We start from the raw sequence: 62124 nt of genomic DNA, 5'->3' as shown, positions 1-62124 counted from the left end.
TAACTGAATAACCTTCTCTGCACCCCATCCAATAACTGAATATCCTTCTCTGCACCCCGTCCAATAACTGAATATCCTTCTCTGCACCCCTGCCAATAACTAAATATCCTTCTCTGCACCCCGTCCAATAACTGAATATCCTTCTCTGCACCCCCTCCAATAACTGAATAACCTTCCCTGCACCCCCTCCAATAACTGAATATCCTTCTCTGCACCCCGTCCAATAACTGAATATCCTTCTCTGCACCCCGTCCAATAACTAAATATCCTTCTCTGCACCCCGTCCAATAACTGAATATCCTTCTCTGCACCCCCTCCAATAACTGAATAACCTTCCCTGCACCCCCTCCAATAACTGAATATCCTTCTCTGCACCCCCTCCAATAACTGAATAACCTTCCCTGCACCCCCTCCAATAACTGAATATCCTTCTCTGCCCCCCCCTTTAAAAACCGAATAATGTTCTCTGCAACCCCTCCAATAACTGAATATCCTTCTCTGCCGTCCCTCCAATAACTGAATATCCTTCTCTGCCGTCCCTCCAATAACTGAATAACCTTCTCTGCACCCCATCCAATAACTGAATATCCTTCTCTGCAACCCCTCCAACAACTAAATATCCTTCTCTGCAACCCCTCTAATAACTGAATATCCTTCTCTGCACCCCCTCCAATAACTGAATATCCTTCTCTGCACCCCCTCCAATAACTGAAGATCCTTCTCTGCACCCCTTCCAATAACTAAATAACATTCTCTGCACCCCCTCCAGTAACTGAATAACCTTCTCTGCAACCCCTCCAATAACTGAATATCCTTCTCTGCAACCCCTCTAATAACTGAATATCCTTCTCTGCAACCCCTCCAATAACTAAATATTCTTCTCTGCACCCCCTCCAATAACTGAATATCCTTCTCTGCACCCCCTCCAATAACTGAATATCCTTCTCTGCACCCCCTCCAATAACTGAATAACCTTCCCTGCACCCCCTCCAATAACTGAATATCCTTCTCTGCACCCCCTCCAATAACTGAAGATCCTTCTCTGCACCCCTTCCAATAACTAAATATCCTTCTCTGCACCCCCTCCAATAACTGAATATTCTACTCTGCACCCCCTCCAATAACTGAAGATCCTTCTCTGCACCCCTTCCAATAACTAAATATCCTTCTCTGCACCCCCTCCAATAACTAAATATTCTTCTCTGCACCCCCTCCAATAACTAAATATCCTTCTCTGCACCCCATCCAATAACTGAATAACCTTCTCTGCACCCCATCCAATAACTGAATATCCTTCTCTGCACCCCATCCAATAACTGAATATCCTTCACTGCACCCCCTCCAATAACTGAATAACCTTCTCTGCACCCCATCCAATAACTGAATATCCTTCTCTGCACCCCCTCCAATAACTAAATATCCTTCTCTGCACCCCCTCCAGTAACTGAATAACCTTCCCTGCAACCCCTCCAATAACTGAATATCCTTCTCTGCACCCCATCCAATAACTGAATATCCTTCACTGCACCCCCTCCAATAACTAAATATCCTTCACTGCACCCCCTCCAATAACTAAATATCCTTCTCTGCACCCCATCCAATAACTGAATATCCTTCACTGCACCCCCTCCAATAACTGAATAACCTTCTCTGCACCCCATCCAATAACTGAATATCCTTCTCTGCACCCCATCCAATAACTGAATATCCTTCACTGCACCCCATCCAATAACTGAATATCCTTCTCTGCACCCCATCCAATAACTGAATATCCTTCACTGCACCCCCTCCAATAACTAAATATCCTTCACTGCACCCCCTCCAATAACTAAATATCCTTCTCTGCACCCCATCCAATAACTGAATATCCTTCTCTGCACCCCTTCCAATAACTAAATATCCTTCTCTGCACCCCCTCCAATAACTGAATATCCTTCACTGCACGCCCTCCAATAACTAAATATCCTTCTCTGCACCCCATCCAATAACTGAATATCCTTCTCTGCACCCCATCCAATAACTGAATATCCTTCACTGCACCCCATCCAATAACTGAATATCCTTCTCTGCACCCCATCCAATAACTGAATATCCTTCACTGCACCCCCTCCAATAACTAAATATCCTTCACTGCACCCCCTCCAATAACTAAATATCCTTCTCTGCACCCCATCCAATAACTGAATATCCTTCTCTGCACCCCTTCCAATAACTAAATATCCTTCTCTGCACCCCCTCCAATAACTGAATATCCTTCACTGCACCCCCTCCAATAACTAAATATCCTTCTCTGCACCCCATCCAATAACTGAATATCCTTCTCTGCACCCCTTCCAATAACTAAATATCCTTCTCTGCCGTCCCTCCAAAAACTGAATATCCTTCTCTGCTTCCCCACCAATAGCTATATATCCTTCTCTGCAACCCCTCCAATAACTAAATATCCTTCTCTGCACCCCCTCCAATAACTGAATAACCTTCCCTGCACCCCCTCCAATAACTGAATAACCTTCCCTGCAACCCCTCCAATAACTGAATATCCTTCTCTGCCGTCCCTCCAAAAACTGAATATCCTTCTCTGCACCCCTCCAATAACTGAATATCCTTCTCTGCACCCCCTCCAACAACTAAATATCCTTCTCTGCAACCCCTCTAATAACTGAATATCCTTCTCTGCACCCCCTCCAATAACTGAATATCCTTCTCTGCCCCCCCCCCCTTTAATAACCGAATAACGTTCTCTGCAACCCCTCCAATAACTGAATATCCTTCTCTGCCGTCCCTCCAAAAACTGAATATCCTTCTCTGCACCCCTCCAATAACTGAATATCCTTCTCTGCAACCCCTCCAATAACTGAATATCCTTCTCTGCATCCCCACCAATAGCTATATATCCTTCTCTGCACGCCCTTCAATTACTAAATATCCTTCTCTGCACCCCGTCCAATAACTGAATATCCTTCTCTGCACCCCTGCCAATAACTAAATATCCTTCTCTGCACCCCGTCCAATAACTGAATATCCTTCTCTGCACCCCCTCCAATAACTGAATAACCTTCCCTGCACCCCCTCCAATAACTGAATATCCTTCTCTGCACCCCGTCCAATAACTGAATATCCTTCTCTGCACCCCGTCCAATAACTAAATATCCTTCTCTGCACCCCGTCCAATAACTGAATATCCTTCTCTGCACCCCCTCCAATAACTGAATAACCTTCCCTGCACCCCCTCCAATAACTGAATATCCTTCTCTGCACCCCCTCCAATAACTGAATAACCTTCCCTGCACCCCCTCCAATAACTGAATATCCTTCTCTGCCCCCCCCCCCTTTAATAACCGAATAATGTTCTCTGCAACCCCTCCAATAACTGAATATCCTTCTCTGCCGTCCCTCCAATAACTGAATATCCTTCTCTGCCGTCCCTCCAATAACTGAATAACCTTCTCTGCACCCCATCCAATAACTGAATATCCTTCTCTGCAACCCCTCCAACAACTAAATATCCTTCTCTGCAACCCCTCTAATAACTGAATATCCTTCTCTGCACCCCCTCCAATAACTGAATATCCTTCTCTGCACCCCCTCCAATAACTGAAGATCCTTCTCTGCACCCCTTCCAATAACTAAATAACATTCTCTGCACCCCCTCCAGTAACTGAATAACCTTCTCTGCAACCCCTCCAATAACTGAATATCCTTCTCTGCAACCCCTCCAATAACTGAATATCCTTCTCTGCAACCCCTCCAATAACTAAATATTCTTCTCTGCACCCCGTCCAATAACTGAATATCCTTCTCTGCACCCCCTCCAATAACTGAATATCCTTCTCTGCATCCCCTCCAATAACTGAATAACCTTCCCTGCACCCCCTCCAATAACTGAATATCCTTCTCTGCACCCCCTCCAATAACTGAAGATCCTTCTCTGCACCCCTTCCAAAAACTAAATATCCTTCTCTGCACCCCCTCCAATAACTGAATATTCTACTCTGCACCCCCTCCAATAACTGAAGATCCTTCTCTGCACCCCTTCCAATAACTAAATATCCTTCTCTGCACCCCCTCCAATAACTAAATATTCTTCTCTGCACCCCCTCCAATAACTAAATATCCTTCTCTGCACCCCATCCAATAACTGAATAACCTTCTCTGCACCCCATCCAATAACTGAATATCCTTCTCTGCACCCCATCCAATAACTGAATATCCTTCACTGCACCCCCTCCAATAACTGAATAACCTTCTCTGCACCCCATCCAATAACTGAATATCCTTCTCTGCACCCCATCCAATAACTGAATATCCTTCACTGCACCCCATCCAATAACTGAATATCCTTCTCTGCACCCCATCCAATAACTGAATATCCTTCTCTGCACCCCATCCAATAACTGAATATCCTTCACTGCACCCCCTCCAATAACTAAATATCCTTCACTGCACCCCCTCCAATAACTAAATATCCTTCTCTGCACCCCATCCAATAACTGAATATCCTTCACTGCACCCCATCCAATAACTGAATATCCTTCTCTGCACCCCTTCCAATAACTAAATATCCTTCTCTGCACCCCCTCCAATAACTGAATATCCTTCACTGCACCCCCTCCAATAACTGAATAACCTTCCCTGCAACCCCTCCAATAACTGAATAACCTTCCCTGCAACCCCTCCAATAACTGAATATCCTTCTCTGCACCCCCTCCAATAACTGAATATCCTTCACTGCACCCCCTCCAATAACTGAATAACCTTCCCTGCAACCCCTCCAATAACTGAATAACCTTCCCTGCAACCCCTCCAATAACTGAATATCCTTCTCTGCCGTCCCTCCAATAACTGAATATCCTTCTCTGCATCCCCACCAATAGCTATATATCCTTCTCTGCACCCCCTCCAATAACTAAATATCCTTCTCTGCACCCCCTCCAGTAACTGAATAACCTTCCCTGCAACCCCTCCAATAACTGAATATCCTTCTCTGCCGTCCCTCCAAAAACTGAATATCCTTCTCTGCACCCCCTCCAACAACTAAATATCCTTCTCTGCAACCCCTCTAATAACTGAATATCCTTCTCTGCACCCCCTCCAATAACTGAATATCCTTCTCTGCCCCCCCCTTTAATAACCGAATAACGTTCTCTGCAACCCCTCCAGTAACTGAATATCCTTCTCTGCCGTCCCACCAAAAACTGAATATCCTTCTCTGCACCCCTCCAATAACTGAATATCCTTCTCTGCAACCCCTCCAATAACTGAATATCCTTCTCTGCATCCCCTCCAATAACTAAATATCCTTCTCTGCACCCTGTCCAATAACTGAATAACCTTCTCTGCACCCCATCCAATAACTGAATATCCTTCTCTGCACCCCGTCCAATAACTGAATATCCTTCTCTGCACCCCGTCCAATAACTAAATATCCTTCTCTGCACCCCGTCCAATAACTGAATATCCTTCTCTGCACCCCTTCCAATAACTGAATAACCTTCTCTGCACCCCATCCAATAACTGAATATCCTTCTCTGCACCCCGTCCAATAACTGAATATCCTTCTCTGCACCCCTGCCAATAACTAAATATCCTTCTCTGCACCCCGTCCAATAACTGAATATCCTTCTCTGCACCCCCTCCAATAACTGAATAACCTTCCCTGCACCCCCTCCAATAACTGAATATCCTTCTCTGCACCCCGTCCAATAACTGAATATCCTTCTCTGCACCCCGTCCAATAACTAAATATCCTTCTCTGCACCCCGTCCAATAACTGAATATCCTTCTCTGCACCCCCTCCAATAACTGAATAACCTTCCCTGCACCCCCTCCAATAACTGAATATCCTTCTCTGCACCCCCTCCAATAACTGAATAACCTTCCCTGCACCCCCTCCAATAACTGAATATCCTTCTCTGCCCCCCCCTTTAAAAACCGAATAATGTTCTCTGCAACCCCTCCAATAACTGAATATCCTTCTCTGCCGTCCCTCCAATAACTGAATATCCTTCTCTGCCGTCCCTCCAATAACTGAATAACCTTCTCTGCACCCCATCCAATAACTGAATATCCTTCTCTGCAACCCCTCCAACAACTAAATATCCTTCTCTGCAACCCCTCTAATAACTGAATATCCTTCTCTGCACCCCCTCCAATAACTGAATATCCTTCTCTGCACCCCCTCCAATAACTGAAGATCCTTCTCTGCACCCCTTCCAATAACTAAATAACATTCTCTGCACCCCCTCCAGTAACTGAATAACCTTCTCTGCAACCCCTCCAATAACTGAATATCCTTCTCTGCAACCCCTCTAATAACTGAATATCCTTCTCTGCAACCCCTCCAATAACTAAATATTCTTCTCTGCACCCCCTCCAATAACTGAATATCCTTCTCTGCACCCCCTCCAATAACTGAATATCCTTCTCTGCACCCCCTCCAATAACTGAATAACCTTCCCTGCACCCCCTCCAATAACTGAATATCCTTCTCTGCACCCCCTCCAATAACTGAAGATCCTTCTCTGCACCCCTTCCAATAACTAAATATCCTTCTCTGCACCCCCTCCAATAACTGAATATTCTACTCTGCACCCCCTCCAATAACTGAAGATCCTTCTCTGCACCCCTTCCAATAACTAAATATCCTTCTCTGCACCCCCTCCAATAACTAAATATTCTTCTCTGCACCCCCTCCAATAACTAAATATCCTTCTCTGCACCCCATCCAATAACTGAATAACCTTCTCTGCACCCCATCCAATAACTGAATATCCTTCTCTGCACCCCATCCAATAACTGAATATCCTTCACTGCACCCCCTCCAATAACTGAATAACCTTCTCTGCACCCCATCCAATAACTGAATATCCTTCTCTGCACCCCCTCCAATAACTAAATATCCTTCTCTGCACCCCCTCCAGTAACTGAATAACCTTCCCTGCAACCCCTCCAATAACTGAATATCCTTCTCTGCACCCCATCCAATAACTGAATATCCTTCACTGCACCCCCTCCAATAACTAAATATCCTTCACTGCACCCCCTCCAATAACTAAATATCCTTCTCTGCACCCCATCCAATAACTGAATATCCTTCACTGCACCCCCTCCAATAACTGAATAACCTTCTCTGCACCCCATCCAATAACTGAATATCCTTCTCTGCACCCCATCCAATAACTGAATATCCTTCACTGCACCCCATCCAATAACTGAATATCCTTCTCTGCACCCCATCCAATAACTGAATATCCTTCACTGCACCCCCTCCAATAACTAAATATCCTTCACTGCACCCCCTCCAATAACTAAATATCCTTCTCTGCACCCCATCCAATAACTGAATATCCTTCTCTGCACCCCTTCCAATAACTAAATATCCTTCTCTGCACCCCCTCCAATAACTGAATATCCTTCACTGCACGCCCTCCAATAACTAAATATCCTTCTCTGCACCCCATCCAATAACTGAATATCCTTCTCTGCACCCCATCCAATAACTGAATATCCTTCACTGCACCCCATCCAATAACTGAATATCCTTCTCTGCACCCCATCCAATAACTGAATATCCTTCACTGCACCCCCTCCAATAACTAAATATCCTTCACTGCACCCCCTCCAATAACTAAATATCCTTCTCTGCACCCCATCCAATAACTGAATATCCTTCTCTGCACCCCTTCCAATAACTAAATATCCTTCTCTGCACCCCCTCCAATAACTGAATATCCTTCACTGCACCCCCTCCAATAACTAAATATCCTTCTCTGCACCCCATCCAATAACTGAATATCCTTCTCTGCACCCCTTCCAATAACTAAATATCCTTCTCTGCCGTCCCTCCAAAAACTGAATATCCTTCTCTGCTTCCCCACCAATAGCTATATATCCTTCTCTGCAACCCCTCCAATAACTAAATATCCTTCTCTGCACCCCCTCCAATAACTGAATAACCTTCCCTGCACCCCCTCCAATAACTGAATAACCTTCCCTGCAACCCCTCCAATAACTGAATATCCTTCTCTGCCGTCCCTCCAAAAACTGAATATCCTTCTCTGCACCCCTCCAATAACTGAATATCCTTCTCTGCACCCCCTCCAACAACTAAATATCCTTCTCTGCAACCCCTCTAATAACTGAATATCCTTCTCTGCACCCCCTCCAATAACTGAATATCCTTCTCTGCCGTCCCTCCAAAAACTGAATATCCTTCTCTGCACCCCTCCAATAACTGAATATCCTTCTCTGCAACCCCTCCAATAACTGAATATCCTTCTCTGCATCCCCACCAATAGCTATATATCCTTCTCTGCACGCCCTTCAATTACTAAATATCCTTCTCTGCACCCCATCCAATAACTGAATATCCTTCTCTGCACCCCCTGCAATAACTGAACATCCTTCTCTGCACCCCCTCCCATAACTGAACATCCTTCTCTGCACCCCCTCCAATAATTGTGCATCCTTCTCTGCACCCCCTCCAATAACTGAATATCCTTCTCTGCACCCCCTCCAATAACTGAACATCCTTCTCTGCACCCCCTCCAATAACTGTGCATCCTTCTCTGCTCCCCCTCCAATAACTGAATATCCTTCTCTGCCGCCCCTCCAATAACTAAATATCCTTCCCTGCACCCCCTGCAAAAACTGAATATCCTTCTCTGCACCCCTCCAATAACTGACCATCCCTTCTCTGCACCCCCTCCAATCACTGAATATCCTTTTCTGTACCCTTTTCTATCACTGTATATCGTTTTCTGTACCCCCTCCAATAATTTAATATTTCTTTTGAAATAGGGAGACCTAAGCTACACCCAGTGCTCCAGGTGTGGTCTGTCCAGGGTCAACAACGGTTTGCAAATGAACTCCCTGGATTTATATGTTATACCCCTTAGTATTCATCCCAACATTCTTCTTCCTTCATTAGCAACCTGAGAACATTGTGCTGATGGTTTTACTGACAGGTCAACAAAACCTCAATATCTCTCTCCTGCTCCAACACCTCATGTGCATTCCCATAATTCACATCACTTTTCCCTCGCCAAGTCTCATTGCCTTACATGTTTTGGGCATTGCTCAGCTTACTGTCCAAATCATTTCCAATTCACCATTTGCCACTGCTGCTAGATTGGTATTATCTGCAAATCCGGATATCTCCTGTCCAGGAGCACTCACTCCATTGGACCTAGGACTGCCAGGTCTTTATCTGTGCCTGTGCCTTCCAGTTTATTTGGTTACTGCTTGCCTGACCTGTGATTGGACAGATAGGGAGGCCTCGATCTCTCCTCTGTCGCCAGGGTGGTATTTTATGTGTATTTAAAACAGGTTGGAATAAAATGAGTTATTCTTCAACTGAATACTTGTACAAGGTGTTCATCAGCAGTTTTGCTCATTTCCTCAAAAAATATAGAGGTTATGTTAGTGGTAAATGATTTTGTCAGCACTTCAGTTGCTATCCGGTAATACAGCTAATATCTCCCCAGCAGCCATCTACTTGGCCGGATCCTTCTCATATTTACAATTTTATTAACGCTTGTAAATCTCAGTCCAACAGAGAGCTTTGTTTACTGGACAGTCTGTTTCACGTCTCCTCTCTCCTAAAACTGCTGACTCTGCCTGGAGAATGCTCTGGGAGGTCACGTCACTGAACTGATAGCCTGGCTCAGTCTTCTTGCATCAGCCTGCACAAAAGCTGGGCTGGATATTCGACTATGAAAGTAATGCCTGCCATGTCTGATCCTGTACTTAGCTGACATCCACACATATGAGCTTTCCAGCTGGGGGGTTCATCATCATTGTTAGGGTTGGGGGAAGGGGGGTTGTTGGAGTGTTGGACGACCCAGAGGCACTGAATCCAATTGTACAGCCTCCTTTGCTGCAGAGTCTGAGATCACCTAATTCTACCACTCAGTCTCTCTTTTATGAAAGAGGTTTTGGCAAACATCCTAGACACCTGCAGCCTCTTTGGAAGCCCAACTGTAGCAGTGCAACTTAATGGAGTATTAGCTTCCAAACTGGATATATATATGATCAAGGATTTGTATGCTTTGCATAAAGTAATTAGCACTTGCTATTCAGTTGTATCCTTTTTTCAAATTGGAACACCTCCTATTGCGATACTCGTTGTGGGTTACTCTTCAAACACATCACCTCCCCTCATCCCACCCACAATAATCTGTCGGGGGCATTCAACGAGGCAGTCTCTCTGATTCTTTTTGTTTGCTCTAGAAACACTCTAATAACTGCATTCCACAGCTTGATATCCCCACTGTATATTATCAATGACTGTAACAAACCTATCTAGTTGGTCATCAAATGGGAAAGCAGCATTTCTGGAGGCACATTTTGATTGACTCCATGTCTACATCTAGGTTAATCCTTCAGTGCATTACTGAGGGAATGCTGCACTGCCAGAGGGCGCATCTTTCGGCATAAGATGTTAATCTGAGGTCTTGTCAACCTCTCAAAGGTTGATACCAGAAATATCAGGGTTCCTCAACATTGTATCGGACCAAGAGACTTACAGTAGGAAGGTACCACAAACCACTACACCACTCTCTCTCCAGTGTCACTGCCTAGAAGGGGAATCTCTTCATTGTCGAAGTTCATCTGCAGCTTTAACCATCACTCCCTGATCCATACGACAGGAGAAAATAAAAAAACATGGACATGTTGGAAACCAACTAAATCAGTGGGTCTCCCAGAAAAAGCAAAAAGGCAGATTGGGGATGATATTGGACCTGGGGGGACACAAAACATATCTAATTGCATTTGTCACCTGCTATAGGACACGCCTGTTGTATATTTCAATTGAAGTCATTAGTACCAAAGGTGGGGAGTATAACAGGCAATTGATGCAATACCAGATGTTCATAAACTTCAGCTCATCCCAAATTCTGCCTCCCGCATCCTAACTCCTAACTAAAGTAAAGGCAGTCAACCATGGCTAACAAAGGAAGTTAAGGATTGTATAAGATTCAAAGAAAAGGCCTATAATGTTGCCAGAAATAGTAGTAAACCTGAGGATTGGGAGGATTTTGGAATACAGCAAAGGAGGACAAAGAAGCTGATAAAGAAAGGGAGAATAGAATATGAATGTAAACTAGCAAAACACATAAAAATAGACTGTAAAAGCTTCTATAGGTACGTAAAAAGGAAACGCTTGGCTAAAATGTGGGTCCATTAGAGGCAGAGTCAGGAGAATATATAATGAGGAATAGAGAAATGGCAGAGAAGCTAAATGATTACTTTGTGTCTGTCTTCACTGAGGAAGAAATACAAGAAATGTCCCAGAATTAGAGATCCAAGGGTCTAGGGAGAATGAGGAATTGAAGGAAATTAGTATTAGAAAGAAGGTTACATTGGAGAAATTAATGGGGCTGAAGGTTGATAAGTCCCCAGGACCTGATATTCTACATCTCAGAGATGTAGAGGTAGCTATGGAGATAGTGGATGCATTGGATATCATCTTCCAAAATTCTGTAGATTCTGGAACAGTTCCTGCAGATTGGAAGGTAGCAAATGTCACCCCACTATTTAAGAAGGGAGGGAGAGAGAAAACAGGGAACGACAGACCTGTTAGCCTTACATCAGCAGTAGGGAAAATGTTAGAAGCTATTCTAAAGGATGCGATAAATGGACACTTGGATAATAATGATCTGATTGGGCATAGTCAACATGGATTTATGAATGGGAAATCATGTTTGACGAACTTGTTGGAGTTTTTTGAGGATGTTACTAACAGAATTGAAAAAGGGGAGTCTGTGGACGTGGTATACTTAGATTTTCAGAAGGCTTTTGATAAAGTCCCCCACAGGAGATTGGTTAGCAAAATTAAAGCGCATGGGATAGGAGATAATATACTGGTATGTGTTAAGGATTGGTTAACAGGCAGAAAACATAGAGTAGGAATAAACGGGTCATTCTCGCTTTGGTAGGCTGTGTCTAGTGGGATACTGCAAGGATCAGTACTTTGGTCCTAACTGTTCACAATATATATCAATGATTTGGATGTGGGGACCAAATGTAATATTTCCAGGTTCGCTGATGACACAAAACTAGGTGGGAATGTGTGTTGTGAGGAAGATGCAAAGTGGCTTCAAGGGGATTTAGACAGACTTAATGAGTGGGCAAGAACATGGCAGGTGGAATATAATGTGGCCAAATGTGAGATCCATTTCGGTCGGAGGAGTAGATGTACAGAGTATTTCTTAAAGGGTAAGGGATTAGAAAGTGTAGATGTACAACAATGAAAGCTAACATGCAGGTGCAGCAAGCAATTAGGAAGGCTAGTGGTATTGTCAGGCAAGTCCCCCACCTGCCAAGAATGAGGAAAATTAATTTTGCCACATGAACATTGATTTTAAACTGTTGAAGAAAGAACTTGCTTTAAAAAACAATTGGAGACTTTGGCTGGAAGGATACATTAGCATATCAACAGGCAGTACTTCAAAGGAGCTATTTCCTGTTCCAATTTAATCCACAATGGGCTTTTGATTACCAGACGTTGAAGCATTCCAGGTTAACTACTAAGATGGCTGAATATACAAACAGACGTGGTCAGAACAGTTTAGTCACATGACTAACTGACTGTTGGAGTTTTTTGAATTTGAACTGGCCACAGGGTAAAAAGAGAAAAATGCTGTTTTGCTCTCATCTCACTCTCACCAGCTTTGGAAACTATTGAAGACATATGAACCCCAAGAGAGAAAAGTCTCCTACAGTGAACAAGATTTAAGAAGACTACTGGGCCCCAATGAAAAGCAAAACTACCTACAACCTACAGCAAGCTCGAAGCACAGTAAAAGAAAACCCTCTTCAGAGATTGCCTCAAAATCTCCATTTTTATTTTTCTTCTCTTTTCTGTCTCTATTTGCATGTGCGTATCGCGTATGCATGCTAGCATGGGGCGTGGCGTGTATCAATAGGCATTAACCAAACTAGAGTTTAAGTAAGTTTAATAAATTTCACTTTTATACTTTAAACCTAAGAAAACCTGGATGTGTTCATTTCCTTGCCTTATAATTGGAAAGTGGTGAACAAAGATTCACCAAAGGGGGAGCTCAAAAAACAGTGTGTTTAAAATTAAACCCTGTTACAATAAGACCAGGTGAAGACAGTAAAAGACCCCTAGACATCTTTTTCACTGGTTGTAACAGTATGTTAGCCTTTATTGCAAGAGGATTTGAGTACAGGATTAGTGAAGCCTTGCTTCAATTGTATACAACCTTGGTTAGACTGCACCTGGTGCACTCTGTGCAGTTTTGGTCCCCTTACCTCAGGAAGTATATTATTGCCATAGAGGGAATGCAACAAAGATTCGCCAGACTTGTTCCCGGGATGGCAGGACTGTCCTATGAAAAGAGATTTGGGAAACTGGGCCTGTATTCTCTAGAGTTTTGAAGAATGAGAGGTGATCTTGAAGGGAGAGACAGGTTAGATGTAGGTAAGATGTTTCCCCTGGTTGGGGAGTCTCGAACCAGAGGACACAATTTCAAAATAAGGGGGAAGCCACTTAGGACAGAGATGAGGAGAAATTTCTTTACTCAGAGGGTTGTGAATTTTTGGAATTCTCTACCCCAGAGGGTTGTGAAAGCTCAGTCATTGAGTATGTTTAAAGTAGAGATTGACAGATTTCTAAATACCAAAGATATAAAGGGATAGGGGGTTAGATTGGGAAAAAGACATTGAAGTGGATGATCAGCCATGATCATATGGAATGGTGGAGCAGGCTCGATGGGCTGAATGGCCTACTCCTGCTCCTATGTTCTTATGTTCTTAACACACATTTACCCACCTCCCCTGTGCTCACTGACCTACATCGGCTCCTGGTCTAGCAATACCTCCATTTTGAAATTCTCATCCTTGGTTTCAAATCTCTCCATGGCCTCTGTGTGTTCCTCCAACTCTAAACTCTTGCACATCTTCGATTTTAATTGTTCCATCATTGGCAGCTGTTCTTTTTAGTTGCCTACACCTAATTTTGTTCAATAACACTCATGTGAAGTGCTTTGGACATTTAATTACATTAAAAGTGCTACATAAATGCAAATTTCTTTTGTTGTTGTTTTTCCTTAGCTCCCAGTTTCTGGCCCTGGCCAATCCATTTGACTTGTTTGTCCATCCATTCTTGTTCGAGGAACTGTCATATCCTTTTGTGCATTTCTGGCCCTTTCGCTCACTTTATTCTCTAATCTTGGATTGCTGTGCATGTTGCATTTTGGGAGCTCCGAGATTTTCCCATTGGTTTTCCCCATGTACCTTCTCTGAGTCTTTCTGTGCTCGGAGCTGCAAAGGTAGCCTTCAGGATGAGTTCATAGTGTATTTGGGACAGCTTCTTAGAACAATGTGTTGTGCAAGCAACCAGGGAACAGGTTATTTTAGATTTAATAATGAGACCAGGATTAATTAATGATCTCATAGTAAAGGATCCTCTAGGGAATAGCGATCATAACCTGTAGAATTTCATATTCAGTTTGAGGGTGAGAAACATGGGTCTGAAGCTAGTGTCAAACTTAAATAAAGGCAAAGGTAGATTAGGAAAATATATTAAAAGGTTAGATGTTAGATAAGCAGTGGCAGATATTGAGGAGATATTTCATAATTCTCAACAAAGATATATTCCATTGAGAAAGAAAGACCCTATGAGTAGGATGAACCATCTATGGCTAACTAAGGTAGTTAGGGATGGTATCAAATTGAAAGAAAAGGCATACAATTAGTGATAGGTCAGAAGATTGGGAACATTTTGGAGAGCGGCAAAGGATAAGCAAAAAAAAGAGGGAGAAAATAGATTATGAGAGCAAACTAGAAAGAAATATAAAAACAGATAGTAAGAGCTTCTACAAGCATATAAAAAGGAAAAGAGTAGCTACAGTAAATGTTGGTCCCTTCAAGAATGAGATTGGGAAATCAATAATGAGGAACAAGGAAATGGCAGAGACTTTGAACAAATATTTTGTATTTGTCTTCATTACAGAAGACACTAAAAGCATCCCAAGAATACTGGAAAATCAGGGGCAAAGGTAAAGAAGGAATTTAAAACAATCACTATCACTAGAGAAAAAGTACGAGGCAAACTAATGGGACTAAAGGCTGACAAATCCCCTGGGCCCAATAGTCTGCGTCCGAGGGTCTTAAAAGAAGTGCTGCAGTACTCGTGGATGCATTGGCTATAATCTTCCAAAATTCCCTAGATTCTGGATAGATCCCGGCAGATTTGACAACTGCAAATCCTATTCAAGAAAGGAGGGAGACAGAAAGCAGATAACCATAGGCCAGTTAGCCTATCATGGGGAAAATGCTGGAATCAATTATTAAGGAAATATTAGCAGGACATTTAGAAAATCATAGACAGACAGAGGAGGAATTTTTTCTCTCAGTGGGTCGTGAATCTTTTGAATTCTCTACTCCAGAAAGCTGTGGAGGCTAATAATTGAATATATTCAAGGTTGAGATAAGCAGATTCTTGAACTATAGAGGGGTTATGGGGAAGCCAAGATCATATCAGTCATGATCTTATTGAATGGCGGAGCAGGCTCAAGGGGCCGTATGGCCTACCCCCGCTCCTATTTCTTATGTTGTTAAACAAGGGTCATTTTCTGCTGCGGCAACTGCCTCCACTGTCACCATCACATCACCCCCAAATCCCCCTACTATCTACAAAGCACAAGTCAGGAGTGTGATGAAATACTCCCCACTTGTTTGGATGAGTGCAGCTCCAACACTCAAGAAGCTTGATACCATCTAGGACAAAGCAGCCCAGTTGATCTGCACCCCATTCACCACCTTCAACATTCACTCCCTCTACCACCGGTGCACCATGGCTGACAGCACCTTCCAAACCCATGACCTCTACCACCTGGAAGGACAAGGTCAGCAGCCACTTGGGAACACTACCACCTGCAAGTTCCCCACCAAGCCACACATCATCCTAACTTGCAACTATATTGCCATTTCTTCACTTTCGCTTGGTCAAAATCCTGGAACTCTCCCCCTAACAGCATTATAGAAATATAGAAAATAGCAGCAGGAGTAGGCCATTCGGCCCTTCGGGCCTGCTCCGCCATTCAAAAAAGATCGTCTAATTCAGTACCGTGTTTCCGCTTTCTCCCCAAATCCCTTGATCCCTTTGGCATTAGGAAATATATCTATCTCCTTCTTGAATATATTTAATGACTTGGCCTCCACTGCCTTCTGTGGTAGAGAATTCCACAGGTTCACCACCCTCTGAGTCAAGAAATTTCTCCTCATCTCAGTTCTAAATGGCCTACCCCGTATCCTGAGACTGTGACCCCTGGTTCTGGACTCCCCAGCCATCGGGAACATCCTCCCTGCGTCTAGCCTGTCAAATCCTGTTAGAATTTTATAGGTTTCTATGATATCCCCTCTCATTCTTCTAAACTCGAGTGAATATAGGCCTAGTCGACCGAATCTCTCCTCATACGTCAATCCTGCCATCCCAGGCCGCTCCTACGGTTATATTGGGAGCAGGGAGGAAAATAGAATTGACGCCAAAGATCAGCCATGATCGTACTGAATGGTGGAGCAGGACCAATGGGCCATATGCTCTACTCCTGCTCCTATTTCTTATGTTCTTGCATGGAGTGCAGTGATTCAAGAAGGTGGCTCACCATGACCTTCTCAATGGCAGTTAAGGCAACAAATGCTGTCCTTGCCAGTGACGCTCACATCCCATGAACAAAAAAAACCCTAACAAATCATCCCAATAGAACAATCTGTCTAATCAGTGCCATCAATATAATAAATTTCACCAGAAGATAGATTGAGACACATTACCTTTAAATAAATAATAGTACGTAAAAACATGTAAATGATGTTCCGATAATCCCTTTCGATACTCCTATTAAACTGATGAATCCTACACCCAGTGAGTACGCATTCTGGTGACTATCTAAATGGAAAGATGCCAGGAAAACAACTCATTCTTGTTGCTGAGGCTCTTTATTGCATCTTACATGTATTGCCTAAGGAAGTGTCACTGACAATGAAGGATAATTTCCACTCTCCTTAATCCAGGTATGGTGTGCCTCCTGTTGGTTTCCCTGAAAGAGAATGCACAGAGATAATGTGTTATTGTTTGGAATATGTCAGTCATATGCAACCCCGTACAGTAAATCTCTCAGGTTCCATTCCTAACTCAGAAGTAGCACTCTAACCTCTCAAGTCCAAAAGGTTGTGGGTTCAAGCCCTTCTCCAGGGACAGAGGTCTATTATCCAGGATGATACTTCAGGAGAGTGCTACTTTGCCAGAGGTTACACCTTTTGGATGAGATGTTAAGGCAAGACTGCCACCCTCTCAGGCCTTCTGATGCAGTCTGATGAAAGGTCATCGACCGGAAACATTAACACTATTTTTCTCTCCACAGATGTTACCAGACCGACTAAGTATTTCCAGCATTTTCTGTTTTTGTCCCTGTGGCAAAGTTCTGCATTGTCAGCATTCTCTGGGAAAAGAATTTTCTCCTGAATTCCTCACTGGATTTATTAGCGACTATCTTATATTTTGGCCACTAGTTTTGGACTCATTCACAAATGGAAACATCTTTGCTACATCTACCCTGTCAAACCCAGAGAGGTACGCCACTGTGAGCAGCAATCCATGGAACGATCGGGAGGCTCTCTGCCCCAGTCCTGGAAGAGAGCATAATCAGGGTAGCTGGCAAGTTAGCAAACCATAAGGATAAGGATAAGAGTAGTCCTCGGGTGAAGGTGCTAAATTGGGGGAAGGCTAATTATAACAATATTAGGCAGGAACTGAAGAATTTAGATTGGGGGCGGCTGTTTGAGGGTAAATCAACATCTGACATGTGGGAGTCTGTCAAATGTCAGCTGATTAGAATCCAGGACCAGCTGTGAGGAAGAAAGACAAGTTTGGCAAGTTTCGGGAAGCTTGGATAACACGGGATATTGTGAGCCTAGTCAAAAAGAAAAAGGAAGCATTTGTAAGGGCTGGAAGGCTAGGAACAGACGAAGCACTTGAGGAATATCAAGACAGTAGGAGGGAACTTAAGCAGGGAGTTAGGAGGGCTAAAAGGGGTCATGAAAAGTCATTGGCAAACAGGATTAAGGAAAATCCCAAGGCTTTTTATACATATATAAGGAGCAAGAGGGTAGCCAGGGAAAGGGTTGGCCCACTCAGGGACAGAGATGGGAATCTGTGTGTGGAGCCAGAGGAAATGGGCGAGGTGCTGGATGAGTACTTTGCATCAGTATTCACCAAAGAGAAGGACTTGGTGGATGATGAGCCTAGGGAAGGGAGTGCAGATAGTCTCAGTCATCTCATTATCAAAAAGGAGGAGGTGTTGGGTGTCTTGCAAAGCATTAAGGTGGATAAGTCCCCAGGGCCTGATGGGATCTATCCTAGAATGCTGGGGGAGGCAAGGGAGGAAATTGCTGGGGCATTGACAGGAATCTTTGCATCCTCATTGGCTACGGGTGAGGTCCCCGAGGACTGGAGAATAGCCAGTGTTGTGCCTTTGTTTAGGAGGGGTGGCGGGGATGATCCAGGAAATTATAGGCTGGTGAGCCTTGTGCCGGTGGTAGGGAAACTGTTGGAGAGGATTATTCGGGACAGGATTTACTCCCATTTGGAAACAAACGAACTTATTGGCGAGAGACAGCATGGTTTTGTGAAGGGGAGGTCGTGTCTTACTAATTTGATTGAGTTTTTTGAGGAAGTGACGAAGATGATTGATGAAGATGATTGAGCCCTGCACCGGAGCACGTTGGTGTTCTGCATCTTCCCCCTCCACCTCCTTTTCTTCCTCTTCCACATTCTGCTCCTCCTCAACCTCTGATGAGCTTCATCCTTCCATGGCCTCACCATCCTCAAGCTCCACACCTCTCTGGAGGGCCATGTTATATATGGCACAGCAAACCATCACAATGAGCAAGACCCTTGCAGGAGGGTATTGCAGGGAGCCACCCAACCAGTCAAGGCACCGGAAACACATCTTGAGTAGCCCGATTGCCTACTTAATGGTGGTTCTGGTGAGCAGATGGCTTTGGTTGTTTCGCCTATGTGTCTCTGTCTGGGGCTTTGGTAGAGGAGTGAGTAGCCATCTCTTCAAGCCATCTCTTGTCCCCTTGGATTCATCTTGGAGGTTTCTTACACAAATTCTAACACAAAAACAGTACCTGAACATGAAATCTAACACAAACACAGTCTCTAACACAAACTCTAACACAAGTCTCTCCCACAAAACTTTATCACAAGCACAGTCTCTAACACAAACATCAACACATACACAGTCTCTAACATAGCCAGTAATCCAAACAAAATCTCTAGCACAGATTCTCACAAAAATTCTAACACAACCCCAATAAAAATATATCTTCTGACACAAACAAAATTCTATTTCCTGGTCAATACAGGAAATGTTTCTGCCCTAAGTAATTGTTGCTGCCAGTAGCTATATTGAGAATAACTGTACTTACCATAATATCACAGTCTCCTTTTCCTACTCTTTGATGTAACAGTGTTGAATAGGGATATCCCAGGAGTGACATCATAAATGTGGTTAGCTGGCTGTAAAGAAAACAGACAATTACTGGACATGTAGAAAATGGTATAATAGGGGGACATGAACTCTGTCCTGCCAGTGGATGCTTGGGTTAACAGGCCAGACAGACACTGTCGTGCCAGTGGATGAGTGGGTCAGATACTGTCCTACCAGTGGATCAGACACTGTCCTGCCAGTGGATGCATGGGTCAGACATTTTCCTGCCAGTGGCTTAGTGGGTCAGTGAGTCAGACACTCTCCAGCCAGTGGATGGGTAGGTCAGTGGGTTAAACACTATCCTGCCAGTGCATGGGTGGATCAGTGGGTCAGAACTGTCCTTCCAGTGGATGGGTGGGTCAGTAGATCAGACATTGTCCTGCCAGTAGATGAGTGGATCAGTAGATCAGACAATGTCCTGCCAGTGGATGGGTGGGTCAGTAGATCAGACACTGTCCTGAGTGGATGGGTGGGTCAGTGGGCCAGTGCCTGCCCTGTAAATTGATTTATTAAACATGATTTCCCTTTCATAAAACTGCTGACTCTGCCTAATCATATTGTGATTTTCCAAGTTACTACATCCTTAATAATAGTTCCCACCATTTTCTCTACTACTGACATCAGGTTAACTGGCCTATAGTCTGTCTTTCTATAGTTTCTCTCTCTTACCCCTTTCTTGAACAGCGGAATTGCATTGACTACCTCCCAATCGACCTTTCTAGAATCTAGGGAACAGTGGAAAATCAAAACCGAGCATCCACTATCTCTGCAGCTACCTGTTTTAAAACCCTAGTGTGTAGGCCTTTAGGTTCAGAGGATTAGTTGGCTTTTAGTCCCATTAATTTCTCCAGTACTCTTTCTATACTAATACTAATTACTTCATGTTCCTCACTCTCATTAGACCTTTGGTTCCCCACAATTTCTGGTATATTTTTTGTGTTTTCTATTGTGAAGATAGACACAAAATATTGGTTTAACGTCTCTACCATTTCCTTATTCTCCATTATCGGGACCTATGTTTACTTTCATTGGCCTCTTCTTTTTTACATACTTGTAAAAGCTCTGAGAATCTGTTTTTTATATTCCTTGCTAGTTAACTCTTGTATTCTGTTTTCTCCCTCTTTATCAATTTCTTGGTCATCCTTTGCTAAATCTTTAAAACCCTCCCAATTCAAAGGATGAATACTCTTTTTGGGAACATTGCAAGTTTCTTCCTTTAATCTAATACGAACTTAAATTCTTTAGCTGGCCATGATTGTACCACTTTTCCAGTGATATTTTATTCCTCAAGGAAATGTATATTCATTGAGAATTATGAATTATTTCCTTAAATATTTTTCCATTGTTTATCTACTGCAATATCTTTTAATCTAATTTCCCAATCTACCTTAAACAGTTTACCTCTCATACCTCTATATTGGCTTTGTTTAAGTTTAAGACTTTAGTTTTGGACTTAATCACTTCACTCACAAACTTAATATGAAATTCTATCATATTATGATCACTCTACTGCAGAGGACCCTTTAGTGTAAGATTATCAATTAACCCTGTCTCATTGCATAATATGAGATCTAACATAGCCTCTTCTCTGGTTGGTTCTTCGACATATTGTTAGAGAATATGTATTCCATGGTTAGAAGGCACAGTTACAATTTCCACTGAAACTGACTCTGATGGAAAGTCACTTACCCTTCAGGGCACCTCTGGTATCCTCTGTGATTCATCTCACTCTCTTTATGATGTCAGAGTATCTTCCACATGATATCATAATACAATTCAACTACATGTTTCAAAACTGCATTCAGTAATGGCCCAACAAGGCCCAACACTCAGGGCTGGTCTCTCATTGGTCCTTTAGCAGCATGGTCGGAGCTTTGCTGGATTTTTATCTTCCATATGTATCATGCTCAACATTTCATGTCCACCTTACTGCTGGGAGTGACTGGAATAGTAAGTAGACATTTTGCTGGAGGAAGGGAGATTTATCTACTAACACTTCTTTATAAAAGAACTTGAGCATGTCTTTCTGTCATTGAATGTAGTCAATATTCTGGTGGGACAATGCATGAAAGGGGTTTTAAACTCAGTTGTGTGAGGGAGCTAGACAGAGTAGAGGACAAATCCATGCTGAATATCTCCCTTTGATTTGGGCTGACACCAATTCAGGGGCAAGAACCCCTCAATGATTACGCCCAGTATATAATTAAGTCAAGCTATTTATACAAGGTACTAAACCACCAATCTAAATAAACAAATAAACAAGTGAGTCAGAGTTTTCCATAACTGCCTGATTTTTAAAAGAGGTCCTTTTTCCTCCAAGTTGTATGTGTGGTTACCTGATGATGGTGTATCAGTTCTCTGGTAGCTCAGCAGTTGTTTCCAAGTTCTCTGGTGGTTCAGCAAATGTTTCCAAGTTCTCTGGTGGTTCAGCAGATGTTTCCAAGTTTTCTTGTGGTTCAGTGGGCGATGCTTCCAAATTCTCTGGTGGCTCAGTGGGAGATGTTTCCAAATTCTCTGGTGGTTCAGTGGGAGATGTTTCCAAATTCTCTGGTGGTTCAGTGGGAGATGTTTCCAAATTCTCTGGTGGTTCAGTGGGAGATGTTTCCAAATTCTCTGGTGGTTCAGTGGGAGATGTTTCCAAATTCTCTGGTGGTTCAGTGGGAGACGTTCCTACGTTCTCTGCTGGTTCAGTGGGAGATGTTTCCAAGTCCTCTGGTGGTTCAGTGGCAGATGTTCCCAAGACCTCTGGTGGTTCAGTGGCAGATGTTCCCAAGACCTCTGCTGGTTCAGTGGTAGATGTTCCCAAGTCCTCTGCTGGTTCAGTGGTAGATGTTCCCAAGACCTCTGCTGGTTCAGTGGTAGATGTTCCCAGGTCCTCTGCTGGTTCAGTGGTAGATGTTTCCAAGTCCTCTGGTGGTTCAGTGGCAGATGTTCCCAAGTACTCTGGTGGTTCAGTGGGAAATATTCCCAAGTTCTCCAGTGGTTCAGTAGGAGATGTTCCCAAGTCCTCTGGTGGTTCAGTAGGAGATGTTCCCAAGTCCTCTGGTGGTTCAGTGGGAGATGTTTCCACATTTTCTGGAGGTTGGGTGGGTGATGTGGACAATGAATCTGTTCCCTGCTGTTCTTGGGGACCCGGCAATGAAGTTCCAGCAAATTCACGTTCCATCAGTGCTTTACATGGGCAATAAGCTTGAGTTCTCATCTCACATGGGCATTTTGGCTGAAACCCTTGTGCTGGGGACATTGTAGTATCTGGACAGATTGATGATCCAAACACCATCCTTCCCTGAAAAGATCCTCCAGTTCTTTGGATCTCCGCACAACATCTCATTTGATCTGTCGCAGAAATGTCAGGGTCCTGAGGCGCTGATGTCCTCTGGCTGTCAGAGGCCTGAAGCGCCAATGTTCCTTGTCCTCCCTGGCTCTCCGGCTGAGCTCCCTGGGACAGATCAGCTGGATTACCTTGGGCAGCTAATGAAGGTCTTGATCCCATTCCTTGTTGGGCTTGCAGGGCTTGGTTCAGGGCTTGCTGCTCTGCTGGGGTTGGGATGTGTGTTCCCACACATTCCAGTCCCTGTTGCAACATACTCCTTACTTGGTATTGTGCGAGAAGTGTTTGAAAGGCTTGGCTGCCATGAGGGAAATATTTCTCTTTACCAAAGTGGTGCCGATAGGCAGGCTTGCGGGATATTGAATTGCCCGCATTATGTGTTACACATAACAAATGGCCGTTGTTATCTACAGTTACTTTTGGCCAGTGTGACCGGAATGGGATCGATGAGCCCATCATTTTTGCTGCAAGGTCGGTGTCCTTTTACCCAAAGACCACCTCAGCATCAAGCAGCAGGTTGAGGACTGCTGACTAGCAGTGGTGCCAATGCTGTTGTCATGGGTACTGTAAGATGGTTGCTAAGTAACTGCTTAACACTGACAGTAAGAAAGCCCTGAGGCTCCTAAACATCCAACAATTAGCACCAGACCTGCATCAAGAGGATGCATACTCAGAAACAGTCTCTCTTCACCCCAGAACCACATTATATACCTGGGTAAGTCACACTCTCAGACTGTGAATAGAAGCACCTTAACAGGACATAAAACAAGTGAATTACTGCATCAAGACTACCTGACCTGTCGAGTATTTCCAGCATTTTCTGTTCAGATTTCAGATTTCTAGCATCAACAGTATTTTGCTTTTGGTTTTACTGCATGAAAGACCTGTTAAGAACCACCACTGATCAGTCTTTAGTCCATATTCCACCCCACATCCTCTCCATCACCTCAGTAGCATTGCCCATCTCTGCCCCTGCCTCAGACTGTCATTTGCTGTAACCTTCATCCATGCCTTTGTCATCTGCAAACTCAACTATTTCAATGCTCTGCTGTTGTCCCATCTTGCACCCTCCACAAACTTCAGCTCATCCAAACCTTAAACCCAATCCTATCTCACCCATCATTCTTGTGCTAATTGATCTACATTGGGAGATATTTCCACATTCTCTGGAGGTTGAGTGGGTGATGTGGAATCGAATCTGTTCCCTGCTGTTCTTGTGGACCCAGTAATGAAGTTCCTGCAAATTCACGTTCCCTCACTTGATCCCTCAAATTTAAAATTTCCATATTTGTGTTTAAATCTCTTCATTGCCTCGCTCCCCCGCCTCCCTATCTTAGTAAACTCCTTGAGTTCTGCAACCACACTTCACCAAGAATTCTGCTTTCCTTTCTCTCTGGCCTCCTGTGCATTTGCCTTTCACTTCGTTCCACTGTTGGTGGCCGTGCCTTCAACCATCAAGGTCTGAAGCTCTGGAATTCTATCCCTAAACCTCTCTGCCTCTCCAACTCATTCTCCTCCTTCTTAAAATTCACCACTTTGATCCAGCTTCTCGTCATTCCTAATATCTCCTTCTTAGGCTTGCAGTCCATTTTTTCTTTGATTACGCTCCTGTGAAGCGTCTAGGAATTTTATTCTGCATTAAAGGTGAACTAGATTTGGGCAAAATGAGCTCTGCACTGATAAATGAATAGAGCCCTGGTGTATTACTGGCTGCTGCTCCTGGCTACTTTTCTAAAAGGTTTACAAGGGTTTGAGAATGACTGTGGGTGACAACACACAATGAAAAGATGGGTGCCAGTTACCATTACAAGAGAAAAGTACTGCAGATGCTGGGAACACTCAATAAGTCTGGCTGCATCTGTGGAGAATGAACAGAGTTTACATTTCAGGCTGATGACCTTTCATCAGAACTGTTCAGAACTAGCACTTTCTGTTTCTATGTCAGTGACCAGTGATCAGTACTCTATGCCTCTCTATCTCTTGATGCCTCCGTGCAGTTATTTGTTATCATATGGTTTGATTTCAAATGTTTCCTAATTCCGCTTGGAAACATTAGGAAGAGAAGTTGCCCATTCAGCCCATTGAGGCATTCAATTGCATCAATGCTGATCATTCAGTGTGTAAACCTATTAGAAGCGCTCGCTGCTGACCTCCAAGAAAGCTGCCCACAAAGATCTAATGACTTCTGTAGTGTGGATTTTCCCTTTCTTGACATCAGTTTGAATCTGGCACGAAATCAAGGGGCTCTCCAGGCAGCCAGCAACAGTGATGTCATTAATCAGGGTAACCAAATCATCATAATAATAAAAGCAAAATACTGCGGATGCTGGAAATCTGAAATAAAAACAAGAAATGCTGGAAATACTCAGCAGGTCTGGCAGCATCTGTGGAGAGAGAAGCAGAGCTCCTGCTTCCGGTTGCTTGCCATTTCAACACCCCACACCCTGCTCTCATGCTCACACCCCTGTCCTGGGGATTGCTGCAGTGTTCCAGTGAACATAACACAAGCTCGAGGAACAGCATCTCATTTACCGATCAGGCACGCTACAGCCTGCCGGACTGAACTTTGAGTTCAATAATTTCAGAGCATGACTGGCCTCCTTTTTTATTTTAATTTTTAGTTATTTTTCCTTTTTCTTTTTTTTAATAAATTTTTTAAATTTTATTTTATCTTAGTTTGTTCAGTTTGCTTACCCACTGTTTTTTTTCATGTTTGCACTTGCGGCTGTTCAATTTTCAGTCCGTTAACACCCTCTCTGTACTAATGCTTTGTCTTTCAACACACCATTAACATATTGTTTGCCTTTGCTCCACGACCTTCTGGTCAGCTATTCTGTGACCTTGTTCTATCTACACCTTCTCCTTTGTTATCTCTTGCCCCGCCCCTGCTTTACTTGCTTATAACCTTTTACATTTCTAATATTTGCCAGTTCTGAAGAAGGGTCACTGACCTGAAACGTTAACTCTGCTTCTCTTTCCACAGATGCTTCCAGACCTGCTGAGTATTTCCAGCTTAACCAGATAATCACATTGGAGTATTCTCATAAACAATAAACCAGGAAGTAAAAAACACTGAATGTCCTTCATTTTTAATTTAAAATTTTACAAATAGCAAAATAAATGATTGGGCATACACATGGAAATAAGATAGAAGATAAAATATCATAAACAAACTGTAAAAAATTAAAACATGTGGAATTTCTTATAATGATGGAGAAATTTGACAATCAACTAATATACATTTACTCTTGCATGACCAATAAGCCTGTTTAGCAGTAATTATGAACTCAGTGTGCCAAGTTTTTTAAAAATTCATTCATGGGATGTGGGCATCGCTGGCAAGGACAGCATTTATTGTCCATCCCTAATTACCCGTGAGAAACTGGTGGTGAGTCGCCTTCTTGAACGCTGCAGTCCATGTGTTGTAGGTACACCCACAGTGCTGTTAGGATGAGAGTTCCAGGTTTTTGACCCAGTGACAGTGAAGGAACAGTGACATAGTTCCAAGTCAGGATGGTGTGTGACTTGGAGAGGAACTTGCAGGTGATGTTCCCAGGCATCTGCTGCCCTTGTTCTTCTAGGTGGTTGCGGGTTTGGAAAGTGCTATTGAAGGAGCCTTGGCAAGTTGCTGCAGTGCATCCTGTAGATGGTACACACTGCTGCCACTGTGCGCCAGTGGTGGAGGGACTGAATATTTAAGATGGGGTTCCCATTAAGAAAGCTGCATTTCCCTGAATGGTGTTCAACTTCTTGAGTGTTGCTGGAGTTGCACTCATCCAGGAAAGTGGAGAGAATTCCTTCACACTCCTGACTTGTGCCTTGTAGATGGTGAACAGGCTTTAGGGAGTCAGGAGGTAAGTTACTCGCTGCAGGATACCCAGCCTCTGACCTGCTCTAATAGCCATAGTATTTAAGTGGTTGGGCCAGTTTCTGGTTGATGGTGACCTCCAGGAGGTTGATGATGGAGAAATCAGTGATGATAATGTCATTGAATGTCAAGGAGAGGTGGTTACTTGTTGGAGTTGGTCATTGCCTGCCAATTGTATGGTACAAATGTTACTTGCATTGTTAAATGTTAAGTGCCTTGGAACATTTTATGATGTCTAGGAGCTATATAAATAAAAATGGTTGTCGTTGCCACTTATCAGCCCAAGTCTGAATGTTGCCCAGGTCTTGTTGCAAGCGGGCACAGACTGCTTCATTATCTAAGGAGTTGCAAATGGAATTGAACATTGTGCAATCATCAGTGGACACCTCCAGTTCTGACCTTATGTTGCAGGAAAGGTCATTCATGAAGCAGCTGAAGATGGTTGGGCCAAGGTCACTAACCCTGAGGAACTCCTGTCGCAATGTACTGGGGTGGAGATGATTGCCCTCCAACAACCACAATCACCTTCCTTTGTGCTAGCTAGGACTCCAGCTAGTGGGAGCTTCCCCCTGATTCTCATTGACTTCAATTCTGCTAGGGCTCCTTGATGCTACACTTAATCAAATACTGCCTTGATGTCAAGGGTAGATATTCTCACCTCACCTCTGGAATTCAGTTCTTTTGCACATGTTTGGACGAAGACTGTACTGAGGTCTGGAGCCGAGGGGCCCCGGCTGAACCCAAATTGAGCATCAGTGGGTAGGATTATTGCTGAGTAAGTGCTGCTTGACAATACTGTATATGGTACCTTCCATCACTTTGCTGATGGGTGAGCATAGACCGATGGGGCGGAAATTGGCCGGATTGGATTTTTCCTGAAGGGCAGGACATACCTTTTTTTATTCATTAATGGGATGTGAGCATCAATGGCAGGGCCAACATTTATTGCCCAACCCTAATTTCCCTTAAGAACGTGGTGGTGAGCCACTTTCTTGAACTGTTGCAGTCCTTCTGGTGTAGGCATACCCACAGTGCTGTTAGGGAGGAAGTTCCAGGATTTTGACCCAGACACACTTAAGGAACAGTGATATATTTCCAAGTCGCGATAGTGTGTAACTTGGAGGGGAACTTGCAGGTTGTGATGTTCTCATGTGTTTGTTCTACTTTGTGGTAGAGATCCAGGGTTTGAAAGATGTCGTCGAAGGAGCCTTGGTGAGTTGCTGCAGTGCATCTTGTAGATGGTACACACTGCTGCTACTGTGCATCGGTGTGAAGAGAGTGAATGTTGAAGGTGGTGAATGGGATTCTGGTCAAGCAGCTATTTGTCCTAGATGACTTTGAGGTCCTTGAGTATCTAGGCAAGTGGAGAGTATTCCATCACACTCCTGACATGCCTTGTAGATGGTGGACAGGCTTTGGGGAGTCAGGAAGTGAGTTATTCATCACAGAATTCCCAGCCTCTGACCTGTTCTTGTAACAACAGTATTTATATGGCCTGGTCAAGTTTCTGGTCAATGGAAACCCCCAGGATGTTGGTGGTGGGGGATTCAGCGATGGTAATGCCATTGAATGTCAAGGGGAGATGGTTAGTGTTTCTCTTTTTGGAGATGGTCATTGCCTGACACTTGTGTGGCATGAATGTTACTTGCTAATCAGCCCAAGCCTGAATGTTGTCCTGGTCTTGCTGCATGGGGGCACAGACTATTTCAGCATCTGAGGAGTTGCGAATGGTACTGAACAATATACAATCATCAGCAAACATACCCACTTCTGACCTTATGATGGATGGAAGATCATTGAGGAAACAGCTGAAAATGGTTGGGCTGAGGACACTACCCTGAGGAACTCATGCAATGATGTCCTGGGACTGAGATGATTGGCTTCCAACAAGTACAACCATCTTCCTTTGTGCTAGATATGACTTCAATCAGTGGAGAGTTTTCCCCCTGATTCCCATTGACTTCAATTGTTCCTAGCGCTCCTTGATGCCACACTTGGTCTATTGCTGCTTTGATGTCAAGGGCAGTCAGTCTCACTTCACCTCTGGAATTCAGCTCTTTTGTATATGTTTGGACCAAGCCTGTAATGAGGTCTGGAGCTGTATGGTCCTAGCAGAACCCAAACTGAGAATCAATGAGCAGGTTATTGCTGAGTAAGTGCCACTTATAGCACTGCTAATGACCCCTTCCATCACTTTGCTGGTGATTGAGAGTAGACTGATGGAGCAGTAATTGTTTGGATTGATTTGTCCAGCTTTTTGTGGACAGGACACACCTGGGCAATTTTCCACATTGTTGGATAGATGCCAATGTTGTAGCTGTACTGGAATAGCTTGGCTCAGGGCGTGGCTAGTTCTAGAGCAAAAGTCTTCAGTACTAGAGCCAGGATGTTGTCAGGGCCCATAACCTTTGCTGTATCCAGTGCCTTCAGCTGTTTCTTGATATCACGTGGAGTGGATTGAATTGGCTGAAGACTGACATCTGCGATGCTGGGGGCCTAAGGAGGAGGCCAGGATGGATCCTCCACTCAGCACTTCTGGCTGAAGACAGTTGCAAGTACTTCAGCCTTGTCTTTTGTACTGACATGTTGGACTACGCTATCATTGAGGATGGGGATGTTTGTGAAGCCTCCTCCTCCCATTAGTTGTTTAAGTGTCCACCACCATTCACGACTGGATGTGGCAGGAGACTGCAGAGCTTAGATCTGATCTGTTCATTGTGGGATCGCTTAGCTCTTCTATTGCATGCTGCTTCCACTGTTTACCATACAGGTAGTCCTGCATTGTAGCTTCACCAGGTAGGCATCTCATTTTTATGACCTTATGATGGATGGAAGATCATTGATGAAGCAGCTGAAGATGCTGCTCCTGGTATGTTTTCCTACACTCCTCATTGAACCAGAGTTGATCCCCCGGCTTGATGGAAATGGTAGAATGAGAGATATGCCGGGCCATGAGGTTACAGATTGCGGTTGAATACAATTCTGCCACTTCTGATGGTTCACAGCCCTTCATGGAATCCCAGTTTTGAGCTGCTCGATATGATCTGAATCTTTCCCATTTAGCATGGTTGTAATTTCACACAACATGATGGAGAATATCCTCAGTGTGAAGACAGGACTCCATCTCCACAAGGACAGTGCAGTGATTACTGCTACTACTACTGTGCTGGACAGATGCATCTATAACAGGTAGATTTGTGGGGATGAGGTCAAGTTAGTTTTTCCCTCTTGTTGGTTCTGTCACCACGTGCCACAGACCCGGTATAGCAACTATATCCTTTAGGACTCGGCCAGCTCAGTCAGTAATGGTGCTACTCAACCTAGAGTACATTCTGTGCCCTTGCCACCCTCAGTGCTTCTTCCAAGTAATTTTCAACGTGGAGGAGCACTGATTCATCAGATGAGGGAGAGTGGTTGGTGGTAATCAGCTGGAGGTTTGACCTGATGCCATGAGACTTCATGGGATCTGGAGTCAATGTTGAGCTTTCCCAGGGCCACTCCCTCACAACTGCATACCACTGTGCCACCTCTGGTTGGTCTGATGAGACTGTGCGTACTGTTCAGTGCGTTCAGTGTGTGTATCTATTAGAGGCAGTGGCCGTGAAACTCAAAAAGACCCAAGAACTGGCTCAGGGATCACTATGCGCGATTAATCTTCATCCTTTACTTCCAATGTAGACAGCAAGCATACTTCGTACAAATGGTTTAGCAGACTGCTGCAGAATGAAGGTATCATGACTGCTGCCAGACAACTCCGATATGAACTGCAATGGGATGGCTACAGAAAAAGCTGCTGGGTATGCACACTGAAACACTTGATGCATTAGCAAGCCTGCAGCCACTGTCAAGGAGCTTGGAGAAGTCTGGCATCAACTCAGCACAGGGCTTTTCTCAGTCTTTTCAAAATGGAAGTGGTGGCCAACTCCATAAAAATCTTGTGGACCCAACCATATTGCAGCACCTGATGCCTAATGTCTCAGCTTCCATTGCAGCACAAGCAGAAGTCACTCAATATTTGAGTGCTGCAGTGGAAGCTTGGACTGACATCATGCAAGCTCATTGACATTCCATGTGGTGACATGGCTGTCGTTATATACATCTTGCCCACATGTGCATAAGTTGCGCAAAGGAATCATGAGCTACCCTCTGGTATACCATGGTGTCTTCAATGCTGATGGTGCAGTGGATTTCTACATAATGAAGGTATCATGACTGCTGCCAGAATACTGAGAATTAACCTGCAGGATGCATTTAGTATGTTGCACATCAGTTAGACGTTGACCAGTGTGATATTGACCAGATAATCTGTTTTGTGATGTTGATTGAGAGATAAACATTGGCCCAGGACACCAGAAATAACTCTCCCACTCATCTTTGAAATAGTTCCATGGGATCTTTTAGCTCTACCTGAGTGGGCACCTCCAACAGTGCAGCGTTCCCTTAGCACTGAATTGGAGCGTCAGCCTTGATTTTTGAGCTCAAGTCCTGGAATGAAACTTGAACCAAGAACCTTCTGACTCAGAGGCAAGAATGCTACCCACTGAGCCAAGGTTGACATTCCCTGTGTATATCTATTAGAGTCTCTGTGTGCTATTTAGTGCGCATATATATCTATTAGAGGCTGAATGCACAATTCAGTCTTTATCTGTTAGAAATATTGTAAACTATTCAATGAGTATACCTATTCAGTATGAGCATGTAACAGATATACACACTGAATGCAACAATCTGCAAAATTCAGTTGTATAGCGTTGTATTTTCAGCGCTACAGATACCAAATGTACCTTTCCGTGTGTACGACTGTTTGAGGCTGTTTGCATCTTTTAGTGTGTCCATTAAAGACTGTGTCCACCTTTCAGTGTCCATCAGAGTCAGGAAGGAGGAGGTACCAGACAAGGATTGTGCTGCCACCACCTGCCAACAAGAATTGCAGGCCATCCAGAGTCCATTGTCCCCTGGGCATCACACAGCTACCATGGGGTGCCAAATCATTCAGAACCCATATACAGTTGACTATTTGCATTGGGGTGACAGTTGAGTAAAGAGCTGTTGTCTGCAGCCTGCTCTGAAATGATGTTTGCTTTTGTCTCCTGTATAGATATGGAGGGTATGCCCAGACAATCCCATTCCGTTTTGGCAAGACTTATGGGAAAACTACCCATGATATCCTGAAGGATCCCCAAACCGCAAGAGCTAACCAATCAATCCTGTTGCCAAAGACTGCGCCTCCAGATGATTGCCTTCCAGAATACGAGGAATATTGCCCTCCTGATGTGTCGGATCAGATCCACCCACAGAAACTCGTCCCAGGCTACACTGGTGGGTCACACCAAGTAGGACATGGATCTGATAAACATACCAACGCTTTGTAACATTCCACACAACAGTATCATCAGCAGGACTCAAATATGTTTCACCTCGGGCAGTTCTGTTTCCCAACATTGCCAGACAGTAAATGCTTTTCCATCCAGTTATGAAGCAATGGCAACCATTGACAGCTCCTTCCCTCAGCTTGGTCACTTTTACAGGGTATGGGAGGACTTCAAAACACAACTGGACTCCAGGGGTGAACTTTAACCCAGAATGAGCAAGAGAGGGGCAGGAGGGGTTAAAAATTCAAAAATGTGAAACCCATAACTGTAATAAAACTTCCACCTCTTTTTATTCCAGCCCCCTTGAGATGAAGACCAACATTCCACATCCCATGTGTGTAGGAAGTGTCTGCAGCTGCTTCAGCTTGAGGGGCAACTGGAGTCACTGCCGAGCATTAGGGAGCAGGACAGTTTTCTGGATTGTATTTTACAGGAGGTGGTCACCCCACAGGCAGTAACAGTTCAGGTGGTAGCCATCCGGAAGACTGGGAAGAGGCAGGAGTCTTCAGCGTGTATGCCACTCTCAAACAGCTACTAAGAATTGGAGACTGCTGGAAGTAACGATACCCTGAAGGAATGCAGTCCAGAACATGGCGCCAATAAGCAAGGGACTGTACAAGAGGGAGCAGCAAAGTGTAGAAATGCAATTGTTATAGGATATTCCATAATCAGGGAGATATGCATTTCTGGAACCGTCATTGTGAGACCTGCATGGTGTGTAGCCTCCCTGCTGCCAGGGTAAAGAACATCATGGAGAGGCTGTAGGATATTCTGCAGGGGGAAGGGAGTGAGCCAAAAGTTGTGGTACACGTCGGTACCAACGACATCACAAGGGCAGGTATTGAAGTCCTATGGTCAGATTTTCAGGAGCGAGAGAGAAAGTTAAAGAGAAGGGCCTCGAAGGTAGTAATCTCTGCATTACTCCCAGTGCCACACACTAGCGAGAGTAGAAATAGGAAGATAGGGAGGATAATGCATGGCCTGAAGCATGGTGCAGGAGGGAGGGCTTCAGATTCTTGGGACATTGGGACCAGTTCTGGAGCAGAAGGTACCTATTCAAAAGGGACGGGTTGCACCTCAACAGGACTGGGACCAATGTGCTCGTGGGGGGTTGAGCACCAGCATGTAGAAGTGGAAAGAGCATAAGGTGCATAATGTGAGAGTGTTCGACAGTACAAGAGAAGGGAGTAGTTCCATATTGGATAGGAGTGGACTGAGAAGGGCTACAAAGAATGCAAAGTAAAGCCTGTTGCGGGTATAAAATTAAAACCCAGCCCAGGCCTGACCCGAGCACAGCCAACCCAAACCCAACCCGAGGCCGAGCTCTTTAATTTTTTTCATGCCCGACCCGACCCGAATCTCCCAACTGTTCCAGCAGCAGGCTATTCCTGCAGCTGGAGTTGTGGGGAATCATGGGTAAGCCTGATCCCCTGATTTCCCATAAGCAGCACTGTCCAGCCTGACCCAACCCAAGCCCGAATGCTGGACTGGGAATTTCAACCCGAACCCAACACATGTAGTCGGGTCTTCACGGGTACGGGTTGGGTAGCCAGGCTTTAATGCAAAGACAGGATTACAATGCACGTATGTAAATACAGAAAGTGTGGTGAATAAGGTTGGTAAGCTACAAGCACAAATAGTAGTATGGGAATATGCTGTAGCGGCAATAACAGAAATGTGGCTTAAAAATGGTGAGGACTGGGTGCTTAATATACAAGAATATAAAGTGTTCAGAAAAGATAGAGAAGGGAGAAAGGGAGGTGGGTGGAGTACTGATTAGAGAACACATTGTAGTGTTGGAAAGAGGACACAAGGACAGAATCCATTTGGTTAGAATTGAGAAGCAAAAAGGGGATGGTCATGCTACTGGGAATATTCTATGGGCCTCTAAATAGTGAGAGAAATAGAGGGGCAAATCTGCAGGGAAATCACAGAAATATGCAAGTGCAAGTAGTGATATTAGGGGGATTTTAATTACCCAAATTTCAATTGGGATAATTTTAGAGTAAAGGGAAAGGAGGGGGGGGAGGAATTTCTGGATTGTGTCCGGGAGGACATCCTTGATCAGTACTTTCTCGGCCCAACTATATAGGAGGTATTGTTGGATTTTGTGCTGAGGAATGAGGTGGGCCAAATGGGCCAAGTGTCTGTGGGGGAGCACTTAGGTAAGAGTGATCATCATAAGGTTTAGACTCGTAATGCGGAAAAGTAAGGAACGATATAAGGTAGATCAGCTAGATTGGAAGAGGGCTAATTTCAAAGTGATGAGAAGGGATCTAGCCAGGATAAAATGGAACCAAAGACTGATAGGAAAAACTGTATTTGAACAATGGGTTATGCTTCTGAATCTAAATAAAGGAAACTATGAAGGTATGAGGCGTGAGTTGGATATGATAGATAGGGGATCGTTAGTTAAAGGGTTGACAGTGGATAGGCAATGGCTAGCATTTAAAGAGCACATGGATGAATTACAATAATTGCTCATTCCTGTCTGGTGCAAAAATAAAACAGTAAGGGTGGTTCAACGGTGGCTTACAAAAGAAATTAGGGATAGTGTTCGATCCAAGGAGGAGAAATATAAAATGGCCAGAACAAGCAGCAAACCTGAGGATTGGGAGCAGTTTAGAATTCAGCAAAGGAGGACAATGGAATTGATAAAGTAGGGGAAAATAGAGTATGAGAGTAAGCTTTCAGAGAACATAAAAATGACTGTAAAAGCTTCTATAGATATGTGAAGAGAAAAAGATTAGTGAAGACAAATGTAGGTCCCTTACAGTCAGTAACGGGGGAATTTATAACGGGGAACAAAGAAATAGCAGACCAATTAAATACATACTTTGGTTCTGTCTTCACAAAGGAGGACACAAATTACCACCCAGAAATGTTGGGGAACGTAGGGTCTAGTGAGAAGGAGGAACTGTATGAAATCAGTATTAGTAGGGAAATGGTGTTAGGGAAATTGATGGGATTGAAGGTCGATAAATCCCCAGGACCTGATAATTTACATCCCAGAGTACTTAAGGAAGTGGCCCTTGAAATAGTAGATGCATTGCTTGTCATTTTTCAAAATTCTATAGACTCTGGAACAGTTCCAATGGATTCGAGGGTAGCTAATGTAGCCCCACTATTTAAAAAAAAGAGAGAAAACAGGGAGTTATAGACCTGTTAGCCTGACTTCAGTAGTGGGAAAAATGCTAGAGTCCGTATAAAAGATGTAATAACAGAGCATTTGGAAAACAATGACATGATCAGACAAAGTCAACATAGATTTACGAAAGGGCAATCATGCTTGACAAATCTACTGAAATTTTTTGAGGATGTAACTAGTAGAATAGATAAGGGAGAACCAGTGGATGTGGTGTATTTAGACTTTCAGAAGGCTTTCGATAAGATCCTACATAAGAGATTAGCATGCAAAATTAAAGCACATGGGATTGGGGGTAAGGTACTGACATGGATAGAGAACTGGTTGGCAGACAGGAAACAAAGAGTAGGAATAAACAGGTCTTTTTCCGAGTGGCAGGCAGTGACTAGTGGGGTACCGCAGGGATCAGTTTTAGGACCCCAGCTATTCACAATATATGTTACTGATATAGATGAGGGAATTAAATGTAATATATCCAAGTTTGTAGACGACACAAAGCTGGGTGGGAGTGTGAGCTGTGAGGAGGATGCAGAGAAGCTCCAGTGTGATTTGGACAGGTTGAGTGTGTGGGCAAATACATGGTAGATGCAGTATAATGTGGATAAATGTGAGGTTATCCACTTTGGTGACAAAAACAGAAAGGCAGATTATTATCTGAACGGCGATAGATTGTGAAAGGGGGAGGTGCAGCGAGACCTGGGTGTCCTTGTGCACCAGTCGCTGAAAGTAAGCATGCAGGTGCAGCAGGCAGTTAAGGCGGCAAATGGTATATTGGCCTTCATAGCGAGAGGATTTGAGTACAGGAGCAAGGATGTCTTGCTGCAATTATACAAGGCCTTGGTGAGACCACATCTGGAGTATTGTGTGCAGTTTTGGTCTCGTTCTCTGAGGAAGGATGCTCTTGGTATGGAGGGAGTGCAGCAAAGGTGCACCAGACTGATTCCTGGGCTGGCAAGACTGGCGTATGCAGAGAGAATGTGTCGATTAGGCTAGTATTTGCTAGAATTTAGAAGAATGAGAGGGGATCTCATAGAAACCTACAAAATTCTAACAGGACTGCACAGACTAGATACAGGAAGGATGTTCCCGATGGCAGGGGTCACAATCTAAGGATAAGGGGTAAGCCATTTCGGACTGAGATGAGGAGGGATTTCTTCACCCAGAGAGTGGTGAACCTTTGGAATTTTCTACCACAGAAAGCAGTTGAGTCCAAATCATGAAATATATTCAAGAAAGAGGTAGATATAGTTATTAGGGCTAAAGGAATCAAGGGATATGGGGAGAAAGCAGGAACAGGGTACTGAGTTTGGACGATCAGCCATGATCGTTTTTTTTTATTCATTCATGGGATGTCGGCATCGCTGGCCAGGCCAGCATTTATTGCCCATCCCTAATTGCCCTGGAGAAGGTGGTGGTGAACTGCCTTCTTGAACCGCTGCAGTCCATGCGGGGTAGGTACACCCACAGTGCTGTTAGGAAGGGAGTTCCAGGATTTTGACCCAGCGACAGTGAAGGAATAGCGATTATAGTTCCAAATCAGGATGGTGTGTGACTTGGAGGGGAACTTGCAGGTGGTCATGTTCCCATGCATTTGCTGCCCTTGTCCTTCTAGTTGGTAGAGGTAGCGGGTTTGGAAGGTGCTGTCTAAGGAGCCTTGGTGCGTTGATGCAGTGCATCTTGTAGATGGTACACACTGCTGCCACTGTGCTTCGTTGGTGGTGGAGGGAGTGAATGTTTGTAGATGGGGTGCCAATCAAGCGGGCTGCTTTGTCCTGGATGGTGTCGAGCTTCTTGAATGTTGTTGGAGCTGCACCCATCCAGGCAAGTGGAGAGTATTCCATCACACTCCTGACTTGTGCCTTGTAGATGGTGGACAGGAGTTTGGGGAGTCAGGAGGTGAGTTACTCGCCGCAGGATTCCTAGCCTCTGACCTGCTCTTGTAGCCATGGTATTTATATGGCTACTCCAGTTCAGTTTCTGGTCAATGGTAGCCCCTAGGATAGTGGGGGATTCTGCTATGGTAATGCCGTTGAATGCCAAGGGGAGATGGTTCGATTCTCTCTTGTTGGAGATGGTCATTGCCTGGCACTTGTGTGGCCCGAATGTTACTTGCCACATATCAGCCCAAGCCTGGATATTGTTCAAGTCTTGCTGCATTTCTACGCGGACTGCTTCAGTATCTGAGGAGTCACGAATGGTGCTGAACATTGTGCAATCATCAGTGAACATCCCCACTTCTGACCTTATGACTGAAGGAAGGTCATTGATGAAGCAGCCGAAGATGGTTGGGCCTAGGACACTACCCTGAGGAACTCCTGCAGTGATGTCCTGGAGCTCAGATGATTGACCTCCAACAACCACAACCATCTTCTTTCGCGTTAGGTATGACTCCAGCCAGCGGAGAGTTTTCCCCCTGATTCCCATTGACCTCAGTTTTGCTAGGGCTCCTTGATGCCATACTTGGTCAAATGCTGCCTTGATATCAAGGGCAGTCACTCTCACCTCACCTCTTGAGTTCAGCTCTTTTGTCCATTTTTGAACCAAGGCTGTAATGAGGTCAGGAGCTGAGTTGCCCTGGCGGAACCCAAACTGATAGTCACTGAGCATGTTATTGCTAAGCAAGAACCACGATGGCACTGTTGATTACACCTTCCATCACTTTACTGATGATTGAGAGTAGGCTGATGGGACAGTAATTGGCCGGGTTGGACATGTCCTGCTTTTTGTGTACAGGACATACCTGGGCAATTTTCCACAGTGCCGGGCAGATGCCAGTGTTGTAGCTGTACTGGAACAGCTTGGCTAGGGGTGCGGCAAGTTCTGGAGCACAGGTCTTCAGCACTATTGCCAGAATATTGTCAGGGCCCATAGCCTTTACAGTAGCCAGTGCCTTCAGTTGTTTCTTGATATCACGTGAAGTGAACTGAATTAGCTGAAGACTGGCATCTGTAATGCTGGGGACTTCAGGAGGAGGCCATGGATCGTCAACTCTGCACTTCTGGCTAAAGATACTTGCAAATGCTTCAGCGTTATCTTTTGCACTGATGTGCTGGGCTCCCCCATGATTGAGGATGGGGATATTTGTGGAGCCACCTCCTCCAGTTAGTTGTTTAATTGTCCACCACCATTCACGGCTGGATGTGGCAGGACTGCAGAGCTTAGATCTGATCCGTTGGTTATGGGATTGCTTAGCTCTGTCTATCGCATGCTGCTTATGCAGTTTGGCATGCAATTAGTCCTGTGTTGTAGCTTCACCAGGTTGACACCCTCATTTTGAGGTATGCCTGGTGCTGCTCCTGGCATGCCCTCCTACACTCTTCATTGAACCAGGGTTGGTCTCCTGGCTTGATGGTAATGGTAGAGTGGGGGATATGCCAGGCCATGAGGTTACAGATTGTGGTTGAGTACAATTCTGCTGCTGATGATGACCTACAGCGCCTCATGGATGCCCAGTTTTGCATTGCTAGATCTGTTCAAAATCTAACCCATTTAGCATGGTGGTAGTGCCACACAAAACGGAGGAGGGTATCCTCAGTGTGAAGGCGGGATGTCGTCTCCACAAGGACTGTGCGGTGGTCACTCCTGCCAATATTGTCATGGACAGATGCATCTGCGGCAGGCAGATTGGTGAGGACAAGGTCAAGTATGTTTTCCCCTCATGTTGGTTCCCTCACCACCTGCCGCAGACCCAGTCTAGCAGATATGTCCTTTAGGACTTGGCCAGCTCGGTCAGTAGTAGTGCTACCGAGCCACTCTTGGTGATGGACATTGAAGTCCCCCACCCAGAGTACATTCTGTGCCCTTGCCAACCTCAGTGCTTCCTCCAAGTGGTGTTCAACATGGAGGAGCACTGAGTCACCAGCTGAGGGAGGACGGTAAGTAAGTGGTAATCAGCAGGAGGTTTCCTTGTCCATATTTGACCTGATTCATGAGACTTCATGGGGTCCAGAGTCAATGTTGAGGACTCCCAGGGCAACTCCCTCCCTACTGTAGACCACTGTGCTGCCACCTCTGCTGGGTCTGTTCTGCCGGTGGGACAGGACATACCCAGGGATGGTGATGGCAGTGTCTGGGACATTGTCTGTAAGGTATGATTCCGTGAGTATGACTATGTCAGGCTGTTGCTTGACTAGTCTGTGGGACAGCTCTCCCAACTTTGGCACAACCCCCCAAATTGTTAGTAAGGAGGACTTTGCAGGGTCGACAGGGCTGGGTTTGCCATTGTCGTTTCCGGTGCCTAGGTCGATGCCGGGTGGTCCGTCCGGTTTTGTTCCTTTTTATTGCCTTTGTAGCGGTTATATACAACTGAGTGGCTTGCTAGGCCATTTCAGAGGGCATGTAAAAGTCAACCACATTGCTGTGGGTCTGGAGTCACATGTAGGCCAGACCAGGTAAGGACAGCAGATTTCCTTCCCTAAAGGACATTAGTGAACCAGATGGGCTTTTACAACAATCGACAATGAATTCACGGCCATCATTAGACTAGCTTTTAATACCAGATTTATTAATTGAATTCAAATTCCACCTTCTGCTGTGGTGGGATTTGAACCCATGTTCCTAGAACAATACTCTGGGTCTCTGGGTTACTAGTCCAGTGACAATAACACTACGCCACCACAGTGCAGGCTCGAAGGGCCGAATGGCCTACTCCTGCTCCTATTTTCAATGTTTAATATTTCTATCCAAAAACAGGGCTCCTTGGATGACGAGGGAGTTAGAGATTATGATGAAACAAAAAAAAGAGTGTGTATGATGCACGTCAGGTTAATTCAAGTGAGAAACAGGCCATAAGTTGAGAGGGGAGGTGAAGAGGAAAATAAGACTGGCAAAAGAGAGAATATGAGAATAGAATGGCAGACACATAAAAGGGAACGCAAAAACCTTTACCAGCATGTAAATAGGTGGGCAGTGGGAGTTGGAATAGGGCCTATTAGGAACAAAGAGGGTAATATATACTTAGAGGCACAGGGCAAGGCTAGAATACTTAATGAGTACTGTGTATCAGTGTTTACTAAGGAAGAAGAGTCTGACAAACTTGAGGGTGGGCAGCACAGTGGCGCAGTGGTTAGCACCGTAGCCTCACAGCTCCAGGGACCCGGGTTTGATTCTGGGTACTGCCTGTGCGGAGTTTGCAAGTTCTCCCCGTGACCGCGTAGGTTTTCGCCGGGTGCTCCGGTTTCCTCCCACAGCCAAAGACTTGCAGGTGATAGGTAAATTGGCCATTGTAAATTGCCCCTAAGTGTAGGTAGGTGGTAGGGAATATGGGATTATTGTAGGGTTAGTATAAATGGGTGGTTGTTGGTCAGCACAGACTCGGTGGGCCGAAGGGCCTGTTTCAGTGCTGTATCTCTAAAAAAAAAAGTATCGGTAGAAGTGGAGAAAGTAGAGGCAATGGATAGGGTAAATTGAGAGGAAGAAGGTATTGGAAAGGCTGGCTATGTTTAGGGTAGATAAGTCACCTGGTGTGGAAGGCTTGTATCCCAGGTTGCTAAAAGAAGTGGAGGTGGATATAGCAGAAGGGTGTATCTTCATCTTCTAATCTTCCCTAGATATGGGGGCAGTGACAAAGGATTGGAGGGTAGCATATGTGACACTCTTATTCAAGAAAGGGTGTATGGGCAGTCCTGTCAACTATAGGCCAGTTAGTTTGACATCCGTGTTGAGTAAGGTTTTAAAAACAATAATCAGGGAAAAAAATCAACAGACACTTGGAGAAGTTTGAGTTAATTAAGGATAGGTAGCACAGATCATGCTTGACTAATCTAATAGATTTTTTGATGAAGTAACAGAGCAGGTTGATGAAGGTAATACGGTGGGTGTTGTCTACATGGATTTTAAGAAAGTGTTGATAAAGTAACACATAAACGGCTGGTTAACAAATTTGAGGCTCATGAAATGCAAGGGTCAGTGTCCAATTGGATAAACATTTGGCTCAAGGACAGAAAACGGCGAGTTATTGTACATAGTTGTTTCTCAGACTGGAGGATGGTGGACTGTGGTGTTCCCAAGGGTCAGTGCTAGGACCACTGCTTTTTTTGCTATATATAAATGACTTAGATCTTGGAATACAGAGTAGAATTTTAACATTTGCCGATGATACCAAACTTGGAAGTGTGGCAAACAGTGAGGATGATACGTGCTGCTTGCAACAAGACATAGATAGGCTAGCAGAATGGGCAGACAAGTGGCAGATAGAATTTAATACAGACAATTGTGAAGTGATGTATTGTGGCAGAAGGGATAGGGTGAGGCAATGTAGACTTAATGGAGCAGTGCTAAAGAGTGTGCAGGAACAGAGAGAGTTGGGAGTGCGTATGCATCAATCTTTGAAGGTGGCAGAACATATTGAGAGTGGTTAACAAAGCATATGGGATCTTGGGCTTCATAAATAGAGGCATAGAGTACAGAAGCAAGGAAGTTATACTGAACCTTTATAAAGCTCGGGTTAGGCCCCAACTAGAGAATTGTGTCCAGTTTTGATCACCACACTTTAGGAAGGATGTGAGGTTCCTGGAGAGGGTGCAAAGGAAATTTGCTAGAATGGTTCCAGGGATTGGGGATTTTAATTACAAGGTTAGGTTGAAAAAGCTGGGGTTGTTCCCCTGGAGCAAAGGCAATTGAGGGGAGATTTGATAGAAGTGTACAAGATTATGACAGGCTTAAATAAGATGACAAGGAAAAGCTGTTCCCATTAACTGATGGTACAAGGACTAGGGGACATAGATTTAAGGTTTGGGCAAGAGATGCAGGACGAATGTGAGGAAGAACATTTTTACACAGCAAGTGGAAATGACCTGGCACTCATTGCCCATGATGGGATGGAATTGGAGACGATTCCACAGGGGGAGGCGGTGGCATCGTAGTATTATCACTGGACTAGTAACCCAGAGACCCAGGGTATTTCTCTGGGGACATGGGTTTGAATCCCACCATAGCAGAAGGTGGAATTTGAATTTAATTAAGAAAACTCTGGAATTAAAAGCTAGTCTAATGATGGCCATAAAACCATTGTCAATTGTTGTAAAAACCCATCTGATTCACTAATGTCCTTTAGGGAAGGAAATCTGCTGTCCTTACCTGGTCTGGCCTACATGTGACTCCAGACCCACAGCGATGTGGTTGACTCTTACATGCCCTCTGAAATGGCCTAGCAAGCCACTCAGTTGTACCTAACCGCTACAAAGTCAATAAAAAGGAATGAAACCGGACAGACCACCCGGCATCGACCTAAGCACCGGAAACGACAATGGCAAACCCAGCCCTGTCGACCCTGCAAAGTCCTCCTTACTAACATCTGGGGGCTTATACCAAAGTTGGGAGAGCTGTCCCACAGACTAGTCAAGCAACAGCCTGACATAGTCATACTCACGGAATCATACCTTACAGACAATGTCCCAGACACTGCAATCACTATCCCTGGATATGTCCTGTCCGACCGGCAGGACAGACCCAGCAGACGTGGTGGCACAGTGGTCTACAGTAGGAAGGGAGTTGCTCTGGGAGTCCTCAACATCGACTCTGGACCCCATGAAGTCTCATGGCATCAGATCAAACATGGGCAAGGTAACCTCCTACTGATTACCATCTACCGCCCTCCCTCAGCTGATGAGTTAGTACTCCTCCATGTTGAACGCCACTTGGAGGAAGCACTGAGGGTGGCAAGGGCACAAAATGTACTCTGGGTTGGGGACTTCATGTCCATCACCAAGAGTGGCTCGGTAGCACCACTACTGACCGAGCTGGCCAAGTACTAAAGGACATAGCTGCTAGACTGGGTCTGCGGCAGATGGTGGGGGAACCAACACGAGGGAAAAACATACTTGACCTCGTCCTCACCAATCTGCCTGCCGCAGATGCTTCTGTCCATGACTGTATTGGTAGGAGTGACCACTGCACAGTCCTTGTGGAGACGAAGTCCCGCCTTCACACTGAGGATACTGTCCATCGTGTTGTGTGGTACTATCACCGTGCTAAATGGGATAGGTTTCAAACAGATCTAGCAATGCAGAACTGGGCATCCATGAGGCACTGTGGGCCATCAGCAGCAGCAGAATTGTACTCAACCACAATCTGTAACCTCATGGCCTGGCATATCCCCCACTCTACCATTACCATCAAGCCAGGAGACCAACCCTGGTTCAATGAAGAGTGCAGGAGGGCATGCCAGGAGCAGCACAAGGCATACCTCAAAATGAGGTGTCAACCTGGTGATGCTACAACCCAGGACTACTTGCATGCCAAACTGCATAAGCAGCATGCGATAGACAGAGCTAAGCGATCCCATAACCAACGGATCAGATCTAAGATCTGCAGTCCTGCCACATCCAGTCGTGAATGGTGGTGGACAATTAAGCAACTAATTGGAGGAGGTGGCTCCACAAATATCCCCATCCTTAATGATGGGGGAGCCCAGCACATCAGTGTAAAAGATAAGGCAGAAGCATTTGCAACAATCTTAAGCCAGAAGTGCCGAGTTGATGATCCATCTCGGCCCCCTCCTGAAGTCCCCAGCATTACAGATGCCAAACTTCAGCCAATTCGATCCACTCCGCGTGATATCAAGAAACGACTGAAGGCACTGGATACCGCAAAGGCTATGGGCCCTGACAATATTCTGGCAATAGTGCTGAAGACCTGTGCTCCAGAACTTGCCGCACCCCTAGCCAAGCTGTTCCAGTATAGCTATTACACTGGCATCTACCCGGCACTGTGGAAAATTGCCCAGGAATGTCCAACCTGGCCAATTACCGGCCCATTAACCTACTGTCAACCATCAGTAAAGTGATGGAAGGTGTCATCAACAGTGCCATCAAGCAGCACTTCCTTAGCAATAACCTGCTCAGTGACGCTCAGTTTGGGTTCCACCATGGCCACTCAGCTCCTGACCTCATTACAGCCTTGGTTCAAACATGGACAAAAGAGCTGAACTCAAGAGGTGAGGTGAGAGTGACTGCCCTTGACATCAAGGCAGCATTTGACCGAGTATGGCATCAAGGAGCCCTAGCAAAACTGGAGTCAATGGGAATCAAGGGGAAAACACTCTGCTGGTTGGAGTCATACCTAGTGCAAAGGAAGATGGCTGTGTTTGTTGGAGGTCAATCATCTCACCTCCAGGACATCACTGCAGGAGTTCCTCAGGGTAATGCCCAACCATCTTCAGCTGTTTCATCAATGACCTTCCTTCAATCATAAGGTGAGAAGTGGGGATGATCGCTGATGATTGCACAATGTTCAGCACCATTCGCGACTCCTCACATACTGAAGCAGTCTAGGTAAAAATGCAGCAAGACCTGGACAATATCCAGGCTTGGGCTGATAAGTGGCAAGTAACATTTGCGCCACACAAGTGCCAGGCAAAGACCATCTCCAACAAGAGAGAATCTAACCATTTCCCCTTGACATTCAATGGCATTACCATTGCTGAATCCCCCAATATCAACATCCTAGGGGCTACCATTGACCAGAAACTGAACTGGAGTAGCCATATAAATACTATGGCTACAAGAGCAGGTCAGAGGCTAATAATCCTGCAGCTAGTAACTCACATCCTGACTCCCCAAACTCCTGTCCACCATCTACAAGGCACAAGTCAGGAGTGTGATGGAACACTCTCCACTTGCCTGGATGGGTGCAGCTCCAACAACACTCAAGAAGCTTGACACCATCCAGGACAAAGCAGCTCGCTTGATTGGCACACCATCCACTAACAATTACTCCCTCCACCAACGAAGCACAGTGGCAGCAGTATGCACCATCTACAAGATGCACTGCAGCAATGCACCAAGGCTCCTTAGACAGCACCTTCCAAACCCGCGACCTCTACCACCTCGAAGGACAAGAGCAGCAGATGCATGGGAACATCACCACCTGCAAGTTCCCCTCCAAGTCACACACCATCCTGACTTGGAACTATATTGCCTTTCCTTCACTGTTGCTGGGTCAAAATCCTGGAACTCCCTTCCTAACAGCACTGTGGGTGTACCTACCTTAGAAGGACTGCAGCAGTTCAAGAAGGCAGCTCACCACCACCTTCTCAAGGGCAATTAGGGATGGGCAATAAATGCTGGCCTAGCCAGCGACGCCCACATCCCATGAATGAATAAAATAAAAATTAATGATTTCAAAAGGAAATTGGATGGGCACTTGAAGGAAATAAACTTGAGTGGGGGAGTGGGACTGACTGGATTGCTCTGCGGAGAGCTGGCATGGACTTGATGGGCCGAGTGGCCTCCTTCTGTGCCGTAAATTATTCTATGACTATCTCTGGGACTGTGCTAAAGTGGTAATGCTCACATTCCACTCATCATTTACCATCTTTTTATGTAGGCTACGTCCCTCAAAGGTTATTCAACTATGGAGGAAACTACTACAAGGAGAGCCTCGAGTCTGGACTCGACTTAAGGAGAAGTCAAATGGAATATACACAAAAACTTAAAGAGCCCGTACTCATCACTTATATGGATGGGAGGAGAAAGGTATGAAGTGTATAATACTGAGGGGAACATGCCAGCTGCACATGTACATGGGGTGAGTAGGAAGAGCTTAGACACTGACCTTTCACTACTACTAAATGGCACGTGATTTCAACCCAATGGGATTGTTACTTAATTATGAGGAGTAAGATAGGACCTGGGTTCAATATTAGCCCAGACTGATGGAATGAATGTCCCCTCTGGCTATAAGAGTGCAACATGAAATGAGTTTGGGCAGTCACAGCCTACTTTCTAGTGAACAAAGAAAGGCCTACAGTGTTGAACTACCTCCAATGCTGTACTAAGCAGCAAGCTCAGAGAAGCCATGTGGAGGATCAAAAAGTGGCACATCAGTGCAGTTGGCATGCTCTTCCAAGGTTGGGGCTTAGGGACACTGTTGGGGCAGAATAGAGGGAGCTTTAGGCTGCAGCTAAGCATTCTATACCTGACCTGGATGTGCTTGAGGCTGACTCAAGGTACTTGAAGTGAGAAAGTGTTCCATTCACCCAGCACTAGGAAGCCTCACCCAGATAAGCATAAAGTTTACAGAAAAATGCAGACACTGGAGGAAAGGGACAATACTTAAATGCAACATTAGGCCACTGGATGCGGGCAGTATCAGAGAGGAGAGTAATGACATGGTTAATGCTCACACCTAAACTAATGCTTGGGCACATACACTGGACTGGAACACCCAGAAACAAGTGAAGAGGAAGAGGGACAACAGAGAAAGGCACTTACATGGAGTGAACACTCACACCTACACTGGGAGTATAGGCAAGATATTAAGGTTCCAGCTAATGTGGTGACATTCCCCTTCTCAGCTGGCAGTCGCTGGTGAGAACAGGCCACTGAAACCTGTAGCTGCAAATGTGGATCCAGTAACCTGGACTCATCTGTACAAGCACAAGCATGAGTTTGCCACCCAACCTCCCGAACTCCAGAGGCGAGGAGTCTCAGGTACGTGACAGAAGCAATCTAGAAAAAGCATTCAGACTGAAAGGTGTCAAGTCTAAGATAACCAAATCCTGTTCCTTGCAACATGTGAACCAGTTACATTTGAGTTAAAATAGCAGACAAGTGAGTTTCATGTGAATGCTTAAACACATGCACTGTTCGCTTTCAATGAATTGGGACGTTATTTGATTTAGAAGGAGCTGAAAGGGAGGTCAGAGGAACTTTTTCTCCCAAATGGTAATCAATTTATTGGATTAATTACAAGGGAAGGAGACAATATTGGAGATGGTAAATAGGTCAAGGGGCGATTTCTGCTGAGAGAAGGGATTGAGGGATTTGATGAGATTTTGGGTTTCAGTGATACAGTGGTGGGTAGGTGGGGTTGAGGGATATGGTGAGAGTTTGGATAAGTGACATTGAGGGATATGGTGAGAAGGTGGAGTTGAGGAATATAGTGCGATTGTGGATAGGTGGGTTTGAGGTATATGGTGAGATGTGTGTAGGTGGGATTGATTTATTAAATGGCCAAATTGTTGAGCCGAATGGATTTTGCACAAGAAATCTTTTTTTTATCATTTTCTCCAGCTCTATAACTCACAGTGGAATATTCTGATCGGACATAGAGTCAAACATAACTTATTTTATCATTTTACTGTTGAGTCCCATGTTCGAGCGGAATCAAATAAGAACGTAAAAAAATAGGAGCAGACGTAGGCCATTCAGCCCTTTGAGCCTATTTTGATGAATCATAAAACAAATTACAATCTCAGAATTGCCTTATTTTTATCACCAGTGATGATTTTATCCAGTTCCTCAGAGGTCATGGAATGTATCCATGGAGGGCAGCCAGGTAAAGTAATCCCACTGGATAATAGCCAGGTAAAGTAATCCCACAGAATCAAGCCCATAGGATTGAAGTCAGATAACATAATCCACAGGATTGAGGCCAGGTACATAATCCCACAGGACCAGAGGTGGAGCTCACCAGAATGCACCAGAAACTCAGTTACATGGGTCTGGATTTTATAATCTCGCTGCTGAGATCGGTGACTAGATGAAAAACTTGTGTGCAGGTGCTGACACCCTTTTTAAAGGGCTGTCAGCCCTACCAGCTAATTTAAATATTTAAAGGTAAACTGAATTAAGATTAGATTAGAGATACAGCACTGAAACAGGCCCTTCGGCCCACCGAGTCTGTGCCGAACATCAACCACCCATTTATACTGATCGCAAATTCCTACCAAACTCTATTCCCTATATTTCCCTACCACCTACCTATACTAGTGACAATTTTTATAATGGCCAATTTACCTATCAACCTCCAAGTCTTTTGGCTTGTGGGAGGAAACCGGAGCACCCGGAGAAAACCCACGCAGACACAGGGAGAACTTGCAAACTCCACACAGGCAGTACCCGGAGGCTGCGGTGCTAACCACTGCGCCACTGTGCCGCCCTTAAAATAAATACATCTCTTTTGCTCCTCTTCCACATCTCCAATAACAATTAACTTAATTATTTTCCCCTTCCCCCCAAAACCCTTACCTTTACCATCTGACCTTACCCTCCCAAACTGCACAAACTTTCAACTACAACCTTTCCCACCATCCCTTAAACCCATGATGTTAATTTGACCCCTCCCACACCCCACCCGTCCCACACTGATAAACTTACCACCCCATCGTCCGCACCAGCATTGCGCCTCATTTCCCTATACAGGGAAGGCACGGAAGTGCCAGCCGCCGGGCCCAAGATCGCAGCGTGACATCAAGGGGCAATCTGAGCTTAATTAAATCAATCAGATTAATTTATTTAAATATTCAAATTGGCATCCTGTCAGTGAGCAACTGGGGGGGGGGGGGGGGTGCGGGGGAGGACGCCACCACGAGGCCTTGCCACCACCGGTAATATCAAGCTGAGCCCTCCCAGCGTCGGAGTGCGTGGCCGCCCTCTCCCAGAAGCATTTTCTGGCCCCCCTCCCCTCCACCCCGCCACGAAACTCGATGTCTGGGAATCAGTACAATCCAGCCCAATGATTTTGCAGCCTTCCCTTTAAGGGGAGAAACCTCTCCCTAGTCCTCACAGAACTAGCAATGGGCTCTGGCATGCCCTATCCCAGGAGTCCCCACTTCCCCAGCCTTGGTTCTGGAGGCCAGTGCATCAAAAGAGATGGTGTATACCAGCCTTCAGATTTTTAAAAATTCTTTCTTGGGATGTGAGCCTCGCTGGCAAGGTCAGGATTTATTTTTCCATCCCTAATTGCCCTTGAGAAGGTGCCGGTCAGCCACCTTCTTGAAGCTACTTCAGTCCATGTGGTGTAGGTACACCCACAGTGCTGTTAGGTAGGAAGTGTCAGGATTTTGACCCAGCAACAGTGAAGGAACGGCAATATAGTTCCAAGTCAGGATGGTGTTTCACTTGGAAGGGAACTTGCAGGTGGTGGTGTTCCCATGCGTCTGCAGCTCTTGTTCTTCTATGTGGTAGAGATCAAGGGTTTGGAAAGTGCTGTCGAAGGAGCCTTTGGCGAGTTGCTGCAGTGCATCTTGTAGATGGTACACACTGCTGCCACTGTGCATCAGTGGTGGATGGGGTGCCGATCAAGGAGGCTGCTTTTTCTTGGAAGGTGTTGAGCTTCCTGGGTATTGTTGGAGCTGCACTTATCCAAGCAAGTGGAGAGTATTCCACCACACTCCTGACTTGTGCCTTATAGATGGTGGACAGGCTTTGGGGAGACAGGAGGTGAGTTACTCGCCACTGAATTTGCAGCCTCTGACCTGCTCTTGTAGCCATAGAATTCAAGATTCAGCAATGGCAATGCCATTGAAAATCAAGGGGAGGTGGTTAGATTCTCTCTTGTTGGACATGGTCATTGCCTGGCACAAATGTGACTTGCCACTTATCTACCCAAGACTGAATGTCGTCCAGGTCTTGCATGCAGGCATGAACTGCCCATCAGTATCTAAGGAGTTGCAAATGGTGCTGAACACTGTGCAATCATCAGTGAACCTCCCCACTTCTAACCTCATGTTGAAGGGAAGGTCATTGATGAAGCAGCTGAAGATGGTTAGGCCTAGGACACTATCCTGAGGAACTCCTGCAGTGCTGTCCTGGGGCTGAGATTATTAGCCTGTAACAACCTGAGTAAGTGCCGCATAATAGCACTGTCAATGACACGTTCCATCATTTTGCTGATGTTGAGAATAGGTTGATGGGGCGGTAATTGAACAAATTGGATTTGTTCTGTTTTTTATGGACGTACAAGTGCATCAAGAGAGATGGCGTATACCAGCCTTCTTACACAAGGTGACCAAAGTGGAGATGCTTGGGGTTTCAGGAAAAGAGGGGGCAAATTCCAAGCTATTCCCCACCAATGCAGCCAGGCACCAATTTCTGTTTGTATGTGGCAGACAGACAGTGGAGATGGCAGTTAGACTCACAGGCCCCCTGTAAATGAGGTGCCCTCTCGCTGGCCCTAAAACCTCCAGCAGGGTTGGCACTGAGGACACCAGTGAGAACCATGCCAGTGACCGTGACATCATGAGGGTTTTCAGGCCCTCAGTATTGAGTCCCTGCGAGTTCTCAGTTCATTGGCAATTAGACTCCTTTGTTGCAGCGAGGAGGATGTGGCAGGATAAGAAACAGCACATTCTGTACAGATTAACAATACTCTCTCCTTCCCTAATTGCTTGGTATAGGTTACACTGGATTTATTCCACGAATGGGCAACGAGTTTGGACATTCTTACCAAGAACAGATGAAGAATGCCATGGACAAGTTTCAGCACAAACAGGTACCGGCATCTCTCTAACTCTGTCTCGAGGACGCCCTTCAAATGCTTCTCTACCAATGGTGCCAGGCTTCAGTAGGTTCTTATCCACACATCCATCCACTGAATCTGGATGCAAATAACACCTGGCATACCCCATGTCCAGGGGAAGCTCAGTTTGTTCTGGGTAGGGGTTCGAACAGCTAGCAGTATGGATTAGGAACCTTAACACAATGAGTAACTTTATAAATTTATGCCTTCTTATCAAACACACTGGTTTCGATTCCCACCAAGTAGAAATCAGGCCAGCAAACACCACCCATCACCCCCCCCCCCCCCCCCACCCCAGGACAGCTGTTGACTCCAGGTTCCTACAATATCTGGCAGCCTGGCCAACTGATCTCTGGGCCAAAAGGTGCATGATCCCTGGGGTAACCCAGATGCCAGAGGTAGTGGAGGTTGAGAGACTGCATTTGTGGAACCAGGTTGGGGAAGTTCTGCAGCTCCTCCTAGGGTCATTTACCTCTAACTCCTCTGCAGCCCAGCCACTATCTGATGTCCGGTGCTTTGTCCAGTTCAGTCCTAAAATAGCGTTGAGGTCCTATTGGCATCAGAGGACCCCTATTTAAATATTTCAAGCAGCTAGGGACTCATCACAAGCAGACCTTCCCCCCCGATTGGATGGATTGCAGTAAAATGGTGATAACGGGAATGGTGAGTTAATGCTTTGAAACATTTCCCTGTTGTCAGTTTGAAATCTCATCCTAATTGTTCATTTTTCCTTTCAGTACTTTGTGAGAAACAATCTGAGAGGTTATCGAGAGAATGCTCCTCAGCCTGATAGTAAACTTTACCTCAGCAAACCAATGGTTCCTAAATATGCTGGTCATGTGCCAGGTATGTTTTGCTTATGACTATACCATCACTGTGCAAATCCTCTGTACATACCCCATATACCATACGTAGGAACATAAGAACAGGAGCAGGCCATTTAGCCGCTTGAGCCTGACTTGCCACCTAACTCCATATACCCATCTTTTCCCCATATCCTTTAATGCCTTTGATGAACAAAAGTCTATCAATCTCAGATTTAAAATTAACAATAGATTTTCAGAAGAAAATTCCAAACTTCTTCTACCCTTGGTGTGCAGAAGTGTTTCCTAATTTCACTACTGAAACATCCAACTCTAATTTTTAGATGAAGCCAACTAGTCCTAGACTCCCCAACCAGCAGAAATAATTCCAATATACCCCATCAGTCCCTTTTAATATCTTGGAAAACTGTGATCAAACTACTCCTTAACCCCCTTGTAAATTCCACAGAATGCAACCCTAGTTTGTTTACACTCTCCTCAAAATTTAACACTTGGAGTCCAGGTGTCATTCTGGTAAATATACATTGCACTCCCTCCAAGGTCAATACATCCTTCCTAAGGTGCAGTGCCCAGAACTGCTCACAGTACTCCAGGTGTACGGCTGAAGCATAACTTCTACCTTCTGTATTCTATTCCTCTAGATATAAAGGCCAGCATTCCATTAGTATTTTGCTTATTTTCTGCACCTATCTATGACATTTTTAACGATCTATGTACCTGGACCCCCAAGTCTCTTTGGGCCTCACTGTTTCTAGATATTCACCATTTAGAAAGTACCTGTTCTATCCTTTTTAGTGGATGACCTCACATTTACCCACATTGAAATCTATTTGACACAGTTTTGCCCTTTCTTTTAATCTATCAATATCTCTTTGTAATTTTACGCTTCCATCTGTACTGCTTACAATGCTGCCTATAATTGTGTCATCAGCAAATTTGGATCTGTGGCTTTCTACTCCATCATCTAAGTTGTTAACAAATTTGGTAAATAATAGACGCCTCAACACAGATCATTGTTTAGTTTAGTTTAGAGATACAGCACTGAAACAGGCCCTTCGGCCCACCGAGTCTGTGCCGACCATCAACCACCCATTTATACTAATCCTACACTAATCCCATATTCCTATCACATCCCCACCTGTCCCTATATATTTCCCTACCACCTACCTATACTAGGGGCAATTTATAATGGCCAATTAACCTATCAACCTGCAAGTCTTTGGCATGTGGGAGGAAACTGGAGCACCCGGAGGAAACCCACACAGACACAGGGAGAACTTGCAAACTCCGCACAGGCAGTACCCAGAATCGAACCCGGGTCCCTGGAGCTGTGAGGCTGCGGTGCTAACCACTGCGCCACTGTGCCGCCCATTGTGGGATACCACTAGTCACATCCTCGGAATTAAAGTACCTGCCCATTATCCCTACTCTGTCTCCTGCCGCTCAACCAATTTCCGAACCAGATCAATAATTTGCCTTCAATTCTGTGAGCTTCAACTTTAGCCAACAGCCTCATAAGGAACTTTATCAAATGCATTCTGGAAGTCCTTATGAATGACATTCATAGACATTCCCCTGTTCACTACATTTGTCACCCTTTAAAGAAAAGAACGATTCATCAGGTATGACCTTACCCTTTACAAATCCATGTTGGCTCTCTCTGATCAGCAGAAAATTTTCAAGGTGTTCAATCACCCAATCCTTAATTATCGACTCTAGCAATTTCCTGGCAACAGATGTTAGGCTAACCATTGTATAATTCCCCGATTTCCCTCTGTCACCTTTCTTAAATACAGGAGTGACTTGTGCAATTTACCAATATAAAGGAATGGTTCCAGAATTGAAAGAACTTTGTAAGATTAAAGTTAGGGCATCTGCAATGTTCTCATTCAGTTCCTTTAAAACCCTGGCATGTAAACCATCTGGTCCTGGGTATTTGGCACTCATTGGTGCCTTTATTTTCTTAATTACTGTTGTTTTACATAATGTTAATTTTGTTGAGTCCCTGTCCCAGATTCAGTATTAGTTTCTGTGAGATGTCTGACATGCTAACCTGTTCCTGTTCTGTAAATACTGACACAAAGTAATTATTCAGCACGTCTGCTATTTCCTTATTTCCGTTGACAATATCACCGTTATCAGTTTTCAAGGGGCCCACATTTCTCCTAGCCACAATCTTTTTCCCAATTTAATTGTAAATACTTTATGTTGAGTTTGATATCCTTTGCAAGTTTCTTTTCGTACCACCTACTATCTGTTTTGTCACCTTTTGCTGTTCTTTGTGTGCTAGTTTTTTTGCATTTTTGTATGCTTTTTCTTTTAGTTTTATGTTGTCTCTTACCTCTTTACCCATCCATGGCTGTTTCTATTTGACAAGTAGAGGTCTTGCTCTTTGGGGCTATAAACTGGTTCTGTACCACATTAGATTATTTTTTGAAACAGCTCTTTGGGGCTATAAACTGGTTCTGTACCACATTAAATTATTTTTTGAACACCTCCCACTGATCCTCTGTCGTTTCAGCTGTGAACACACTTGCCCAGTTTACTGCAGTCTCTCTTGCATCCCAACGAAATCAGCCTTACCTAAATCTAGAATCTCAGTAGCTGTTTCACATTTCTCCCTTTCAAACACTGCATTGAATATCATCATGTTATGATCGCTATTTGATAAGTGTTCACACCTCGTTAGGCTGTTAGTTAAATCTGGCTCATTAGTCACTGATAAATGCCCCCTTGCTGGTTCTAGGACATAATGTTGCAGAAAACTATCCTGAACACACTCAAGAACTTCACTCCCTGTTTGACATGTGCTAGTCTGCTTATCCCAATCTATATGAAAGTTAAAATCCTCCATTAAAACTGCTCTGCCTTTACTACATGCTTGTCTAATCTCTGTATTTATAAATTCTACTACTTCACAGCTGCTACCACTACAGTCTTAAATCATTTTCTATTTTCCACCCATAAAGTCTCCACTGCCTGCTTACCTCTCATTATGCCCTTTCTTACCATTGAAGTGATTTCGCCCTTAATCACTAAGTTACTCTTCCCCCTCCACCATCTTCCTTATCTTTCCAGTAGACCTTATAACCTGGTATAATTAGTTCCAATCCTGACCATCCTGCAGCCATATCTCAGTAATAGTTACTATGTCATACCCCACAAGTTGAATTTTCTCCAGCAATTCATTCAGTTTTCTCCTTATACTCACTGACTTTGTATAAAGCATGCGTATTTGGGTCAAATACCCTAACCTGCCCTGCTCTAATGTTTTACTCACACATTTCTTTCTCTCTCCTGGTTTGTTTACTTTATATATTTTAGTTCTCCCTCTACCTGTAGTGCCTAAAGCACAATTTCTAACTGTTAATCTACTCGCTTCACTTTTGTTTGTTTTTGATTATCTATGTTCTATTCCAGAAAGCCAGTTGATGAAGGATAGAACTGCAACCAATCTTTGCACACTTTTATATTTATTTACAGAATTAAATATTGTAAGAATATACCTCTTAACCCAACAATCACAGTTTAAGTCTGTGTTTATTTATAGGGAGCCCAAATGAATGCCCACCACCTACATACAATTGAACACAATTATAGTTAGGGCATCTGTAATGTTCTTACCTACTTCCTTTAAAATCCTGGGTTGCAAATCATTTGGTCCTGGGGATTTGGTACTCTTTGGTGCCTTTATTAAGCACTATTAATGATAACAACAACTTATATTTATATAGCACCTTTAACCATAATAAAACATTCCCAGACTCTTTACAGGACCATTATAAAACATGGCACTGAGGTACAAAAGGAGATATTAGGTCAGATGATCAAAAGCATGGACAAAAAGGCAGGTTTTAAGAAGTGTCTTAAAGGAGGAAAGTGAGGTGGAGAGGCGGAGAGGTGTAGGGACGGTATTCCCGAGCTTGGGGCCTCGGCAACTGAAAGTGCGGCCACCAATAGTGCAGCGTTTAAAATCAGGGATGCACAAGAGTCCAGAATTAGAGGAGCACAGGTATCTTGGAGAATTGTGGGGCTGGAAGAGGTTACAGAGATAGGGAGGGGCGAGGCCATAGAGAGATTTGAAAACAAGGATGAAAATTTTAAAATTAAGACATTGCTTGACCGGGAGCCAATGTAGGTCAGCGAGCACAGGGATGATAGGGGAACAGGACCTGGTGCGAGTTAAGACACAGGCAACAGAGTTTTGGATGACCTCAAGTTCACAGAGTAGAATGTGGGAGACCAGCCAGGTGTGCATTGGGATCACCAAGCCTAGAGATAACAAAGACAAGAATGAGGGCTGCAGCAGCAGATGAGCTGAGATGGGACAAAGTTGAGTGATGTTAGAGGTGGAAATGTGCAGTCTTAGTGATGGCATGAATATGAGGTTTGAAGCTCATCTCAGGGTCAAATGTGACACCAAGGTTGTGAACAGACTAGCTTAATCTCAGACTGTGGCCAGGGAGAAGGATGGAGTTGGTTGGTAGTTAGGGAACAGAGTTTGGAGCGGGGACTGAAAACAATGACTCAGTCTTCCCAATATTTAATTGGAGGAAATTTCTGTTCATCCAGTACTGGATGTCAGATAAGTAGTCTGATAATTTAGCAACAGTGAAGGAGTCGATAGAAGTAGTGGTGAGATAGAGCTGAGTGTCAGCAGCATACATGTGAAAACTAACACTATGCTTTTGAATGATGTTACCGAGGGGCAGCATGAAATAGGAAGGGGCCAAGGATAGATCCATGGGGAACACCACAGGTAACAGTGTGGGAGCAGAAAAAGAAGTCATTGCAAAATTAATAAACAATTAACAAGCTATACTACTTTTTCTACCTGGGCTCTGCCCCTCTACTTATGAGTTAAAAAGTCCTTGTGACTGCCCTATTTGTCCTTTCTGCTAGCCCTGGTCCCAACCCGGTTCTTGTGGAGCCAATCCCAACAGTACAGTTCCTTCCTCTCCCAATACTGGTGCCAGTATCCCCTGAAATAGAATCCCTCTTTACCACACCACTCCTTCCACCATGTGTTCATCTGCTTATCCATATCTCAAATTGTATGTGGCTCGGGTAATAATTCAGATTGTGTAACCCTTGAGGTCCTGTTCTTTGATTTATCTCCTAGTTCCTGGTACTCAGTAAACAGCAACTCTTGCCTACTCTTCCTCATGTTGTTGGTCCCAACATGGATCACAACAACTGGACCCTGCCCCTTCCTCTCCACTCACCCTGGCACCAGGTAGGCAACAGCCATGTGGGACTCTCTATCCTACTTTCAAAGGATGCTATCTGTCCCCCTAATTATTGAATCATCAACAACTACCACATTTTCTTCCCCTTCTCTTTCTCTGCCTCCCACTTTGGATACCTTTCATCTCCATGGTGCCATGGTACGAATTCTGTCTGTCCTTTCAACAGTCTTTATCCTTACCCTCACAGGTATCAAGTACACTGTACTTGTTGAATAGGATCAGTTGTTTTCTATCTCCCCTTACTCTATATTGGTCACACCACCTCTGTTCTGACCCTGCACCACTGTGGCTCATTTGGTAGCACTCTTGCCTCTGAAACATAAGGTTCCAGATTCAAGTCCGATTCCAGGCCTTGAGCATAAGAATCAAGACTGACACTCTTTCAGATGAGATATTAAACTGAGGCTCTGTATTCTTGCTCAGGTGGATGTAAGAGATTCCATGGCACTATTTCAAAGTAAAGCAGGGGAGACATCTCTGGTGTCCAGGCCAATATTTATCCCTCAATCAACATCACAAAAACAGATTATCTGGTCATTATCACATTGCTGTTTGTGGGAGTTTGTTGTGCGCGTACTGGCTGCTGTGTTTCCTGCATTATCACAGTGACTACACTTCAAAAAGTACTTCATTGGCTGTAAAGTACTTTGAGACATTCGATGGTCGTGGAAGTTTCTATAAAAATGCAAGTCTTTCTTTTACGAGGTGCGACTGAAATCTGGAGAAAACTGTCCAGATACTGCTCCCCCTCCCTTATGTGTTGGAGTGCCTCCAACTCGCACTCCAGCTCAATGACTCTGAGCCAGGGATTCGAGATGGGAAACAAAATATACTTTATTCATAAAAATCTGTAAAAATTACATTCCCAAAGAGTTTAAAACAGCATCTGTTGCAAATGTGTTCACTTGGGACAGTCTTGCTATCCACAAACTGCCACATACTGCAGTCCAGACACACACCTACTTTGCCACATCATAGTCAAGATTATTTAAAATTATTCATATCTAGTTTTTAGTTTGTTGTAAGTATTTTTTTTTTCACTCATTGAACACTAGTGTACACACTGAATACATACTGGATTCTCATAGCACACTCATTGAATATGCAAGTACACTTAAAGAATTTCACACAATTAACAGAGGTTTCATAGTTTTAGCTTTGTCCAAAGTAGATCAAAGGAGTGATCTGGATTAAGGGTGACTTTGCTCTTTAGTTAGCAATATCACTGTGCAGATTGCTTTAAGTATGGCTGAATCTGGGCACTCTGCTATGCTACTACTGAAACAGCAAATTTCATTCCTGTTCATTTCAATCTGATTAGCACCACACTTGATAAGCTCCGCCTTTCAAACATCAAGATTCAAGTATTCTAGGAACACTGGAATAGGAGGCAGCCATTTGGTCCCTCGAGTCTGTTCAGCCATTCAATTAGATCGTGACTGGCCTGTACTTTAACTCCATAATCCCAGCTTGGGTCTATATCCCTTAATATTTCTGCCTATCAAAAATCTATCAATCTCAATTTTTAACTTTTCAGTTGACCCCCAGCCTCATCAGCTTTATTGGGGCGAGTTCTACCTTTCCACAAACTTTTGTGTGAAGAAATGTTTTTTTTCATCATCCCTGAATGGCATCGCTTTAATTTTATGCTCTCTTTGTTCTAGACTTCGCAGAGGAAGAAATAGTGTCTCTCCTTTACCCAATAAATTCTTTAATCATCTTAAGCACCTTAATTAGATCACCCCCTTAATCTTCTGTGCTCAAGGGAATACAAGCCTCGTCTGTTTGGGGACAGCTGGTTTGTTTTCAGTCAACTAAAACACATTTAAAACCTTACAGGTGCAAAACTCATATCCATAACATTTCAGTAAATGGCGTTATGGAAGCCAGAGGCCCTTTGAGTGGGGCACACTGCAGCTCCAGCCGCTTCCAATGCAGGGTGCTTGCACAGGCAACCTCTGCATGCGCCAGAAGCTTCTGAACTGGTACTTTCATGGCATCACATAGCTATACTGGCTGATTTGATGCTCTACTTATGAGCTTGGATCACGCAGGTCCATTCAACATATTCACTTGTCACTCACCAAAGAACATGAGTCCAGCTATAAAAAAAAACAAGAAATGCTGGAAATACTCAGCAGGTCTGGCAGCATCTGTGGAGAGAGAAGCCGAGTTAACGTTTCAGGTCAGTGACCTTTCATCAGACAAGTATCTGGCTGGTGGCTATGAATGCCAGGTGAAGTGAAGGAGCCTGTTCATCAGTGCTGTGCTGTTACTTTCTTTTCCCCATTGTGTGTGTGCTGTGGCTGGGCAGGTGGCAGTTCTTGGGCATCTGAAAGCAGAAATCAGAAAGGTGATGGCTGGGGTGAGGGAAGTGGGGTGGGGAGGACAGCAAGACATCCATGGTCACACCATCTGCAACTTTATCATCATACCACATAGCAGGATGAGGGTGAGGTGGGAGTTGAGAAGGGGCATAAGGCAGGAACATACGGTCATCTTCAATTTTGCGAGCTGCTTACCTCCAAGGGAACAAGGGCAAATTGTGACCTCTGGACCATTTCTACATTTCCTTTCAATTTTTCCCATTATAAATTCCCATGTCCATGTTTAGATTGCAAATGGCCTATGTATGTCATGTTGTAATTCAAAGTGATTACTTGCAAGGCGTATCAGCCATATGGGGGCCAATCCCAAAGACTGTCCTGTCCCTCCAACGGAGCCAAGTATGCACACCTCATTTGTGGCTGTCCATGTGCCTAGACAGAGCCAGCAGCCTGAACCATGTTCGGTCCCAGATGATTTTTGCCAGGAGAAGGTCAGGAACTCAGGGTCGTGGATGGGGAGGGGGGGGGGGGGGGTGGTTGGCGGCTGGTTTTTGGGAGTAGACCTGGAACTCTGGAAGGAGGTCAAGAACTTTGGGGGTGGGGGTCTAGAACTCAGGTGGAGAAGTAGGAAGAATGAAAGGCAATATAAACTAACTGGTACAATTCTAAAAGGGATGCAGGAACAGAAACACCTCTGGGTGTACATAAACAAGTCTCTGAAGGTGGAAATTAGAGAAGGCGATTAAAAGGCTTACAGGATCCTTGGCTTTATAATTAGAAGCGTAGAGCACAAAAGGAAGGAAGTTATGCTAAACATTTATAAAATACTGTTAGGTTTCAGCTGGGATATTTTGCTCATTTCTGGGTACCTTACTTTAGGAAGAATGTCAAGGCCTTCAAGAGGGTGCTAGGGAAGTTTACTAGAAATGATACCAAGGATGAAAGATTTCAGTTAAATGGAGAGACTGGAGAAATGGGGTTGTTGTTCTCCTTAAAATAAACTGTAGTGTGTGTTCCTGCCAACATGCATTACATTACATTTATGTGTTATTTGCCAGACTCGACAATTCCAATGTTCTCCTGGTCAGCCTCCCATCTTCCACCCTCAATTAACTTGTGCTTATCTAAAACTCTGCTGCATGTATCCTATTTACCCATCACCTCTGTGCTCATTGATCTACAGTGACACCCAGACCAACAACGTGACAATTTTAATGTTCTCTTCCTCTGTTGAAATCCCTCCATCCTTCACCCTTCCTATCGGAACTCGGCAGTATGAGCACTACACGTTCTCTGAAATCCATAGTGCGAGCGATATGCATTCTCTAAAATCAATAGTTTGAGCATTGTACATTCCCTGAGCTCAGGAGTGTGAGCACTGCATGTTCTTGAACTTGGGAGTATGAGTGCTGCACATTCTCTGAACTCGGGGGTGTGAGCGCTGTACGTTCTCTGAACCCTGGAGTGTGAGTGCTGCGAACCAGGGAATGTGAGCCCTGTCTGAACTCTGAAAGCAGTAGTGCACTGTGAGCTTTGGAGCCTGCCTGACATGATTGGATCAAATTACACAATGTAGATACCTTGAACTACTCTACAGCAGGCAGGATGAAATTACAATAAAAGCAAAGTACTGCGGATGCTGGAAATCTGATATAAAAACAGAAAGTGCTCGAAATACTCAACAAGTCTGGAAACATCTATGGAGAGAAACAGAGTTAACATTGAGTCAGATATGACTCTTCTTCATAACCGAATCAAATTACACAATTCTAGACAAACTGTTGGGTGTGTCTTGTCCTCCAAGCGGACCTATCAGAAATCTAGTCAAACCCACTTGTGGTGCTAATAAATGCAACCGTTGTAATTACACTCTCCCTGTAGTGGAGATGCTGCAGCTCTACCATTCAGGGGAGGCTGTAATTACAACAGAGTTTACTTAGACAGTTTCCATTATAAATGAGGATGTAGGAATTTATAACAGAAAGTTAAAAATTAAGAATTAACATATAGGTGATACTATGCAGAATGCAAGCTTTGAAACATTTTTTCATAGGTAGAAATCGAAACAAGTACCCGCAGATAAAAAAACAAAAATGTTGGAAATACTCAGCAGGTCTGGCAGCATCTCTGGAGAGAGAAATAGTTAATGTTTCAGTTGACATGAAATGCTAGCTGTTTCTTCATAGATGCTACAAGACCCATTGAGTATTGCCAGCAATTTCTGTTTTTATTTCAGATTTCTAGCATCTGCACTATTTAGCTTTTGTTGAAGTACCCACCGATACTTCAGTCTGCATCATGAGCTCAATCTTTTGTCAGATGATGTGATGAGAACCATTATTTGTTTCTCAGTGGTTCAATGCTTTGTGTTTTACAGGGGCTAACTTTGATATTGGATCAACATTTGGCAAGAATTCTAGAATCGCTCACAGACAAATTCACTGTCTGTGATTTCAGCTCGGTATGCAAAGTCATGTTATCTGAGGATTTTATTGGGATCTGTTTAGCATTTGTAACTGAAGCATAGAAAACCGGAAAGTACCAAAGAAGAAAGGCATTGTTAAAATAGGCTGAATGTGATAAATAAAGGATGGTTCTGATCAAAATATACACAACATTGCTCCTTGACCTGAGTACAACAGCAAAAAAGAACCCAAGTGATGTCAGGCACAACTGGCCCTCAAAGTATCAAGGGCTCACAATAGCATCAGGCTGTTTATTGTGCTAATTCCACAGCCCTGATTTTAGCTAAGGACAGGAGTTGTGTGGATAAGGCCCAGGTGAAGGGAAAACACACAAGATTTTAACTCAGGCTTCACCGATATTAGGCCCTGTCAGTCTGCTGCCCTAACATGGAGAGTAGCCCTAGCTGGCAGGTGGGCAAGATCAATAGGAGGCCGACATCAGGGACCATGAAGAAACGGTTACCAGCACTCAGGTAAATGATTGGTTGGAAGGGTTTTGGGAGGGTCACATCGTAAGGGGAGTTGGGGAAAGGCAAGTGAGGCCTAAATTTTCCATCTGGGGCCTGCAGGAGCTCTCCTGACCCTACTGGCCCCACAAGGAATGTTTATTTTAAAAAAAGAGAAAATACACTTAACTTTCTGGGCTACTTTGAGCCCATCCTTCTCTTCTCGCTCAGTTGGCCTAGTGTGAAAGATACAATGGCCTCCCCATGCAGGCTTCAGGTTCAAATTTCAGTCAGGCTCTGATGATATCATTGGAGGCCAAACTGCATATTT

At 44.4% G+C, this 62124-nt stretch overlaps 1 protein-coding gene across 1 annotated transcript; it reads left to right on the top strand.

Annotated features, from left to right (window-relative positions):
* Positions 1–23516: 23516 nt before the first annotated feature.
* Positions 23517–61333, top strand: LOC137347517 (ciliary microtubule inner protein 2A-like). The gene is made up of 7 exons (XM_068011970.1): positions 23517–23569; positions 31821–32041; positions 45566–45714; positions 46536–46671; positions 50361–50455; positions 51220–51328; positions 61260–61333. The coding sequence occupies exons 1-7, from the start codon at positions 23517–23519 to the stop codon at positions 61331–61333; spliced, it is 837 nt and encodes a 278-aa protein (XP_067868071.1).
* The last annotated feature ends 791 nt before the right edge of the window (positions 61334–62124 follow it).

This window comes from Heterodontus francisci, chromosome 32, assembly GCF_036365525.1.
Source record: "Heterodontus francisci isolate sHetFra1 chromosome 32, sHetFra1.hap1, whole genome shotgun sequence".
In the NCBI taxonomy this organism is placed as follows: domain Eukaryota; kingdom Metazoa; phylum Chordata; class Chondrichthyes; order Heterodontiformes; family Heterodontidae; genus Heterodontus; species Heterodontus francisci.
The sequence above is the reverse complement of the archived record's forward strand: the minus strand, read 5'-3'. Positions and strand labels throughout refer to the sequence as shown.

Coding starts and splice junctions, on each gene's coding strand:
- LOC137347517 (XM_068011970.1), top strand. CDS start 23,517: ATGCATACTCAGAAACAGTCTCTCTTCACCCCAGAACCACATTATATA. Junction 23,570..31,820: donor GAACCACATTATATACCTGG/GTAAGTCACACT, acceptor TCTCCTGTATAG/ATATGGAGGGTATGCCCAGA. Junction 45,715..46,535: donor ATATGGATGGGAGGAGAAAG/GTATGAAGTGTA, acceptor TCCCCTTCTCAG/CTGGCAGTCGCTGGTGAGAA.